Here is a 72089-nt window from a genome sequence, read left to right on the forward strand (position 1 = left end):
ACTCCTGGCCCTCCGTACTCCTCCACAGTGTTTTGGTTTTTTTGTGATTTTCTTACCCCCAATTGGTTGTGACAGATGACTGCCCCTCCCTGAGGCTGATTCTGGCAGAGCTTTTTTCCCATTAAAAGGGAGTTTTCCCTTCCCACCGTCACCAAGTACTTGTTCAAAGTGAGTCTTTTGATTGTTTTGGCTTTCTCTGTATACAATATAAACCACTTTGACCTCGATGATGTTTTCATCGAGGTCAAGGAAAAGTGGGTTGATAGAATTGCTAGTCAGAGTAGTCTTGTGGATCAAGACCAGCAAGATCACCAGGGTTGTATATGTTATTATTTCGCAGCGATATGTTCTATCATGATTTTGCTGCTTCACCTGACTTTTTCCCCTCTCAAGCAAGGCTGCTGTCTTCTTGTAAAGTCTCTTGACACTTTGTGTACTAGCAGAATGGTCACCTAAAAGGGGAGCACTGTAAAAAGTTCAAATGGTTTGTTTACAGAGTTAACAGGCAAAAACAAAGAAATGAATTGTTGGTGAGGTGTTTGATTTCCAAGAGTGGCCATCAGGGCATTGCAGGCCTCCAAAGGCATGCGCACACACACACACACACACACACACACACAAGAATAATGTTCACAGGACTCTGACCACAGAGAGATCTGCACTGAGAGATGAATTCAAGGCATCAGAAAACAGAATCAATACTAGATGGTGGCTAGAGCACATCTGACTGACGCATCAATCTGGCAATGACAGAATCTTTTTTTCTATGGAACGTGAGGAAAATTGTCAAGTAGTAACTGACTGAAACATCTTCAGTGGGTTTTAAGTGACTGCAAGTTTTATTCAGTGGAATGAGAGAGAAGAGAGCAACTTCACATTAATACTTCTGTTTAAAGAGAAGATGATCTGTTTGCTCTACATCTGATCTAGTCTTCTTTCTTATTCTGCAGATCTGAGATTCACATAAATCAGGGCACAGCAGCAAAAAACTCAGCTTAAAACAGGAACCACAAACTCACTCTTGCTAACAGACGAGTCCCAGCATTTACTGTGTAACCTGTCAAGTTCAAAGGACCATCTTTGCTGCAACTGCAGCTGCAAATGCAACCTGTACAATTACAAAAGCAGTTTTAAATTTCTTCCAGCGTTTTTCCTTTGGACTTTCAGCTCCTGTAATAAGACAGAAAAACAGGTGAACTTAATTTTTTTCTCACATTTGGCAAACTTTGTTTTCTTAAACTGATAAAACAATTTTCAAACCCAAACTTTGTTTTGCTAGAAAGTCACCTGAATAATTTATGTTATGAATTGGGTAGTCCTGGAGATGCTAACTCCAGAGGTCAAAAAGCAACCATTTTATTTAGTCTGATGCAAAGTGTAGAATACAAAAGTCAACAAGATAAAATCAAATGGAAACTGAAGGAACAACTGGACTATTTATACTCATGAGGCAATCAGAAGGACAACAAGAAACTACTGAATCTACACGGGGGGGTCGCTTAAACTAAATATAAGACACAGAAGGCAAACAACTTGCACAAGTAAACATAAATGAAATTAACAGAGGGGATAACACAGGCGTATGAGAGAAAAACTTTAACAAAAACAAATAATTAAGTTCTACCATCCATCATCTTCTTCTGCTAATCAAGGGCCAGGTCGCGGAGGAGACCTCCCTCTCCCCGGCCACTTCCTAGGCCAACCAAGAGATATAATCTCTCCAGCGTGTCCTGGATCTGCGTCCCTGACCCGGAGTGGGCACTCCACCCTTTTCTGGCTGAGGACCATGGCTTCAGATTTGGAGGTGCTCATTCTCATTTCCACTGCTTCACACTCAGCTGCGAACCGTTCCAAGGCGAGCTGGAGGTCATCACTCGATGAGGCCAACAGGACCACATCATCCGTGAACAGCAAAGATGAGATCCTGAGACCACCCAAGTGAAAGCCTTCTGCCACTTAGCTCCGCCTAGAAATCCTTTACATAAAAACTATGAACAGAATCTGTGACAAAGGGCAGCCCTGGCAGAGTCTATCACCCACTGGAAATGAGTCAGACTTATTGCTGGCTATGTGGCCCAAGCTCTTGCAACGGTTGTATAAGGATCGAATGGCCTGTAGCAATGGACCAGACACCCCATAATCCCAAAGCACCTCCCACAGGATACCCCAAGGGACACGACTGAATGCCTTCTCCAGGTCCACAAAACACATGTAGACTGGTTGGGCAAACTCCCATGCACCCTCAAGTATCCTTGAGAGGGTAAAGAGTTGGTCCAGTGTTCCACAACCAGGATGAAAACCTCATTGTTCCTCTTGTATCTGAGGTTTGAGTAATGGTTGGACTTGCCTTTCCAGCACCCTGGCACAGACTTTCCCAGGGAGGCTGAGGAGTGTGCTCCCCCTATAGTAGGAACACACCCTCCATTCCCCCCTTCTTAAAGATGGGAAACACGCCCCTGGTGTGCCAATCAAGAGTTACTGCCCCGATCTCCACGCAACATTGATGCTGCCACCACCATATTTGACAGTGGGGATGGTGTGTTCAGAGTGATGTGCAGTGTAAGTTTTCCGCCACACATAGCGTTTTGCATTTTGGCCAAAAAGTTCCATTTTGGTCTCATCTGACCAGAGCACCTTCTTCCACATGTTTGCTGTGTCCCCCACATGGCTTGTGGCAAACTGCAAACGGGACTTCTTATGGTTTTCTGTTAACAATGGCTTTCTTCTTGCCACTCTTCCATAAAGGCCAACTTTGTGCAGTGCACGACTAATAGTTGTCCTATGGACAGATTCCCCCACCTGAGCTGTAGATCTCTGCAGCTCGTCCAGAGTCACCATGGGCCTCTTGGCTGCATTTCTGATCAGCGCCTCCTTGTTCGGCCTGTGAGTTTAGGTGGACGGCCTTGTCTTGGTAGGTTTACAGTTGTGCCATACTCCTCCATTTCTGAATGATGGCTTGAACAGTGCTCCGTGGGATGTTCAAGGCTTGGGAAATCTTTTTGTAGCCTAAGCCTGCTTTAAATTTCTCAATAACTTCATCCCTGACCTGTCTGGTGTGTTCTTTGGACTTCATGGTGTTGTTGCTCCCAATATTCTCTGAGACAACCTCTGAGGCCATCACAGGGCAGTTGTGGAGCTGTTTTGCAAAGAAGAATGGGCAAGAATTTCAGTCTGTAGATGTGCAAAGCTGGTAGAGACATACCCTAAAAGACTGGCAGCTGTAATTGCAGCAAAAGGTGGTTCTACAAAGTATTGACTCAGGGGGCTGAATAATTACACACACCCCACTCTGCAGTTATTTATTTGTAAAAAAATTTTGGAATCATGTATGATTTTTGTTCCACTTCTCACGTGTACACCACTTTGTGTTGGTCTTTCACCTTTAATTCCAATAAAATTGATTCATGTTTGTGGCTGTAATGTGACAAAATGTGGAAAAGTTCAAGGGGGCCGAATACTTTTGCAAGCCACTGTATATCTGTATATATATATATATATATATATATATATATATATATATATATATATATATATATATATATATATATATATATATATATATATATATATATATTCTGTTGCCTACACTTTAGAGGGTGACTTTGTCTCTGGCTAGTCAGAGGTTAAAGTGGATTCAGTGGATGAGGGAACCCTGAAATCTGTTGTAGCTCAATGTGGGGAAAAGAATCATGACACAATAATTTCTATTGAGAGCTTCAGTAGATTTTCTTCATGTACAGGCTGTGATCAGCTGACCTGCTGCTCTTTGTGGATTTATATAACTGAATTTAGCCAGATGTCTGCAGATGTTTCATGAGTTGAGCAGGCTGATTTCCATCCTCTAAACTGACATGACATTGTTTATGCTGTCTTTATATTAGACACTATTCAGCTGGTATGAAGGTGGATTATAAATCTAAGCGTCATCAACTTAACCTCAAATTCATCACTGCTACACTTGATGTAACCAAACTCTGAGCATGAAACCACAGCCACTGTCACCAGTCACACACTGTTCTGTACTTAAATCCATCACAGTGCAGCAAACTAACCTGTTTATCATCCACTAACATGCAACCTTTAAATAACACAGTTAGTCTGCCTCAGTTTGATTAGCAGCACATTTCACATCATGGAAAAACATGATGTCACATGCACAGACCCAATATATGATTTAAAAACATGAGGACTTACGTGTGAGCTTTAAATGTTACATGTAAACTCTCTCTCTGTGAATTACAGCAGCTTTAGCTTCAGCACACTGAGACAAGCTGCACACAAACAGTTTGTCTGTTTGCTGATGTTTGTTGAACTGATAAAAACCTTTCATTTAAAATTACCCGACACTTAAAAAATTATTCCTTTCATGCTCGCTCCTCTTCTGTAGCGCTAGCTAGATGCTGAAATACTGCAACTGCAATCATTCTGCAGTCATTCCAGTATTGTGTCAAAAACAAACAAACAAATAAAAAAACACCATCCAACTTTAAACTCCTGACTTTGTCACACATCATGGCGACTTTGGCACTTTTTACATCCTTGATAAACAAACATAATTGTGTTTCATGTGTTTCTGTTTAGGCTTAAATTGTTTAGATGTTTGGAGGCTCACAGTGACAAAATAATAACTCGTCCCAAATGCATTAGACCAGAAGTAACCAGCCTGTTTTTAGAATATGAGGAGTAGAAAGTACAGATATTTGTTTAAAAAATATAGGGGGTAAAAGTAACAAGTAGTCAGAAAAAAATGCTCAAGTAAAGAACAGATACCTGAAAATTGTACTTAACTACAGTAACAAAGTATTTGCACTTTGTTACTTCCCACCTCTGGAATCAACACATAATCTAATATTTGATACAGTCAGTATAACACATTTAACTTTCAGAGCTGTTGCTTTTAAATGATCTCAAAGAGGATAAAAAAATAACACAAAAATGCATAATAGACACAAACAGAGCAGAAGGAAACATACAGTATATGAAAAGGATGAAATTCATACTTCTCTTGTGTCCCGTTCTTCTTTATGTTAGTCTCCTCAACGATTTGAATTCTGTCGCTCAAATCCAGGACTCTGTGTGCTTTCTGTTTTCTGCTACACAAAGTATTATGCTGACAGTAAAATACCTGATCAGTGAAACGATGCCATGGTGATCAGTCTGCATTCCTCTGTTTGCTTATCTATAGCTACTAACTCACCTTCATGTTTTAAGTTACCGGGCAACAACCCACATGTGGTTGTAAAACACAGCACGTAAACTGGTTCTGATCAGCTGACTGGATTGATTTCATCTGTAAGTCAGACTGTTGTGCATATATTTGATTTTAATGATGAGAATAGTTGTAGTGGTATGAAAACAGTTACAGATTTTTAGTAGAGAAGAAGAAAAGACAAAGAGGAGGTGGGTTGTACGAATTGGTCTGTAAGGGAGAAAGATGAAAGATGAAGTGCAATTTAAAATACCCAGAGTGGAGGCTGATCAGCTTGAAGAGGGCAGGCAGAAAGATGATTGGACTAGAGCAATGATATCAGCATTAAGTTTTACAGCATGGCAAAGTGGAAGTGATGAATCGACCAGCAGCCAAACACTTGGGAAAGCTTATGTGTAATGAACTTACACATAAGCTTCATTTAACTAAATCTCCAGCATCTCCAACAACCTTCATAAGATTTGACAAGGTTTTAGCAGAGTCAGACTAATAAAGTGTTTATGGATCCAGAATCTGTTTAAATAATCGGTTACCAAAATATGTCCACATCTGAATGTGTGCCTCATGAAAAATCTAACTAATAAATATGCCTGAACAGAAATGGGTCAAAGCTGTCAGGCAGTGAGAGCAAAAAATGAAAATATGCAAACAATCTTTTCTTTTTCTCTTCATTAACACGTGACTGTGACAGTCAGCCAATACAGACACATAATGAAGCAGCAGCACCTGAAACTAAACATTTCCTGAAATAAAAATGTACCTAAGATTAGGTCATGTTTATGCACCACAACACACATTTTAAAAGTTCAATTTGAATCAAATCTTTTTGTTAAAACAAACAGAAGTCTGAAAATATCAGAATCTGATTTACAGCTTGTCGCATGGACTATAAAAGCAAGAAAAGTTCTTCCTCTGTGTAAAATCCTTTATTTGTTCCCCACAGCAGAGCAATGACCTGAATCCTCCTACATCTTTTTTTTATGTTTTGAAAACCGGAAATCATCTTAATAGATAAAATGGAAAGAATGCAGGATGGTGGCTCTGAATTTGAGTGTTATTTGTTGATTACACGTCTGTTAAAAGTATCTTTTAGTCCATTTAAACGGGACACATCCATAGAAAAAAAAGCACTAATATAATTTTGTAAACAAGCTATGTTGTGTAAAGTGCGAAGACATGGACTACCTTTTTATTGTACTCCAAGTGTTTGAGTTAAATAAAAAAATCTGGTAAGATTTAATTAGCTCAGCCTAGGTTCTGTTTGAAAGTATTTTGAGGTAAGCTAAAACAAAAAAAAGACTTTAGTATTACCCTTTTGTCAGTTGAAACATGGCGCCACCTTGTGACTGAAAATCATTTCTGCAGCTCTGAAAACCTTAAAATGGGAATCAAAGTGCAGGTTTTCCTCCTGGTTGCTTCCATTGCAGTGGTTGTAGTTCGTGTAGTTTTGCTCAGTCAGTGGAATAATCAGGATCATTGACAGGCTCACATGTTGTAATGAGTGAATGAAGTCAGACTGTAGATTTTCCTTCTTGTAGCTGTACTGACCTTTGACCTCATGTGTTGATGACTCTTCACCTCTGTCTCCTCTCACAGGGAGAAGATGATCTGCAGGATCCTGCTGCTCATCATCCTCACCTCATGTGTCTCTGGTTAGTTTACAGCTTCTCTTTTTTAATTTTTATTTAGAGAAACATTCTTGGAAACCTTTTGTTATGACCAGCAGAGGTTCTTTCCCTTCAGCACCCTCTGCTGGTCATAGTGGGATTACTCACAAGCTTCTATTTTGGTGTCGTTTTTTTATGTTCTTGTGCAGTGGTGGGAATAACGGCGTTCCAAGTAACGGCGTTACTAACGGCGTTACTTTTTTCAGTAGCGAGTAATCTAACTAATTACTATTCCTATCGTTACAACGCCGTTACAGTTACTAACAAGGAAACGCGGTCCGTTACTATTTTTCAACAAACAGACGGTTGAAGCTGTGTTCAGCTCACCGCATCTTATATCAGTCACAGGAAGTAGCTGTAAGTAATCTGGACGCTACAGCTTTAAGCAGCTGCGCGCTCCCGCGGACGGTAATCACCATCACTGTCTAGCACAACACCTGGAGCTCAGGGGGCAAAACAATCGCATGAGTGCTGCTGTTTGACTGAGGAAGAATAAGGTAGTTGTGGTAAGCCAATCACATGACCACTTAAAGACAAAGCAACAAGGTGACATATACCAGTTTTTAAACTGTGTTGATAGGCCACGTAAAACCAGAGTCGTGATAAACAAGATATAGGCGGCGTTTTTTCCTCAATAGTTTCGTCACGTTAGCGCTAGCAAGCACTCTCTGCTTATGAGCAAAAACAAAACAAAACAGGGAAAGTTTTAGGAGTGACGGTGAGAGAGAGAGAGAGAGAGAGAGAGTTTTGAGATGTGTGAGATTTGTGACGTTTAGCGTGTTTGGGGTGTGTAGTTAATGTGTTGTCTTGTGTAGTTAGTGTGTAGTGTTGTGGATAGTTTTGTGTTGTGTGTCAGAACAATGAGGCGACTGCTGTCTCCAGGTAGAAACAGCAGTGATACACCTGCTGCTGTCAGACCTGCAGGTATCAGGCTGTGATGTTCTCCTTTATAGTGGACAGAAATTATGTTTTTGGAGTGGCACAAATAATTTGTGGCATCTTATTGAAGAACAGCTGATTGTTATGTAAATAGTTTGAAATGGTTATTAAAAAAAGGGTAAAAGGTAAATTAATGCAAATAACTTTGTTGTTTGCAAAACTTGTGCATAGGATTATAAAACTGACAATTAATATTCACATTTAAAGTTATGAAATATCATTCATTAAAGTTGTTTGTGGTTGTTACAGTAAAAAATATAACTTTTTCTACTCTGATTTTATGTTTTTTGTCTGATTTTAGATCAATTGTGTTAATACAATATGTCAAAATGAAAACATGACTGTAAATTCAGACACGTGAGGTTGTGCTGAAAAGGATGAAACCAAACAAGGCAAAGTAAATCGTTTTTAAAGGTGAAATGTGGAGGGAAAATCAACAGTAGTAAAAAGTGGCCAATTATACCCTGGACCCCAGAGGGTTAAACGTTCTTTGTTTTTTTTAAAGTAACGCAATAGTTACTTTTCAAGTAATTAATTACTTTTAGAATATTGTAACTCAGTTACTTTTTTGAAGAAGTAACTAGTAACTATAATTGAATTACTTTTTCAAAGTAACTTGCCCAACACTGGCCTTCGATGCTTGTCCCTCCGGGGAAGATGGCGGTCGACTGGACCAGCGCAGACATGCTGCAGGACCGGATGCACTGTCTACACCGGCTCTCTCACCCTTTACCCGCCCCTGTTGCTTGTCTTGTGTTTCTATGGTGTGTTGATAGTCATGTGCTTTTTGTGCTGAGGTGTTTTTTTCTGTTCTCAAACTGTTCTCCCACTAGGAGCTCAGTCTGAGTGGAGTTTTTTCCTCCTCTCACCTCATGTTATGTATTTTCGTTGTTGTTTTTCCCATCAGCCTACCTCTCTGACATGTCTTCCCAATGTGATGTTTGTGTAAGTTTGGTCAGAAGGTTCCTTTGTAAGTGCGCATGCGCCATTAGTGTGCTGCCTGCTGTAACCCTGATTTCCTTCGGGATTAATAAAGTATTCTGATTCTGATGATTCTGAAGTCGCAACAGCAGAGAGAGCGGGAGAGAAGGAGAGGAGAAGAGGCAGAAGACACAGAATAAATCCAGCTTTGTGTCTTTTTTCCATTCTAGCTGAAGTCCGGGACAAACTGTGTTCCCTTTCAGCTCAATACGAAACGCGTAATATTTTCTCTGAATACGAGACGATTCTGTTTTTTACAGGACGGTTGGCAACTCTACTAACTAACCTTATGAATAAAATAAAGTTCACTATCAGTAACATCATAGCACCCACCCAGCTGTATAGAAACTCCGTCATGCTAGCTAGTGCGCAGTACGAGTTATTGTAACTGACTGTAAAAGTCAGCATAATGAAAATAAACTCCACCTAAACTTGGTTTATATCTGACCCAGATAGACTGCAGGTCATAACTTCTCACCTGAAGTTCAGTTCACCTGACACTGGACCGGCGGCCGCCTCGGTCTCTGCTCCTCCAGGGTTGCCGACCCCTGCTCTAAAGCATCTGATTTGGATTCCTGAGATCAAATATATTTTCCTTTGGCTTTGTTTTCTTCCCATTTGTGGCTTTAATGTAGTGTTACATCCTGTTTGTTTGCTTCCATCTGTACACATGTCCAGATTCACTGTTATGTTTCTATTCTTACATTGCTGTGTGATCACTGTTCCCTCTGCTGACCAGTGTTGGGTAAGTTACTTTAAATTAGTAACTTAGTTACTTTTTTAGAGAAGTAACTAGTAATGTAACTCGGTTACTTCAAGTTACTCGTTACTTTCAAAGTAACTAGTTACTAGGGAAAGTAACTTAGGTTTTACTCAGAATTCTCTTGTTAATGTGTTGCTTCCGTAGCTGGATACTCAGCAAGATTGTCAGTCTTCTAGCTTGCTTACTTGCCACAAGTGCACTGTGCCACCTACCAATAGAAAGGAAAAAATAATGTGCACATTTCCACGAGAGAAATCCCACGCCTGGACCGTCAAGGACCGCCGCCATGATTCTAGCCTGCTTTTTACATCCAACACAAAAACTGCAGTCGTGGTGCTTTTGATTGTACTCAGAACTTGGAAATTCTGCCTTCTGAATAGGAAGATGTAGGTAACACCAGACTGCAGATGAGCTGCATACAGAGCTGGACTGGGACAAAAAAAATCGTCCCGGCATTTTGACTAGAGACCGCCCACCATTATAGGAAAAATCATAAAGCCTTTGAATGAAAATAAACACTGTTGTGACAGTGATGTACACTGTTCTGATGGTATATATGTATCAATCTATCAATTGTTGTAAGACTCAGATAATTATTTTTTTAAAAGTGAGACATTTTAAATGAGAATAATAAAGGAAAGTATTTCCTTGTGCCCCCCTTTCCCTGTTAATGCCCTACCTGGCCCCCTGGCAACACTTTGCTAGACCCGCCCCTGCACAGTTACCAGCTGTCAGCTACGTAGAAAAGGATGCTGGTGTTATTTGTCTCTCAGAAACAGCTCATAACTTCCCTTCAACTCATCCATGTCACCTAAAAGGTAAACCTGTTTCTCCATCACCTGTTCAGCTCTGATGATTCAGTAAGGACATCTCCTGGTTTCATCTGCATGTTTCTCTCACACCAGATAACCAAACCGATATCATGACCAGCAGCTTTTACAGCTGTGGCTCCAGCAAACATCAGCTGATACTAGAAATTAATATTAAATAAATTCTAACAACAGCTGATCAAGCTTAAACGTGCTGCTGTTGTTTGACATCCGCTGGTTTCCTCTTTCTGGCGCAAAGTGGGCGATAAATAAACAAGAGAGAAAAGCCGATCAGCTGATCATTGATCAGTTTCGTGATTGAAGTAGAAACAGGAGAGAATGAGAGAAGAAGAGGCAGCTGTGCAGCTTCAGCTTTGTGTCTTTTTCATTGTAGCTGAAGTCCGGGACAAACTGTGTTCCTTTTCACCTCAGTACGAAACGCGAAATATTTTCTCTGAATACCAGACGATTCTGTTTTTTACTGGACGGTTGGCAACTCTAATAATTAACCGTATGAATAAAATAAAGTTCAACATCAGTAACATAGCACCCACCCAGCTGTATACAGTAGAAACTCCGTCATGCTAGCTAGCACGCAGTACGAAAATGTCAGCATACCGAAAATAAACTCCACCTAAACTTGGTTTATATCTGACTCAGATAGACTGCAGGTCATAACTTCTTACCTGAAGTTCAGTTCACCTGACACGCGGACCGGCGGCCGCATCGGGTCTCTCCTCTTGCCTCCCTTTTCCTTCATCCACCTGCTGGCTTCCACCACTTGCTAATGTTATTGAATCTGTGGAAGCTCCGCGATATCCACCACACGAAGTAACGAGTAACGAGCCTATCTAAATCCCAGTAACGAGTAACGTGTTCCTGGTTTTGGCATAATAACTAGTTACCGTGCTCGTTACCACAATAATAACGTAGTTACTGTAACGCGTTACTTAATAACGCGTTAGTCCCAACACTGCTGCTGACTGATGTGACCTTTTGTATCTTACACTGATACTTGTCATATTTGTATCTGCGCCTAAAAGATAAAAAGTTTTCCATGCTAAAACACAGCTCCACCTCCTGCAGTTCTCCCTCTGAACCACTAGATGTCTCTGTTATCTAAATGAAGACGTGCAGCACAGCAACCACAGCAGTGCTCAGATCACACGTGTCCTGTTATTATGTATAAAAGCATGAAACAGGTGAGACAGGTGGGATCAATATTAATGTTGTGGAAATATATGAAAAAGCAACAGAAGAGTGAAAACATTTTGTGTTTCTAGAAAGATCTTTCAGCTCATAGCTGCTCACAGACTGTATTTACAAGTGACAAACTGCAACTCTACAGTACATCTACAGTGTATATCAAATATATTCTGTATTCAAATCTATTGAGTGATGTTTGAAAGTCTTTCCAGGTGAGTTTGATCCAGGAGGGTCTGAAGCCAGAGTCAGACAGAGACTGTGCAGAGACTGTAGAAGGACAGAGCAGCAGCAGAGCCGTCCAGATACACTGAGATCCTCTGTCAGATCCAGAGGGACACACAGGGATGATGCTGGACTCTACATTGTGTCTGACAGTGGAGCTGTTCTCAGAGCAGTTCACTCTGCAGCACTGACAGTCATCTGCACTTCATTCCTCTGTCAGTCACTGCTGGATGAAGCTCTCCTCTCCACCTCCCAGTAACATGGCCCAGTCAGAGCGCCTCTACACACAAGCTGCTGCTGCTTCAACCTCTCTGGATCATCAGGACACAGCTCCTCCTCTCTCAGCACACACACCGTCCTGTTTACCATCATCAGCTCCACCTGCAGAGAGAAGAAGGAAGAGCAGAGGAGATAAACGAGTGTTTCCAGAGACTCTTCATCAGCTGTCAGTCAGTGATGCAGCACATCCAGTATAAAGAGCAGCAGGGACTTCAGTGCTGGGACTGTACTAGGACTCATTGTTGCTTCACTTTTTCTAATCTTTGGATTTTTATTGAAGTTGATGAAAATGTTTTTCCCTCCTAGTTTGAGTTTGGACTTTCATTCAGTAGAAGAACCTTGGTGTGTCCACTCTGAGCTCTGTAGGAACCCCAACAACAAGCCCAACAATCCAGATGGACGGTTCCAGCTGTTAACTGGAGGAATTCCATCCAAACATCTGCTCTCACTAAATTCTTCCTCACCTACAGACTGTGTTCTTCACTGCTTTAAACTTGGAAATGAATGCAGTCATTGGTCTGCGTGCTGCTCTGTTCAGAGAGCTGATTGGCTGTTGACAGCGTTTGATCAGAGCGTGTCAGCCGTTACTATGGTGACCATAAAGGTCAGAAACAGGAAGTGTTTGTGTCCAATCCTGAAGCCTGTCACCATCCTCCTCTCACAGCTTCACTGAGAAGCTGCAGCTTTACAGGAAACACTGGATCTTTGTTTCATGCTGACTGTGTTTAGTACAATACTGCTGACAGCACCACCCACTCACTCCATCACTCTACTTACTCCAGAGTCTCCAGTCTGTAGTCTGGACTATGCTGAAGATCAGACAGCTGCTTCACATCTGGATCCTTCAGGTAGTTCCTGCTCAGGTCCAGCTCTCTCAGATGGGAGGGGTTGGACTTCAGTGCTGCTGCCAGATAATCACAGCTGATCTCTGACAAACCACAGCCCCTCAATCTGTATAAAGAATGAAAGATGTAAGTTTATTAGACAAAGAGCTTGAAATCATTCAGTGTTTCATCATCTGTTCAGAGCTGAAGAAGGTTCAGAATGTAGAAGTTTAGAAAATGGAAACTCCAAACAGCTGAAGCCAACAGGAAGCAGCTTCAAACAGGAAACTGTGCAGAGTTTCAGACTATATGTCCTGATGCAGCCAGTTGGATTTTGGAGATTTGAATCTCTGTTCTGTGACTAAGTCCTTGAATCATTTCTTCCAGTTGGTCCAACAAGACAGACTAAGTGTTGGACATGTGTTGTGGCTCCATTAGGGGAGCTTCTAAATGTGATGCGATGGCCCCTCTGGGTCTGTCAGGTCACAGCACTGAAGAGAGCTCAAACTGGGCACACAGTGGTTCCAGTCTGGACCAAAGACTCTATACTGGGACTGAGGGACTGCTTTGACTGCACCCACTGGGACTTTTTAAAGGCTCATGTTCTCACTTAGATCATCGATTTCTACTTACATTTCTTTCTGGGGAAAATGGGGATTACTTTGAAAACAGGAAGTATTTTCCCCAATAAGCAGCCCTGGATTAGTAAATCACTCCAACATGTTCTCAGGCAGAAGAAGCTGTCTTGTTATGAGGGAGAGAAGAAAAAGATTGAGGCACAGAAACGTGTTGAAAGAGAGATAAAGCAGCTAAAATCAGGTGTAAAAGTAAAGCAGAGGATGAGCTGAATAAAGGACACTCAAGGCTGGCTTGGAAAGGAATGAAGTCCATGGTGGGGATGCAGAACAAGGAGCAAAGATGAATGTGATGCTGAATCAGCAGAAGACTTGGACTCATTGATTCCAGCTTTGATATCATTGATTTCAATGAAGAGCTTTGTGATTGTAGCAAAGGGCTGGTAGCTCTGAGAGTCCCACTGATGAGGTGTTTGTGTGGAAATCTCTTAGTGGGACCAAAGAGAAAACGCCCTGGTCCTGATGCTGTGGGAGGGAAATGATTGAAGTGTGCTGTGAGGAACTGACTGGGAGGTTTTCACATTTTTTCCAGTCCTCCTTGGAACAACAGGAAGTTCCCAGCATATGGAAACAAAGGTTAAGTGTCCTATGGCACTCAGTGATGATGGTGCTGTGGCCCCACCACCTCCACCTCTTTGTAAAGGAACTAAGTGTAATCTGAAGCTTCAAATGGAACTAAGACTTCCTCCACTAGGTGGCAGTGTCTGATGAGAAAGTGTTAGTGGAGCTGGCCTGGAGTCAGAAACAGGAAGATGCAGGATTTGGGCTGAAATGGGGAAAAGTGGTTCGCACTAGTGCCTTAAAGCAAGAAGGTTGTAGGTTGAAGCTTGTTGGCCTTTCTGTGGAGGTTGGATGTTCTCCCACAGTCCAATGAAATGCTGCTTAGGTTCATTGGTGCTTCTAAATTGGCTGTAGGTGTGGATGTGAGAGAGTGCTTCTCTCTCTGTTGGCCCTGTGATGGACTGCTCACCTGTGCAGGTGGACCACGCCTCTTGCCCTATGACAGCTAGGGCACAGGCTGCAGCCCTGTGAGCCTCAGCTGAATAAACAGTTAGCAAAAATGATCCATAGATGGCCTGAAATCCCCAGTTAGCAGTTTGGTAGATAGCTATGACATGCTAATCCCATCCAGCAGCTGTATTCTACCTGTAAGCTGATCCCTGCTGAGCCAAAGCACTTTTTCAGATACAAATGACAACCTTTAATAGAAACCTATTGGTCAGCATCTTATTAGCCTGCTGTTAGCTTCATTCCACAGAAAACTGAGAGAAACTAACAGAGTTGATAAAGAATAAAGAGAAATGTGCTGATTTAAAGCCTTTGAAGTGCTTCAGATGATCTCTGTCCACTTCTGTCCACTCATTCATTCATGTAAGCTTCTAATGCAGCTTTGATCTTCACAGTCTGCTTCATGAAACTCATTCTAACCCTGAATGTCAGAGTGTTCCTCCTTCTCTTTCCCATCATTCATGCTGGCAGTGGAGGAGATTTGGATGTTGGACTGTGTTTTGGATGATGTGTGTATGTTTGTGTTGGACTGCTGTCTGTAAAGCAAACACACATTTTGCTTTGGATTTCAGTGTCACACAGACTTTAAGGTGGAATGAAGAGTTGGAGAGTTTCACAGTGAATTATCCAGTGGAGGATTTTTCTTCTTCTTTGAAGGTTTGAAATGTGAACATTGTTCTGCTGCAGTCAATGGACTAAACCAGAGAAGAAGAAAACAGACTTTACCATGAAGATCCTCAGTGTGGATCAGTATAATATCAGCCTGATGTCTGCAGTTTAGTGTCAGCACAACTTTCACATCATATTCATCTCAGCACAACTAAAACATGCTGACTGACCTCAGAGTTTCAAGTCCACATCCTGGACTCTCCAGGAAACCACACAGATGCTTCACTCCTGAATCCTGCAGCTTGTTGTTGGAGCTCAGGTTCAGCTCTCTCAGATGGGAGGGGTTGGACTTCAGTGCTGCTGTCAGATAATCACAGCTGATCTCTGACAAACCACAGTCCCACAATCTGTATAAAGAATGAAAGATGTAAGTTTATTAGACAAAGTGCTTGAAATCATTCAGTGTTTCATCATCTGTTCAGAGCTGAAGAAGGTTCAGAATGTAGAAGTTTAGAAAATGGAAACTCCAAACAGCTGAAGCCAACAGGAAGCAGCTTCAAACAAACACAACAAGAGAAAAACTCTGAATGTTTCACATTAAAGTCGTACATTTCTCATAAAAACAGGACAAAGACTTGAAAAGTCGTGTTTTTCCTTCCAGGAACCACATGGCTTCACTTTTAAAGGTGAAGTGTGAAAGAAATGGACATATTTGAAGTCCAACACCTTTTTCCAGTCACATGATTAAAGCAGACAAACTACAAGCTCATTTTCATGCCAACAAGTCATCTTCTGACCTGGACTAACAACACTGGTCTCTATGTGCAGCTGGCTGTGAGACCAGTGCTCAGGGAGCGTCTACAAAGTGCAACACTGAAAGAACATCACACACTCATTTGCTTCCAGCACTTTCACACAAACATCTACTGTCATTATTGTCACCAAACTCTGTGGATCCTTTATTGCAAATTCAAATGGGATCAAATGGTCAGACAAAAGAGGGTTATGAGGAAATAGGATGAAATGTTGTGTATTAGCAGTGTTATTGAATCATTTTCCTCCGAAACCAAACAAAATGATTGACAAACATGTTTTTACAAACTCAGTGTTGGACTTGGATCAGCAGGATAAGCTGATGTTTAAAGGCATTTGAGTCTCGCTGTATGAGAGTCCAGTTATTCCTCAATATTTATGGATGATGTTCTTTCAGTGTTGCACTTTGTAGACGCCTCCCTGAGCCTCACAGCCAGCTGCACATGGACCAGCTGACATTACCCAGCATTAGAGGCGGCTGTAAAAAATGGATTTTCCTATTTAAATGGTTTTAATTTGAATAAAGCGATGTTGATTCATTCAATCCTGAATGGATTTTTAATATAAATGTATTTTGCCAGAATCTCAGGTTAAAGCTCCCAAAAGTATTTCAACAACAACCAAACAGGTAAAACAGTAAATGAGAGCAGCTAAACACACAAAGATGGAAACACAGAGCGTGGATCGTTCACTCGACGGCACGTACACGGACACGCCGTCGGGGCTGAAAGTGGACAGCTCACAGATCCTGAAGCTGCAGGTTTCATCTGTCTCCAACCAAAACTGAGTGAACCAGCAGCAAAGAAGATCCAAACTACGCTTTTACGCTTTGATGAACATCGTCATGAATTCTCTCTGACTTTGACCTTTACTTCCTGCACAGCTCTCTCTCTCTCAGTGTACTTCAAGAACAGTTTACCTTCAAAAATCTGTTTTCTGCATTATTCACTGCTTATTACGCACCAGTCTGCTGTTGTGTTCACTGCTGTCGGCCTCCGAAAACAAAGCCTCATTTCTGCTGTTCAATACTGAAGAAATTGAAACCTTTTAAAATGATGACAGATTACAAACTCTCAGCTGTGTCTGTAATCAAACCTCTGTAACTTTGCTTCACTTCAGCAGCATCAGCTCATGTTCACATGTTGATTCATGGTTTGCTTCAGTTTTTGATCGACTGCAGAATATTTTGAAGGTTATCTGCTATAAAAAAGCCAGAAGAGGAAAATCTGCTTCATGTGTTTCTGTTTGATCCTCAGTGACTTTGACACAAAGGCCTCTGCTGTGATGATCACACCTCTGATCAAGTCTCACAGTGTCAGCTTTGTTTTTATACATATGGATATGTGCTGATAAATGATCAGAATTAGAATATTTCCCACTGTCTGCTGTGTGCCGTGACCTTTGACCTGCTAAAGAGAGTCAGCTGTGGATTATTCATTGTTGTGTCTGATACTTAGAACTGTGAGGAAGAACACTACACAGTTAATCAGGTCCCCTCTCTGAATCAGGAAAGGTGGGCAGGTCGCGTGTGGGCCGCGGGCCATACGTTGAGTCTCACTGTTTGAAATGTGAACATTGTTCTGCTGCAGTCAATGGACTAAACCAGAGAAGAAGAAAACAGACTTTACCATGAAGATCATCAGTGTGGATCAGTATAATATCAGCCTGATGTCTGCAGTTTAGTGTCAGCACAACTTTCACATCATATTCATCTCAGCACAACTAAAACATGCTGACTGACCTCAGAGTTTCAAGTCCACATCCTGGACTCTCCAGGAAACCACACAGATGCTTCACTCCTGAATCCTGCAGCTTGTTGTTGGAGCTCAGGTTCAGCTCTCTCAGATGGGAGGGGTTGGACTTCAGTGCTGCTGCCAGATAATCACAGCTGATCTCTGACAAACCACAGCCCCACAATCTGTATAAAGAATGAAAGATGTAAGTTTATTAGACAAAGTGTGAGCTTGAAATCATTCAGTGTTTCATCATCTGTTCAGAGCTGAAGAAGGTTCAGAATGTAGAAGTTTAGAAAATGGAAACTCCAAACAGCTGAAGCCAACAGGAAGCAGCTTCAAACAAACACAACAAGAGAAAAAACTCTGAATGTTTCACATTAAAGTCGTACATTTCTCATAAAAACAGGACAAAGACTTGAAAAAGTCGTGTTTTTCCTTCCAGGAACCACATGGCTTCACTTTTAAAGGTGAAGTATTAAAGAAATGGACATATTTGAAGTCCAACACCTTTTTCCAGTCACATGATTAAAGCAGACAAACTACAAGCTCATTTTCATTCCAACAAGTCATCTTCTGACCTGGACTAACAACACTGGTCTCTATGTGCAGCTGGCTGTGAGACCAGTGCTCAGGAGCGCCTACAAAGTGCAACACTGAAAGAACATCACACACTCATTTGCTTCCATCATCCAACCTGAAGAGGAAACAGAGACGCCTCCCCTTCAAAGTAAAAGCTGCTCCTTTTGGACACAGTATCAAAGAAAGTCTACAGTATAACATGGAAAAGACAGAAAAAAGTTTTGGTTGTTTTTAAACTGTGCAGAAATGAAACTACACTAAGCTCAATTATGTGACAGACATTTCATCCCGTGTCAGTTTGGCCTCATCCTGGGCGGATTATCCAGCACACACTGACCACAGGCCCAGGGGCCACGCACAGCTGGGCTCCATCCAAGAGACAGGAAACAAACCAACACAATAATAAAAAGCACCATGTGATCTTCTTACATCTTCAAGACAAACATAGTAAAAACATATTTGTTTCCTGATAAAATGATGTGACAGGTAGAACAGAGTAAAGTGGTGGTGTTACAGCCTTTCTCCCTCTGCTGCCGAGGCTGTTAGTCTCTCCCAAACTCAGCTACAGGACTTCCAAATGAATGAAAGCAGCAGAAGTGGCTTTACAAATGAAAGAGGAAGAGGAGAAGAAGAGGAGAGGAGGCCACCCTGACCATCACTCCAGCTGAAAACATCACACTTCCATTAAAGTTGGTGAGAAAATGTTGAGCAGGATGAGCTGCTGGCTAATCTGGAGGCTGTAGCAGCAGCTCACAGTCACCGTGGATTTCCACTCATGAAAAAGCTCTGGCTGCTTCATTTCTCAGCTCATATCAGAGACTTTAGTGAAGCTGTACTGTGATGCTTCCATATTCCAGTGAGGCCTCCAGAATGATTTCAGCTGTTCTGTACACACACTGTGTGCCCTGTATGGCTCAAAGTCTCTGCAGCCTGTTTTTATCTGCTATCATCAGATCTTCATCATCCTCATTCACATCCCTCACACACTCTACAGCCTCATCAGCACTGACTTCATCTTCACTGACTGATGGAGCACAACATGAACCTGTGGAGGCTGAAACACTGTCCTGTCAAACATCTCCCCGTCACCACTCCACTTCTGTCAGCCTTTAAATGAACCCTGCTCAAGTCTGTCACTTCTGTTTGGAGCCAAAAGAGGTCAAAGATGATGCCACTACATTCTTGTCTAGAAGATATTAAAGTGTATTTGGTGACACACAAAAAAGGGTCAAGTTTAAGTACAGTTTGGGTCCACACATGTCCAAACCCTGGTGTGTGGGCCTACTTAGTACTGAGAAAAGCCCACTAAAAGAACGCCCACCAGACCAAAGCAATGGTTTTGACTTGATCAGCATTAACCCCGCCCCCTGACTTTGATGGGTGAAGTTGACAAATAAAATGTATTTATGAACAGCGATGCAGGGCCAGGAGTAGCAACGTGAATGAAATAAATACATCATTAAATAATTCATTATCAATATTTTTAATTAATTATGTACATTTTAATTAATTACTGAAATAAATAATTCATTAGTGATGTATTTATTTAATACAACCATAAAATTATTGCTAGTTTACTCAAAATAAATTGAAGACATCAATAATAAAGGTTAAATTATGATAATGAATACATGCAACTATAACTGATGACATAAGAATTTGGATTTTTAAGCTAAAGCGAAGGTGCTGACTCACTTGGCATGTTTCTCTCAAATCCTCCCTAATAACAATAACATAATTACACTTTAGCCACAAGAGGGCAGCAGCATTAATACAAGTCCCGTGTATATAAAGGTACAGTGATTATATTACAGGGATTTTGACAAAAACAAAACAGAAGTTGATGGCAGTGTGTTTTCCATAACATACCAACCAAAATAAATAATAAAAACTTTATAACTTACAGAGCTTTTTTAGAGACTTTGACCACTGGCAGCAGCCTCAGAAGAGCCTCCTCTGAACCAAAGTATTTCTGCAGGTCAAACTCATCCAGATCTTTTTCTGATGACAGTAAGATGAAGACCAGAGCTGACCACTGAGCAGGAGACAGTTTATCTGTGGAGAGACGTCCTGATCTCAGGGACTGTTGGATCTCCTCCAGCAGAGAACGATCATTCAGTTCATTCAGACAGTGGAACAGATTGATGCTTTTCTCTGCAGACAGATTCTCACTGAGCTTCTTCTTGATGTACTGAACTGCTTCTTGATTGGTCTGTGCGCTACTTCCTGTCTGTGTCATCAGGCCTTGCAAACGAGTTTGATTAGTCTTCAGACCCAAGAGAAAACGAAGGAACAAGTCCAGGTGTCCATTGGGGCTCTGTAAGGCCTTGTCCACAGCACACTGGTGGAGAGATTGGAGTTTTGGTTTATCAGATAATTTAGGCCACATGGACGTTGTTTGTTGTTCTTCCAGCAGATTGAGTCCAGAGTTGATGAAGGTCAGGTGGACATGAAGAGCAGCCAGAAACTCCTGAACACTGAGATGAACAAAGCAGAACACCTTGTTCTGGTACAGTCCTCTCTCCTCTTTAAAGATCTGTGTGAACACTCCTGAGTACACTGAGGCTGCTCTGATATCGATGCCACACTCTGTCAGGTCTGGTTCATAGAAGATCAGGTTTCCTTTCTGCAGCTGATCAAAAGCCAGTTTTCCCAGTGACTCAATCATCTTCCTGCTCTCTGGACTCCAGTGAGGATCTGTCTCAGCTCCTCCATCATATTTGATCCTCTTGACTTTGGCCTGAACCACCAGGAAGTGGATGTACATCTCAGTCAGGGTCTTGGGCAGCTGTCCTCCCTCTCTGGTTTCCAGCACATCCTCCAGAACTGTAGCAGTGATCCAGCAGAAGACTGGGATGTGGCACATGATGTGGAGGCTTCGAGCTTTCTTGATGTGGGAGATGATCCTGCTGGCCTGCTCCTCATCTCTGAATCTCTTCCTGAAGTACTCCTCCTTCTGTGGGTCAGTGAACCCTCTGACCTCTGTCACCATGTCGACACACTGAGGAGGGATCTGATTGGCTGCTGCAGGTCGTGTTGTTATCCAAAGGCGAGCAGAAGGGAGCAGGTTCCCTCTGATGAGGTTTGTCAGCAGCTCATCCAATGAGGTGGACTTTCTTGTTTCAGTCAGGATTTTAGTTTTGTTGAAGTCCAAATTAAGTCGACACTCATCCAGACCATCAAGTATGAACACAACCTGGAAGTCTTCAAGCCTGCAGATTCCTGATTGGTTAGTTTGATTAAAGAAGTGATGAACAAGTTCCACCAAGCTGAACTTTTCCTCTTTCAGCACATTCAGCTCTCTGAAAGTGAATGGAAATATGAACTGGATGTCCTGGTTGGCTTTGTCTTCAGCCCAGTCCAGGCTGTATTTCTGTGTTAAGACTGTTTTCCCAATGCCAGCCACTCCCTTTGTCAGCACTGTTCTGATTGGTTCGTCTCTTCCAGGTGAGACTTTAAAGATGTCTTCTTGTCTGATGGTTGTTTCTGCTCTGTCTGGTTTCCTGGATGCTGTTTCAATCTGTCTGACCTCATGTTCATCATTGACCTCTGCAGTCCCTCCCTCTGTGATGTGGAGCTCTGTGTAGATCTGATTCAGGAGGGTTGGGCTTCCTGCTTTAGCGATGCCCTCAAACACACGCTGGAACTTCTTCTTCAGTTGGGCTTTAAGTTCACGTTTACAGAGTGGAGGAAATATTTCTGAAGGTAAGAAATTCAGAAACAAATATTACACAATAAATATCACAGCCTTTCAGTACCCTGAAAGGATGAATGTCTATTGGTCCATTTCTTGAGCTATTAGGAAAGATCAATATTCAGTCTTTAGAGAAATTCTCTTACTGCTCTGCAGATGGTCAGCCATCTCATGCTGCTTAAGTCTCCTCAAGAAGTGGAGTGTGATCTTCAGAAATGCTTCTCTGCAGCTCTTTCTTTCATCTTCATCCTCACCTCCAAACATCTCCTCATCCTCCATCTGGCTCTTTAAAGTTTCTGGGTGATCTGGACTCAGAAGCTTCTGGATCTTCTTCAGCTCGTTCTTCACAAACATGGTGATGTTGTCCTCCAGCCGCTGGAAAAGAAGACTATATGAATTACCCAGTGGTAAATGGACTGGTTCTTATATAGCTCTCTGTGATACTCTGTGCACACAAAGCATTTTATACAACATGCCTCATTCAACCAAGCACATTGTTCTGTGCTTAAATACTTTCTTTCACACTCTGATGGATGCATCAGAGGGCAGCTTGGGTTTAGTACGTTACCCAGTACATTTGCCAGCCAGGGTTTGATTCACAAAGCTTCTGACTAGTAGCTGACCTGCTCACCTCCTGAGCTACAGTCACCCCAATCTGACTGAAATCATGGAGCCCAAACTCTGATTTATGTTGGACACACTGACAATCCTCTGGTCCACAAAGTGCAGCACAGAGGTGACTGAAAAGAACAAATGTAAACGTAGTACTACAAACCATAACCACATAGTCCAGGTGTGTTTGATGTTGCTGTGCAGACTGACCAGTGGAAACCTCTGCTTTCTCCTGCTCCACTCTGTGGAGGAGTAATGAATAATTAGCTCATGTTATGTCTGTCCACACACAGACACAAGCTAAAGGTCCATGAAGTGATGTTTGGATGGGTTCAGTCAATCAGATGACTGTCATGGTGAAGCTTTGCTAGTCCTGGTGATCCCACTGAGAATTAACAACTCAGTTTCCACATGTCTGTAGTTTTCTGCTCAGTTTCTTTAGTCCCAACAGCTCTTACCATCTCCTGCATAAAGCTTTCCTCCATGCTCAGATGCCCTGGAACAAGGTGCTCTCTTTATATCAGTGACTGGTTTAAAGGGACAACTTGCAGTGCTCGCCAAACTTTGTGTCAGCAAAAGTAGTTCTAATGTTTATTACACTTTTACATTTTACACACACAAATCAATGAACGCAAAAACATAAACTTTTCACATATTTTGTTTCACAATGTTACAAAACTCAGTTCACAACTACACAGTCTGATTTACAAAATATTTATGAGCACAGTTTGAGCCGATGTATGTCCCGAGTCTGTGGACTCAGTGGTTTTGTTTTGATTGTTATTGTCTTTTGTTACAATTTCATCCTGATTAAGATTTTCTAGTTCTGAGGTTTTGGTTTCTGTGTTCCCTCTGTACTGTGTTAGTATTGTGTCTCTGTGTTCACTTCCTGTTTTATTTTGACAGTGCCATGTCCTACGTTAGTGTGTCTACTTTTTGCTTCCCTTGTCTGGTTATGTCCAATTAATCCTGCTGTGTCTCCTCCCTTTCTCATTCCCTGATTGTTTTTTTGTGTATATGAGCCCTTTGTTTTCTCCTGCTTGTTGCCGGGTCGTCTGTGTTATCTCCCGTGTCTCCGTTTAAGGTTTCAGGTTAGTTTTTAGTTTTTTCAGTAGAGGTTATCTTAGCTTCTGCACAGGCCATCTCCGCTGCACTTCACCGTTTCAATAAAGCTCACTCACTTCACAGCAGTGTCGACATCTTGGGTCCTTTATTAAATTCAACATGGCTCGCCCGCTAGCCGTGACATAAGATGTGAAAACAATATCCAAAAAACATGAGGGACAAACAGGGAATAGTTTTAAGGTGCAGGGCCAACAAACTAAGTCTAGCCATAAACTCAGAGTTGATTGAATAAGCATTTTGAATTGGCTGATCTGAGTTACTTCAATCAAGTCTATGTTCACTTTGAGTTAAGATTATACATGATTAATGTAAAGAAAAAAGCCATCATCAGCAACTGATTCTGATTCAGCAGGTTTTCAAATCTAAACGGTACCCATCCCTAGCTGGCTGTAGTTAAACCTTTACTTAAAAAGCATCCCTAGACCAGCTGTCTTAGCTAATTATAGGCCAATCTCCAACCTGACAATCCTTGGAAGAGTAGTTGGGGGAGACAATCAGAGGGCAGTGTGATGATCTTAGGTTACAAACTACCGCAGTCAAGTCCAGAGGTGGGTAGTAACGAGTTACATTTACTCCGTTACGTTTACTTGAGTAAGTTTTGAAAAAAAAAAAAAGTACTTTTATAGTACCTTTTGGTGCTTTAATGGCTAACATTAACCTGGCTGGCACACATGTTAATGTTAGCCACTTAAATATTAGCAGTTAGCTGAGGCCACAAGAAGAAGAGGCCCTAGAAGGACGATGGATGATAAGATTAGATTTTCAAGACTAGGCAGAGACGTGTTTTCCTTTACTGTCTCTTACAGAGGAGGGAGCAGATACCAGACGAGGTCACGGAGGTACGGGAGGATTCGCAGCAGACAGCAAGACTGCCACGTCCATGCGAGAGAGAGCGATGGCTACAATAAGCTCTGTTTTGTCTCCCTATATAATGTTGTACAGCCCATTTGAGGGTTATCCTCTCTGTGAACCAGATGCTTGATTTCACACAGAGGTCCACCAACTGAATTTGATCAGTTATGGAACGATTTACCTCGACAGGCTCCTTCACTCGCTGCTTTTAAACCTGCCTTAAAACACACTTTTACTCCCTGACCTTTGACCCAGTGTGACATGTTGACTCACTACCTCAGACAGCTTAAAAATAGTCTTTTTGTTTTTTTGGTGCTGCCTAAAAGAACCGTAAAATATCTGTCCTATATACAGTTATGTTCATATATTTTTGTACTACATCAGGAAACTCAAAAATATAGTTTGTAATATTTTAATCCTTATTTTTAAAACTGTTTTTGTCATTTTTCTTCTCCCATTGCATCAAAAATCATTATTTACACTGAATAAATGAGTCAGCAGCTCTCTTACATTGTTGCTGCAGGTTCATTACTGAACCCTGGAGGTTTATCTTTGGACCGGTCACTCCTCACAGACACACAGCTGGATGCTGCAGATCCTGCTCCATCCTCTTCCTCCATCTTCTTGATGTCAGGGTGGAGTTAGTCTGAGAGGTAAACACACACACTCAGAGGTGCTGTTGTACTGGAAGCATCACACTGACGGGTTTCTAAAGTTCTCATTGATCATTTCATGGAGTTTCTGTGGTAAACACTGTCCTGTGACGTATGTGTTATGGTGAGGGTCATGAGGGCTAACCAGCCCCACTCCTTACTCCTCATATTTCAGCCTGAAGCACAAGAACAGCCTAAACCTAACCAGCAGGCTGTAACCTCAAAGGGACTTCATGGTTAGAAATAAAGGTTCAATGAAATGAAGCAGATCATAAAAACACGAGTTCCAACTTTAAAAGAAGCATCCACACGATGACGGCACAGCAGAGGAGCACTTTCTCTAACACACTGATTCAGTTCCACTGACACAAGGACACACACAGGAAGGCACACACACACACACACACACACACACACACAAGCCTTTATAAGAAACAACACAATCATCTGCGCTTGTCAATCCAAGTCCTTAGCCCATGAGCCCGCGGTATCAGACCACAGATATTCCCTTACTTTGAAAAAATAAAGACAGTTTTCAGAACAGACCTGATAGTTCTGCTACAGCCTGTTTACCAATATAATCAATATCAGATATCAGAGCAACAGAAACCTCGGTGATCAGGACGCTGGGACTGAGAACAGGAAGTAGCTCAAACGTCACAGTTTCATGACGTCAGCCTGAACTCCACTCACGGAGTTTCTGTCGCCATTGTAGTTTTTAAAGTCCCGAGATGAAGGCGGGTCTTTCTGTGAGTCCGCACGCTCATTGGCTAATAGCTCGAGATTGACACATCGTTATCCAATGAGCGTGCGGGAACTTCCGACATAAAGTTGTTTCCTTTGAAAAACCAAAGTCTGATTATTTTTGCCTCCACTGACGGAGCCTGTTGTTCCCGCCACAGAGACACAGTAATGTCAGAGCGGTGTTAACACTCACCCTGCCTCAGCACAGCTCTCACTCTCCTCCTGCTCTCTCACGCTAAACGGAGGCTCAGCTAAACTCACTTCCTCTCTACTTACAGGAAACCAGCGCTCAGAGGAGCCGACCGGCCTCACATTTCACCCACAGACACGAACAGCGTGGAATTATTTTATGTCATAAGAAGAAACATATTCATGTTAACACTCACCTGCCTCAGCTCCACCTTCCTCCTCCTGCTTTCACTTTCACTACTGCTCCCTAAACACAGAGGATGCTGGGACTTGTTGTTTTTTCCTTCCGTCTTCCTCTTTGTTTGTGTTCAAGTTATTTTGATCATGTAAACATCAACAGAACACGTGAAGCCACACAGAGTTTGTATGTCGAGGTAGGTAGGAGGTGTGTTGTCTTCGTAGCGCTTGTTAAAAATAACACAGCATCCACTTGTGCTTTGCAAGCTACTGCTCCAAACATTTTATTGACACCATTCATTCCCTCACACCACAGACCAGTCTTCTTTTATGTGCTCCCCCGGAGGCATTCACGAGCTTTCTTAAATACAGCGCCCCCTGCTGGTAAACCTTATCATTACACGAACACCTACATATCAACACATCCCCTTTCCTCTGAATGATATACAACATAGGTCTTATAAACTAACATATACACATAATTGTTTTACATTAATATTTTTCAATTGTTTTTTTTTCACCACCATCAGAATATAAGATAAAACAAATCCAGTTTCAGCTTTACAGATTAAGCCTAACTGGTCTTTTGGCCTTACGCTCTGACCTCCTCAATACAGGTCCTGAAACCACTTCACTTCTCTCCACATACTCATGTCCATCCAGTGGTTTCAAATCAGACACTGTCTCTGCATGTGACACATCAACATTTTCATCTTCCTCACCACATTGTTCCTCCTGAAATGTCTCTTTAGTCTTCAGCAAGTTGCGACGGTTCCTTCTGAACACGTGACCTTCTTCAGTTCTTACGTCATATGATCTCGGACCTGCTTCCTGAAGAACAATGGCTTTCCTGCTCCATGCATTCTGATCTTGGATTCTCACTACATCATCCTTTGCAAGCAATCCAAGTGCTCTTGTTCCCTTGTCATACCGCCGTTTTTGTTTCCATTTCAGATGCTCTTGCTTTTTTTATAATTTCTTCACTCTGCTTGCTTTCTGCATAGCAGGGCAAAGTGGTGTGTAGCTTATGACTCATCAGCAATTCTGCAGGCGATAAACCACAGTCAAGAGGAGCAGTCCTGTAGCTCAGCAGAGCTAAATAAGGATCTGATTGACTGTCTGTAGCCTTCTTCAGAAGCTGCTTGATGATATGCACTCCTTTTTCAGCCTTGCCATTTGCCTGTGGATGTTGAGGACTCGATGTGACATGTTTAAAGCCATATTCTCTTGCAAAATTCTGCCAATCTTTGCAATTATAGCAAGGACCATTGTCACTAATGACAGTTTCTGGTATTCCATGCCTGGAAAAGATAGACTTCACATGTGTGATCACATTATTAGCAGTTGTACTTGTAAGCAGAGCAATCTCAGGAAAGTTAGAGTAATAATCTATCACCAACAGATAGTCTTTCCCATTAAAATGAAATAAATCTGTTCCTACTTTCCTCCAAGGCTCTGTAGGAAGTTCAGGAATCATCATGGGTTCTCTTGCCTGTCTGCTCTGAAACTTGTTGCATGTTTCACACTTTCGATCATGGTCTCAATGTCTTTATTAATACCAGGCCAGTACACAGTGTCTCTAGCCCTCCTTTTACACTTTTCTATTCCCAGGTGTCCCTCATGTATTCGTTGAAGTATCAGCTGTCTCAGACTATGTGGTATCACAATCCTATTGCCTCTCAACAGCAGTCCATTTACCACATTGAGCTCTGATCTAACATGATAATACTTTGAACAAGACCCTCTGGGCCAGTCTCCTTGGATATTTTCCATCACCGTTTGCAGCTCCCTGTCTGCAGCTGTCTCCTCACATACTTGTTTTATCTTTGCGTCAGACACTGGCAGAGACTCCACTATCATATTAACATGATCGTCTACTTCTGTCTCAGTGGAGCTCGCGTGACACACCTGTGATGCTCGCGACAGTGCATCTGCTAAAGCTAAATGCTTGCCTGGTGTGTATATCAAGTCAAAGCTGTACCTCTGCAGTTTCATCATGAGACGTTGAATCCTCGGCGACATCTCATTCAGACTTTTCTTAATGATTGACACAAGAGGACGATGATCTGTCTCAACTGTAAAGGTAGGAAGACCATAAACATAACAGTGAAAAATATCAAGTCCATATGTCCAAGACATTCTTTCTCAATCTGAGCATATCTGGTTTCAGACTCAGTCATGGATCTAGAAGCATAAGCAACTGGTTTCCAGCTCCCCTCTTCAGCTTGAAGTAAAACAGCTCCAAGCCCATCCTTTGAGGCATCTGTTGAGATTTTCAAACTCTTAGTTGGATCATAATATGCAAGCACTAGGCGCGTTGTCAGTGTGGTTTTTAAATCATTCCATTCCTTTTCATGCCTCGCTGACCATTTAAATTCTATGGAATCACGAAGTAACTCCCTTAGAGCTGATGTTCTCACTGACAAGTTAGGTATGAATTTTCCAACAAAGTTTATCATTCCCATCACTCTGAGCACACCTCTCTTATCTGTCGGGCGCGGCATTGTTGCGATGGCTTTTATTTTTCTTTCATCTGGCTCAATACCTCCAGCAGAGAATTTGTCTCCCAAAAATGTTATTTCCTTTACACCAAAATGACACTTCTCATGATTTAACTTTAATCCATCCTCCTCACCCGTTGCAGCACCTTCACCAGTCTTTCATTATGTTCTTGTAGGGTGGAGCCCCAAATAACCACATCATCAACATAACAGCGAACACCTTGTAATCCCTCTAACATGTTGTCCATGGCACGATGAAAAATCTCAGATGCTGAGATTATGCCAAATGGCATTCTGAGGAATCTGTACCTGCCAAAGGTGTATTGAAAGTACAGTATTTTGAACTTTTCTCATCTAGCTTTATTTGCCAAAACCCTGTGCTGCATCTAGCTTTGAGAAGTATTTGGCACCTGCCATTTCACTTGCAATCTCTTCACGCTTTGGTATCTGGTAGTGCTCACGCTTTACGGCTTGATTTAAATCGCCAGGGTCCATGCATATTCTCAAACCATTGTTTTTATTCCTTTTATCCACACACACCATTGAGTTTACCCACTCAGTTGGTTCTTCCACTTTTGTAATGACCTGCAACTGTGACATTCTGTCCAGTTCTTTCTTTAAACGGCCCTTCAGTGGAGCTGGGACTCTACGTGGTGGATGGATCACTGGCTCTGCATCCTCTTTCAGCTGGATACTGTAAGTGCATGGTAGACATCCCAAACCTTTGAAGACATCCTCATAATGCTGTACAATGGAGTCAACTGCGCCTCGCTGTCCACTTGCTGCTTCTGCACAGCTGATGTGATACACTCTTTCTACTAGGTTTAATCTTTTGGATGTCACGCCACCCAGCAGTGATTCACGACCTTCTGGAACAACATTAAACAATACATCATAATCTTTATGTTTTATTGTCACTTTAAGTCTGCATTGACCACTACTTTCAATATTCTTTGCATTGTAGTCTTTTAGAGGCACTCCTTTCGTTATTATTTGGGGCTTTGGTTTCATAGCATTGATCTCTGTCATGCTGATTAGGTTTGCCTGTGCACCTGAATCGATCCTTAGTGCCACCAAAGTTCCTTGTATTGGGAGTGAAACAATCCACGCGTCTTCATAATCTGAGCGTCGCTCACTGTCTTCTGCTACGTTATGCTCACTTTTTACATCCTCAAGTGACACTATGCCCACAAAGAAAGTCTCGCTTAAATCAGTCTCTTCAACTACATGTACCGATTTGGGTTTGGCTTTCGACAGACATTGTTTGGCAAAATGATTTTTCCATTGCATTTCAAACATCTTTTGCCATAAGCTTGACACTGTCTCGGTTCATGTCAGCCACCACATCGCTTACAGGAGTAGTACACTGTATCCTCTTTGCTGGACTTCTGCGACATATTCTTCCTCATTTTCTTTTTAACCACAGCTATTTTTGCACTATTCAATTCAATTCAATTTTATTTATATAGCGCCAAATCACAACAAAAGTCACCTCAAGGCGCTTTATATTGTACAGTAGATCGCACAATAATAAATACAGAGAAAACCCAACAATCATATGACCCCTATGAGCAAGCACTTTGGCAACAGTGGGAAGGAAAAACTCCCTTTTAACAGGAAGAAACCTCCGGCAGAACCAGGCTCAGGGAGGGGCGGGGCCATCTGCTGCGACCGGTTGGGGTGAGAGAAGGAAAACAGGATAAAGACATGCTGTGGAAGAGAGACAGAGATTAATAACAGATATGGTTCAATGCAGAGAGGTCTATTAACACATAGTGAGTGAGAAAGGTGACTGGAAAGGAAAAACTCAATGCATCATGGGAATCCCCGGCAGCCTACGTCTATTGCAGCATAACTAAGGGAGGATTCAGGGTCACCTGGTCCAGCCCTAACTATATGCTTTAGCAAAAAGGAAAGTTTTAAGCCTAATCTTGAAAGTAGAGATAGTGTCTGTCTCCCGGATCCAAACTGGAAGCTGGTTCCACAGAAGAGGGGCCTGAAAACTGAAGGCTCTCCCTCCCATTCTACTTTTAAATACTCTAGGAACAACAAGTAGGCCTGCAGAGCAAGAGCGAAGTGCTCTAATAGGGTGATATGGCACTACAAGGTCATTAAGATAAGATGGGGCCTGATTATTTAAGACCTTGTATGTGAGGAGCAGGATTTTGAATTCAATCCTGGATTTAACAGGAAGCCAATGAAGGGAAGCCAAAACAGGAGAAATCTGCTCTCTCTTTCTAGTCCCTGTCAGGACTCTTGCTGCAGCATTTTGGATTAATTGAAGGCTTTTCAGGGAGTTTTTAGGACTTCCTGATAATGGTAAATTACAGTAGTCCAGCCTGGAAGTAATAAATACATGAACTAGTTTTTCAGCATCACTCTGAGACAGGATATTTCTAATTTTAGAGATGTTGCACAAATGGAAGAAAGCAGTCTTACATATTTGTTTAATATGTGCGTTGAAGGACATGTCCTGGTCAAAAATGACTCCAAGGTTCCTCACAGTGTTACTGGAGGCTAAGGTAATGCCATCCAGAGTAAGAATCTGGTTAGATACCATATTTCTAAGATTTTCAGGGCCGAGTACAATAACCTCAGTTTGATCTGAATTAAGAAGCAGAAAGTTCTGCACCGTATCCTTCAAATTCAGTTGAATTCAATTCATTTCAGTTCAATTCAGTTTTATTTATACAGCGCCAAATGACAACAACAGTTGCCTAAAGATGCTTTATATTGTAAGGTAGACCCAACAGTAATACATACAGAGAAACAGAACAACAATCATCACACACCCCTCACACACACTCTTCACCCTGCTGCCTTCTGGAAAGAGTGTGTACTGTGGACTTTACCACTTCACATGGTTGGAATGACAATAAAGCCATGTGACTTGATTAAAACTATCAATATTTACTGATCATAGGGCAACCTTTCTAAATTTGGTACACCAGTCAATAAGACATGTTCCAATATATTGGAAATTAAATAATATCTCTCTTTTACACATGGAGCTTTGTTTGGTGCGGTTTAATGACATCAGGTGCCTGAATTACACAACACTTCACCATGGTCCAATCAAACGCCACACATCTTCCTCTTTGTGTGCTGACGTCTCAGTGTGAAAATCTGTTGTTTAGTTCACTGTGGAAAAAATAAATATCTGTAACATTCAGCAGTTTTAAACTATTATAATAATGAGGCCTCAACAGCAAGTGAAAGAACCACACACAGCAGCCCAGCACCTCCTCCTCATACTGGTCACCAGTCTGGTCACAGACGGTTGGGGGATGGCATCGCATTCTTCAACCATTATTTGTTGCCCATCAGCCAGCGTGGTTGTGCAGGTCACAGAATAAGTTGTTTGGCATTGACACAGAACACATACTCACCTCTGCTGCTCAACCCACAAATGCATTTTCCTCACAGATGTGGCTCCATTAAGGTTTCACAGAGGTGAGAGATTCACTGCCAAGAAGCACTGTTACAACAAATAAATGACCAAACACAAATGTCCTTACTTTTTGTGCTAAAATTCTGATTTTATAATATATAAGATTGATATCAGGGCCAGAGCAGATGGACTAGACGCCGAGCAACTTTGGTGGTGACGGATTAGACTGAATTCATTTCATTTCATTACACAAAAACAGAGAGAACAGATTAATGCTGCCATATTTACAGCCTGCACAACAAATTCAAGCATAAAGAACATCAACATGAACCTGTAATAACCGTACATGCACAGTACAGTCACAGCAAATTTGTTTTAATGTCTCAAGTTAAATTGTACTTTCATAAAAACCAGCCTCCTCCTCAGTAATGCTACTATAATTGGTGTAGATGCTCTTAAAGCTCTTGTTAATCAAATAATTAATTAACTGAATAACTGTCGGGCCTGTGGTGATTTTATAATGTTTTCATTTCTTACTTGTTACAAATGAAAATGTTAATATAACATCACATTTGTGGGGCGATGATGAATCTGTAAATCCAAGAATGGTACATGGCCTGTATTTGTATAGCACGTTACTTAGTCCCTAAGGACCCCAAAGCGCTTTATACTACATTCAGTCATCCACACATTCACACACTGGTGATGGCAAGCTACATTGTAGCCACAGCTGCCCTGGGGCGCACTGACAGAGGCGAGGCTGCCGGACACTGGCGCCACCCAGATGAACCCAAACTGCTCATTAAATAGAAACTATAGCAACAACTCCTGTGACAACAACCTGTGGACACAGCTGCTGTATTAAAAGTTTCTGGGATGAAGAGGACAGGAAGACTTTCACACTGAGGCCTGTCCTGGAGGAAAACACCAAGTTAGCAGCTTTGTTGGAGCAGCTGAAGAAGACTGGACTTCCAGCTGATCACTGCTATGCTGGTCAAGAGAAACTCTGCAGCAGTCAGAAGGGAGACCAGCTTGGACTGAAGCAGGAGGCTGATACCTTCTCATAATTATGAGGAAAGTGACCACAGTGAACCAAAACCCAACAATGAGCAGCTTCGTTCTCTCAGCTCTCCTGAAGCAGAGAAACGAGATCATGAAGAAAGTTAGGATGTAGACTCAGGATCTACTAGAAATGCAGAGCTGATGAAAAAGCTGATGAAGAAAGAAAAGACAAATATCCAAAAGAACCTGCTGTAGTTTTTGATGCTGTACCAAAAAGTGTCCTCATACTGTTACCAAACTCTGATGTTGGTGATTTAGCCTTCAGTTTAGAAGAATTTATGACAGCTTTATATATTTTTGTCACTTGTGTGTTGAAAGAGAAATATTTAAAGAACCATATTAGTAATATAATTAGTTTTGTTACTGTCTCTGCTTCTAAACACGCCTGCTCTTCCTTATGTAATGATAAACAGCAGGAGAATGCATGAAGGACCTGTGATAAATACTGTATCGATAACAAGGTTAAAGAAGTGTCTTTCAACATATCGCAGATTTGTTGGACCTGTTTACACTGTCTCTATAAGTTTAGGAAACCAAAAACAAACAAACAAACAAACAAAGGCGTCTGCTCAGTCACGTGACCGCACGACAACAAACCACAGCAGAGCACGAGTGGAGGGGGGAGGGGCGACAAGAGGATGGCGACGGTTGGCCGGTTAGTCTGTGAATGGACAGCAGGCGGCAGAGCGAAGTGACGGAAGTGAAATGAGAACAGGAGTAGATGGCGGGAAAGATGATGTAGAGGTGAAATAAGATAAAAACAAAGCGGGAAAGGAGAACAACAAGCAGAGTGAAAGTAAACGGACAGTGAGCGCAGTGTAACCGTGACAACGAGACACGAGGACGGATTTAAAGTGATCATAAAATCGTCTCCAGACGGTCGTCGTTCGGTGAGTGGAACCAGATTCAGCTACAACAGCGATAAAATACGCCTGTAGGGAGATTAAGAGTGCTAATATCTGGGCCCGTTGTAGACATGCATATATGAGGGGGCAGACAGAAAAGTAAAGGGGACAACATGGTGGATACGGAGGCGGCAAAGAGATGGGATGGTGGGGTGCTCTAGAAAACAGTTTTTGTCTTGTAATTGGATTGCACTTTGTCAGGCCTCTACCCTAAGATCTGACCACCTTGGGTGTCCCACCTGAAGGCTAAGCTTCTGCTGGTCCAGCTCTTAGTGTCACTGAGGCACGCAAACCCTGACTGAGGGATTTCTGAAAAAATCAAACCTACAGCTCTGCTATCACTTCAGACATAAATGAAGACAGAAAACTAAACAGCAGTGACGTTTGTAGGGTTAGCTAGCTGGGCTAGCTGGTATATAATGACGTGCTACGTGGTGGCTAGCGACACAGTTATGTTAGCATAATATAAACACAGTGAAGCTGGAAGATGAACACTAACTTTTTTCCACTCAATAAACCTGAGGGTTCCCGATGGTTAGGGACAAATGTAATCACATGGCAGGATGCTGTAAACGGACCAAACTTCAGTCAGGAGAACAACTGAGATAATCCATCCACAATACGAGGTTAGTCATTAACATACTGCTGCATGGGCTGGGCTGTAGAGACATCGTAAGGGTTTAAAAACTGAGCTTTAAAATGAACAGTGGTAATAAAAACGGAGAGGGGCCGACAGTGATCACTGACTGTTTTTAGATGCTTGTTCAGATTAAATAGACGTATTTTTGAGTTCGTTAATCGTGAGATAACTATTATGTGGATGTGGTTCAGCAAGGTAAAGACACACGACTCAATAACCTGCTGCCTGATCCATAAGGTAATAATATGGATGTGTATTAATGATGAGAGGGGAAAAAGATATAATAGTTCACAGAACACAGTGTTACTGATATAATGTTCTTATCAGCTGTGACAGCAGGTGTTGGTGAACGATATAAATGCAACGGATGATGAAGAAAAGGCTGAACTTAAAGTAAAGATGCACAGTCTGATCATTTATCTGTAACAGCTAAACAGAGCAGAGACGACGGCCGTGCTAAAAACCCAGAAGTGTGGAAAGAAAATCAGTGTCAGGAGGAGACCTTGACTTACCTTTGACTTTATTTCATTTAAACACACAGTCAGAAATGTTTTGAGGTTATTTAAATAAATATACTATTTGTTTGTAATATTGATTAGTGTGTAATTAAATCTTCCAGTAAATTGATGCGTTCTCATAAACGTGTTGAATGAATCCAGTGTGCATTTTAAAGATAATAGTAAACTAGTTAAAAACCCATCGTATTGTTGGGGAAGACCATGGAGAGAATGAAAACAGATGAAGCTGATTTTTAGATACTAACAGTCTCTTCTCTGGGGATCAGAGTGGGTTTCATAAAGAAAGAGGGACGATGGATAGTTTATTATGTTTGGAATCAGAAATCAGGAAAGCTCAAACAAATAAGAAAATGATGATAGCTGTCTTCTTTAATACAGCCATACAACATGTTATGGAAAGAGAGACTCCTCATTAAACTCAGAAATCTAGGCGTAAATGGCAAATTATACTATTGAATTATAAGACTGATAAAAGAATATAATTATACTTGTTTTTCCTGCTGTTCTCCTGTCCACACTCCAGTCCAGTAGGCGGGATTAATGCACCTGTAAGCTGATTTGTCAAACGCCATCGAAGCCCTGAAGAAGAACGGAGGAGGACAGCACTACTGTGGTAGAGGAGCGGTGTGTGTGCAGACATGGCTGCTGTTGATGAAGCGGACTGAACTTAGAGGAGAGACACAAACTAAAGTATAGATCCACTCACGTCAGTGTGGATCTGACACCAACGTCTGTATCACTTCATCGATGCTTGTATCGATCCGCTCAGCCTGAGTTGAAGCAGCAATGAGTTCAGTTCAGTATCTGAGAGAGTTCATCAAGGAGAGACTAACTGCTGTTTGTGAAGAAATCTTCTCAGAGGTTCAAAAAACCATCGTCCAGTATGAGGAGGAGATCAACCGTCAGCACAGACTGCTGGATATCAGCCGGAAACCCGACAGAAACTCACACATCATAGGTATGGACATGTTTTTAACTCTGTGCTGTTCAAGCTCAGATTCTTCAGTGTGACTGACTTTACTAGAAGAAGTTAAACTGGGTATTTATCAGTGCTGTGGGTCAGTGTCCAGTGATGGACTATGTTGGACTGGTGCAGGTCCATGGTCATCAGGCGTCAGTGTTTTAGATCCTCTGTAAACACTGAGACTGTGCAGTAAAGATCTAGTTAGATGTCAGCAGAAAACACATTTAACAAGTTGTTAACAGACTTCTCTGAAGTTGAAGTGAAGCTTCATTTAAAGAAGGATTTCACACACTGATGTTTTCATGGTGTCACCCTGCAGTTTAGTTTGGTGAACTTTGTGTCTTTGCTCACAGTGAGGAGCTTCAATGCTAACATGTTAGCGTGTAGCTGTGAGTGTATACAACTATTTCCCTGAGCTGTTGTGTGTCTGTGGCTCATAATGGGTCATGTGACAGGCTGATCACCATTTATTCAGGTTTTGATTCATGCTTTATAAAATAGTTTGAGTTTATGTATCAACACATTAGTGATTATTGTTCTTCTGTTTCTTTGTTCTTCAAGATCTACCACAACATCATGACCGTAAGGAAGAGGAGGGTCTGGATGAGCAGCAGGTCTGTAACCAGGAGAGGAACTCCAGTGTGGACCAGGAGGACCCAGAGCCTCCACAGGTTAAAGAGGAACAGGAGGAACCCTGCAGCAGTCAGGAGGGAGAGCAGCTTGGACTGAAGCAGGAGGCTGAAGGCATTATCGTCTGGACTGATGAAGAGCAGCTCAGACTGATGGAGACCATCCGGAAACCTGTGATAAAGTTACACAGAATAGGTATGTAAAACTGTGATGTCTTAATAACACTGAATATGACTCACGGGCGTCACAGTGGAACAGTGGTTACCACTGTTGGCTCACAGCAACAAGGTTTGACTCCACCATGTGTCCGGGCCTTTCTGTGTGGAGTTTGCATGTTCTCCCCTTGTTCACTCTCCAGAGACATGCAGACAGCTGGGTTAGGTTAGTTGATCATTCTAAATTGCCCATAGGTGTGAATGTGAGTGCGAATAGTTGTCTGTCTCTCTGTGTTGGCCCTGCGACAGACTGTTGACCTGTACAGGGTGAAGCCTGCCTCTCCCTGGGATTGGCTCCAGCCCCCCCACCACCCCAGACCCTGATAAGGACAAGTGGGAGAGAATTGATGGATGGATGTCAGATATGGGCTCAAATTGTGGTCATTAATATTTTGTCATTGTAAATCAAATGCGTAGTTGTGAATTCAGTTTTGTAACCTTTAAACCAAAATATCTGAAAATGTTATTGTGATCGAGGATGTCACTTTAAGAGAGACAAATTTGACTTCCTGAACTATGACTGTCTGGGTGATAAGGTCCTGACTCTATGCATCCACAATCTCAACACAGTGTCTAATAAGAACAGATGGCTTATCCACAAAATCCACTTCCACTCATGTATCTTTCATTCACTTATTTATTGAACAGGAATCCGGGTTAAACATCCATACTGTGAGTGAGTGGATTTGGAGTGTAGTAAAATGCTGCATGCTGTGTGGTGAAGTGAGTGTGTGGTTTCTGTTGGGAAAGCACAAGTCTTAAGTTTTACATGAACAGAATGAATTAAATGTGTAATACAACAATGCAAACAATACTGTGTAAAACATTTACCCAACATAAGGGAGTATCAACAAAAGCAAATTTTACTATTTACATCAATCCTAACTGGACACTTTACACAAGGGCAAACACGAGAAATTAGTGACGGCCCTTTAACCCTCTGGGGTCGACAGACGTGCCGGCGCATCAAAATCACATGACCAATTTAAGACGACACAGCAGCAAGATGCAGCGACCCAGAGTCTCCCTTTCACTGTGGGTCGAAAGTGTGGACTTCAAACTAGTGATGGTGAGATGAAGCCTGGTGGTGAACTGAAGCTTTCCATCCAACTGGTCGACTCCTGGTTTGAAGCATTGTGATGATTCATTTGCTCTACTGCGCTATCAAGTGGACGATTCAAGAGAAACAGGCTCAATGATTATAATGATGTGATGTGTAAACCTCTAAACTGAGTAAATAAATTGTTTTCATGGTTATTTATCCCGAATATTGTCTCAGTATGTCTGATACGAAAGAGAAAGTGGAAACTATCAGGACAGAGTTTTGGTATGATTGTGTAACTGTGTAATCATGTTTACATTGGGATGCAAAAGTTTGGGCAACCTTGTTAATAGTCATTATTTCCCTGTATAAATCGTTGGTTGTTACAATAAAAAATGTCAGTTAAATATATCATATAGGAGACACACACAGTGATATTTGAGAAGTGAAATGAAGTTTATTGGATTTACAGAAAGTGTGCAATAATTGTTTAAACAAAATCAGGCAGGTGCATAAATTTGGGCACCACAAAAAAGAAATGAAATCAATATTTAGTAGACCTGCCTTTATCAGAAATTACAGCCTCTAAACGCTTCCTGTAGGTTCCAATGAGAGTCTGGATTGTGGTTGAAGGTATTTTGGACCATTCCTCTTTACAAAACATCTCTAGTTCATTCAGGTTTGATGGCTTCCGAGCATGGACAGCTCTCTTTAACTCACACCACAGGTTTTCAATAACATTCAGGTCTGGGGACTGAGATGGCCATTGCAGAACGTTGTACTTGTTCCTCTGCATAAATGCCTTAGTGGATTTTGAGCAGTGTTTCGGGTCGTTGTCTTGATAATGCGGGATGGAAGGATATCATGCATAGAATTTGAGCTTCTCGATCGTTCAATTAATCCCTTAAGAGTAGGGAGTGATAACACCTCAAAGTGAGAAAAGGTCGACATGAATCCTAAAACCGGAACAGGATTCAACACGAGAGTGAGGGTGTAAAGCCTTCAGTAATTAAACTTTTCCAATAAAATGATTAATAAATTGCTCAGGCCGATCCAGGACAGGGATTTATCACTAAATTACAAATTTTGAATAACATTCAGGTAGGGCTGCACGATTTTGCAAAAAATGAGAATCACGATTTTTTTGCTTAGAATTGAGATCACGATTCTCTCACGATTTTCTTTTCCAATATAAATATTAATAGCACTTATTAACTGCACATCAACTTCGTAACAGTTGAAACTGAACATAAAAACAATAAATAAACATAAAAACAATAAATGCCTCACATTTTGTCGTTGCCGCAAAATGTTGTACTGCTTGAAATTCCGTCTCCACCGTTGCTAGACACTGCGTGTATAGAGCAGGTAGTGCAACAATAGAGAAATAGTTGCGGGACGGCACTGTGTAGCGTTTGTCTAGGGCAGGGGTCAGCAACCTTTAACACCCAAAGAGCCATTTGGACGCGATTTCCACACGAAAAGAAAACTCTGGGAGCCATAAATACTTTTGACATCTAAAATGAACATAACACTGTATATATTGGGTTTTTTTTTTACCTTTATGCTTTGTGTGAACAACTGAGGTGTGTTGCTTAAATGCATGAAGTGCTACAGAGAAAATTACATTTTATTTATGTAATTAACACATTTTGAACTTTGCAAAATTCCGCCTAACTATGTATTGTACCTGGTTAATGTGTGTGGTGGGGCGTGGACTGCAGCGCCGCTGCAGGGGAGGCGGACGCACCTTAGCGGTACCCGCAATCACGCCTCGCCGCCTTAACGTCTGTGCCACCTATGCTGTTGTGTTGGTGTGTGTCGGGCTGCGAGCTTTAACACCGGCTGTATGCGTAAAGCAACCGTGTGTGAAAAGTGGTCAATAAAAAGATGCTGAAAAGCGTGTTCATGGAAACATAGTCGGGTCTGCCGTGATATGTTTACAATGGGACTTCCGCTCCTGAACCTCTGTGCACAGCGTCTGTTGTACGATCGGGGCTGTACGAAGTCACTTTCATCTTTACGCATACGACTGTAAGCTGTCGTCTGTGAGGCGTGAACGTGTTTGTTTTGGAGAACAGCTGCTGACATAATGTGGATCCGAAGATCCATAATTGGCCTACCTGGGGTTGGCGGGCGTTTCGGCGGGTATATCGGCTTCCGCAAGTGTGACGCTTATTTTGATCGATCAAAAACTAATAGAATATAATTTTATATTTATATTTCAATATCACAATAATCTTCCAATTTAGAACTACGAGTTAAAAAGAACTAACATAAATAAAATAGACTTTAGCTAATTACTTACAAAAATTATTTATTTCCCGACCCACGCGGAGCCGTAGAAGGACTAAAGATCCGCATGCGGCTCCGGAGCCGCAGGTTGCCGACCCCTGGTCTAGGGTGTTGATCATTTTCCTAAATCCCTCGTTTTGCACAGTGTTGATGGGAGCCATATCTTTAGCCAGGTGATAAGTAATAGCCTCCGTAATTTCTTTGTGCCTGCGGGAGTTCGACGTGTATAGGGAAGCGCTGTATAAGGTTCCCGTTATTGATGTTTGGGTGGTTGACCGGGACAGATTTTCTCCTGTCACTTTCTCGTCATCCCTGACGTGTTCTCCGTTGTTTCTTTCCTGCCAATTTGAGCATCACACGGCACAGCTTCTGTATCACGTGGTATAAGGCTCCGCCCTTGTCATTTGTTGAGCAGGAAGAGTGAGCGCTTGTTTTCATGCAGGTTATGTCCCGGATCAAAATGCGGTACAATTGTCGTTGTCTTTTTTTTTTTGTTTTGTTTTCTTTTTTTTAAATCGTTGTCATTTGGAAATGAGATCGCACGTAAGTATGAATCGAGATCGCGATTTTCTAACGATTAATCGTGCAGCCCTACATTCAGGGGTTGTGGCTGTTAGTCTCAATAATATCTGATAGGAAAGCTGCTTTAGCTGCCTTAACACAATTCTGGTACAGGAAGCGGCTCCTACAAAGAATGCCATAGGATATCTGAAGCCTATCTTTCTTGGTTAGATTTGAACAGTTTACAGGTCTGGGTAAGTATGAATAAATATTGTATTCTGTTTTGGAAAATATGGAATTCAGAATTTCTAAACCCAAATTTATCAGACAAGAAGAGAGTTTTCATGGCATTTCAAGCACAGTCAAAACGTTTACCACTGTGTGAAAGAGCTGTGCCCCAGCATGCCTTCTTATAACTTTTGCCAATCCAGACATCCACATTCATTTACCAAAAAAACCCAATATCTATTGATCATCTATTGAACATCTATCTATGAATTTGAACTTTGAACTTTGCTAATAAGAGTGTCAGAACTAAAAACAGTAAATATTTTCTCAAATGTTTGTTTTGCTATCATTTTTCCCCTTGTGCCTTCAGATGTCCAACAGCAGCATGCTTTTGAGGAAGAGGAGATTTTTACCGACCAGCAGGTCTGTAACCAGGAGAGGAACTCCAGTCTGGACCAGAAGGAGCCAGAGCCTCCACAGATTAAAGAGGAACAGGAGGGAGAGCAGCTTGGATTGAAGCAGGAGGCTCATGTCTTCATGGTGACACCCGCTTACGAGGAAAGTTCCCACAGTGAACCAGAACCAAACAGTGAGCAGCTCCTTCCTCACAGCTCTCCGGAAGCAGAGAGCCGAGATCATGAAGGAAATCGGCATGTGCACTCAGGATCTACTAGAATTGCAGAGCAGAAGAACAGACACAGAAAGAGAAGTCGCAGTCAGAGAGTAGATAACACTCCTGTGTCAGCGGGTCAAAGTAGAAAGGACACAAAGAACAAGTCTGTACAATGTGACGTGTGTGGAAAAACTTTGCAGAATAAATACATGACTACACATCTAAGACTTCACACAGGTGAGAAGCCGTATTCTTGTAGCATATGTGGGAAAAGATTTGCTGACCCATCAGCGTTCAGAATACACAAGAGAATTCACACAGGTGAGAAACCGTATTCCTGTAGCACATGTGGGAAAAGACTTGCTCACTCATCAGGGCTCATAAAACACACGAGAATTCACACAGGTGAGAAGCCGTATTCCTGTAGCATATGTGGGAAAAGATTTGCTGACCCATCAGTGTTCAAAAAACACGCGAGAATTCACACAGGTGAGAAGCCCTATTCTTGTAGCACATGTGGGAAAAGATTTGTTACCTCATCAGCGTTGAAAACACACACAAGAATTCACACAGGTGAGAAACCGTATTCTTGTAGCACCTGTGGGAAAAGACTTGCTGCCTCATCAGCATTCAAAACACACACGAGAATTCACACAGGTGAGAAACCGTATTTTTGTAGCACATGTGGGAAAAGATTTGTTACCTCATCAGCGTTGAAAACACACACGAGAATTCACACAGGTGAGAAGCCGTATTCTTGTAGCACATGTGGGAAAAGATTTGTTACCTCATCAGGGCTCATAAAACACATGAGAAGTCACACAAGTGAGAAACCATATTCTTGTAGCACCTGTGGGAAAAGATTTGCCCAGAGGATACACTTAAAGAAGCACATGAGAATTCATACTGGTTAAAATGTTCATACTTATAAAATGTGGGGAAACCGTGAGTCATTGGTGAACACCTGAGATGATCCATATTAAAGTCAATATTTTAGATCCAAAACAGTAAAGACATCTCGGGGTTGTTTGTTCAGTTTATTACCATATTCTTTTATTTACAAGAAAACTTTAAGATTAAAGTTACACTTTAATCTTACACTTGTTAAGCAGAACAGTATGCTCCTGTTCTGCTGGTTCATTGTTAAATTTAATTCATTGTTTAAATTTAATTCATTGTTAAATTCCATTGATTTAAGTGTTGTTCATGTGTTTTTAGGGTTTATTAAGATTTTAAGATTTTTGTCTTACAAAGATGTAATCTCAAATGTGTGAAAGCAGCATAACAGAGTGTTCTGCCTTATTTTACAAAAGTTTTTCTTTGTTTCTGACAGTGGTGTTCTATCAGGACAAGCTTGCACTGTCAAATTTAAAACAATACTGATAAATTAAAATGTGCCAAAATAAAGCAATGTCTCTCCTTTAATTCCAGACAGCGCTATCATAAAGCTCCTCACCTTCATTTAATATTTAATCTATTTATATTACTGCCATCTTGTGGCTGCAGGTGGTTATTGTCACTGAAAGCTGTTCTTCTTTCATGTGTAGTACTCAATTTAAAATATTACTGCTTACCTTCAAAACTATTCATAAATTAGCTCAGAGTTATCTTAGTGAACGTCTTAGGCCACATTCTCCTGCTAGAACACTTAGATCTGCTATGAACTACTTCCGGCGCAAGCTAGAGGGGTGACCATGCATCTGCTCTGGCTGCCCCCGTACTGTGGAATAACCTCCCTCTCGGTATCTGCGCCTCTCATTCTATTGCATTGTTTAAATCACGACTGAAGACCCACTTATTCAATCTTGCCTTTCCTTGTAGTTAACATTTCACTTGTGATTTTACATTATGTACTTTTATGCTTATTTTAATTCTTTGTTTGATATGTATCTGCTGCTTCTCCTATGTATCAGTGACAGCCATCTGCTTGCATACCTAGTACTTGCTTTGGTCCTATTTCTATTTACCTTTCTTTTATTCTCTATGTCTACTTGTTAAGCACCTTGGTATACCCTTGGTTTTTAGGTGTGCTTTATAAGTAAAGTTTATTATCATTATTAATATTATTATTATTATAATATTTAATATTTAAATATTTGCCTATTTTACTTCATCTCATATGTCATTGTACTAAATTTGAGCAACCCTAAGCTTAATGCAGATTACTTTTAACAACTGGTTAAATTAATGGTCTGGAGCACAGGCTGTTGTTGATCAGGGCAATCTAAAGAATCATCTAAACATTTTGTGTCAGCAAGGGGTGGGGGAAAGCCATTCACCAGAGCATAGCTTAACTGCTGCCGATGTGGGCTGGCCTTCTCCACACGCTCTTCAAGGCTGCTGTGTTTTCTGAAAATTTCTAAGATTTTAATCTCTTGGTCAAAGGAGTTTGCAAAGAAAAGCATCTGGACTTCTTTAAGTTGCTTGAAGACGTTTCACCTCTCATCCGAGAAGCTTCTTCAGTTCTAAGGTCAAATGGCCGAGAGTCCCAGAGAGTCCCAACACTCTCAAGGAAAAGAAAGACAACGCAGGAAATTTCACACCTTGCTTTCAAAAACCCACACTCCTCAGTCTGAAACCACACAACTCAGAGAAGAAAACACACCTGAAGACAGTCGGGAGAAATGGGTAAAGAACTTTTCAGACCGGAATCTCACTGAACCTGAAAAGAGGGTTTTAGCCAAAGGACTCAATTTCGCCATTTCTCCGCAACAGCTGCCCATAGTGGACCTCATCACAGCCACAGAAACCGCCATACGGATTAATAAATTATCACAGACAGAAGCAGAGCAAATCAGGATGAAAGTCTCAGCCACCCTCTCCAGTGCGAAAGTCCTCTCGTCTAACCTTACACTACAAGAAAAGAAGGCCGTCGCTTCCCTGAGCAAAGACCACAACATCACTATATTACCAGCGGATAAGGGAAGGTGCACCGTGGTCCTAAACACAACAGATTACCACACGAAGATCACTACTCTCCTCAGTGACAACAACACCTCTGAAGCTTTAAAACGAGACCCCACAAGCAGCTACAAAAAGAAATAGCTTGCCTTCAAGACCTTGAAAAGGACAAAATCATTGACCGCCTCACATATCACCGCCTTTATCCAGGGGATGCCATACCCTGCATTTATGGACTTCCTAAAATCCACAAGGAAGGGGTCCCACTCAGACCCATAGTCAGTAGCATAAACTCAGCCACTTATAACATTGCGAAACACCTTGCTACCATCCTTGCACCTCTCGTGGGGAACACCCCACATCACATCAAGAACTCCACCGACTTCACCGACAAGGTCCAGAAACTTACCCTGGATCCAGATGAAACCATGGTGTCCTTTGATGTAGTCTCTCTCTTCACTTGCATACCCACCACGGAAGCAGTGGAGACTGTCAGAAAACGACTACAAGAAGACAGCTCCTTGGAAGACAGGACCAACTTCACACCCGATCAGATTTGCACACTGTTAGACCTCTGCCTTACCACAACATACTTCAAATACAACGAGGGCTTCTACAGACAAAAACATGGCTGTGCCATGGGCTCCCCTGTGTCACCTATTGTAGCCAACCTTTACATGGAGGAAGTGGAAAGAAAGGCTCTTGGCTCTTTTAAAGGGAGAGTACCCAGCCACTGGTACAGATATGTAGACGACACCTGGGTCAAAATCAAGACACAAGAAGTGGAATCCTTCACTGCGCACATTAACGCTGTGGATAAAAACATCAAGTTCACCAGGGAAGACACAAAGGATAACTGCTTGCCTTTCCTGGACTGCGCTGTGCACATTGAAGAGAATGGCAACCTCAACATTGAAGTTTACCGGAAGCCCACACACACAGACCAGTACCTCCTCTTTGACTCCCATCACCCTCTGGAACACAAACTTGGAGTAATTAGGACCCTACACCACCGGGCAGAACTTGTTCCCTCTAACCCTGAGGGAAAAAAGAAGGAACACACACATGTAAAGGAAGCACTGAAAACATGTGGTTATCCTAACTGGGCGTTCATAAAGTCAGCAAAGATGCACAGAAAAGAAGATCAGACACCAGCGAGGGAGGATAAGAAAGACAGACGCAACAACGTTGTCATCCCCCATGTAGCCGGTGTATCAGAGAAACTCAGGAGAGTTTTCTCCAAGCATGACATCCCAGTGTACTTCAGACCCAGCAACACACTCAGACACAAACTGGTTCACCCGAAAGACAAAACTCCGAAACACAGACTGAACAACGTGGTGTATGCTGTACAGTGCAGCGAGGAATGCCCAGACCTCTACATTGGAGAGACCAAACAGCCACTTCACAAGCATATGGCACAACATAGAAGAGCCACCTCCACAGGACAAGACTCAGCAGTCCATCTGCATCTTAAGGATAAAGGTCACTCTTTCGAGGATGCCAATGTTCACATATTGGACAGAGAGGACAGATGGTTTGAAAGAGGAGTGAAAGAGGCCATCTATGTCCACTGTGAGCGACCATCTTTGAACAGAGGCGGTGGTTTACAACACCAACTGTCTGCCATCTATAATCCAGTTTTGAGTTCCCTCCCCAGACGCCTTAACGCCCACTCACATCCTGGGCCATCTGACCTCAGGAATTCACATGACAAGGTGGGGCCAGGTTTCACAATGAGCTCACCCGAAACCCTGGCTGATTAGGTCCCACACCCGCTTTCACACCTTGGCGCATGTGATTAGAGGATCACCAGGGGGTCCTTTGTCCCTCCTTGGGGGGAGTCTCCCACTGGGTTTAAATCTGGGACTCTCGGCCATTTGACCTTAGAACTGAAGAAGCTTCTCGGATGAGAGGTGAAACGTCTTCAAGCAACTTAAAGAAGTCCAGACGCTTTTCTTTGCAAACTCCTTTGACTACGATGACCTGGATGACTGAAACCCTCACAGACATATTTGAATCTCTTCCATTTATAAGCCTGCGATTAACTGCACGGCTCAGGTCCGCGTGAAACCTGCGCGACCGTGCTCGCGTGAACCCGCGCAGCTAAGGAGCCATCGCTCTCTTTTGTTTAAATACTTTGCGCTGCCAGCAGCGAAGTCCAGTCTGTCAAACTCTGACGCACTCTTAGTTGCTTAGGAACCCATGATAACAACAACAGTCGGCGTCACAGACCACGTGTTCTACTCCGCACTTACTCACACAAACACACTCAACACAACAACAACAACACAAAATAGGCCTATAACTTTCCCCAGCCTGCGTGAACCCGCACGGCCATTGAGCTCCTGGACTCGCGTGTACCCGCGCAGTCACTGAGCTTCACCTGCCTGCGTGAAACCGCACGGCATAGGCCCGCGTGAAACGGCGCGGCCGTACAATTAAGGAGCCGTCGCTCTCTTTTTTATAAGCCTGCGTGAAACCGCACGGCTCAGGTCCGCGTGAAGAGCCGTCCATCTAAACAAAAGGCACTTAGACTAAAACACGTTTATCCTACCATAAAACAATAAGACAAGGTACGACCTCTCCCGTGCTCCTGGAATGTGGGGGGTGAATACCAGAATGCTCTGGAATGCACACAAAGCCTTTTACAGCCTACTGAAGATGACACATCCTATCACTACACAATCGATTATACACCTCTATGTATATGGCATCAATATTTCTAAGCATAAATGACAATCACAATACAAAAACCTAACAGCATATCTGCCCTTTGGTTTCACCTGCACAAGTGCTGAGGTAGGTCTCCCTGCAGAATCGTTTTTCCCTTCGTCAAAGGCAGCGCTGGGGTCTTCAAATCACGGACAAACAGTATCCCACATTCTTGATTTTTAGTCCACAAACACTTCTTGTAATGGCTAACTACTCCTGACATTTTGGAGATATACATACTATACTATACTTTATACAGTAAAGTTACAGCGGGATACAAATAACATCAAGCTGATCGTGACGATTTGTTCCCCCAGTTCAAATCACGGACAAACAGTATCCCACAGCTGGTTATGTTTTTAAACCCATTTTGAACAGAGAGACATTTTTTGAAAAATGTATTGATCACAATGTTGAATATTATTACACAGGAAAAAAAACAAGAACACGTAAAATAATCACATCGTGACGCCTCTGCCTTTGTAAATAGAGGGACAGTAACTGCGTGCGTCTATGTAAGCGTGTAAAACCTGCAGATAGTCAGATTAACAGTATTTTGTCTCCATCTGCCATTCTGCAATTCATCTCATGTAAACAATAGCGTGACGTGAAAAAAGGCACATACCTTTGACGTTGCGTGACGAACTCTGTATTCCTTGTCCACACATAAACGCAAAAAACGAGTTTTCAGTGATTCGAAATGCCGTTTACGTCTGAACGAAAAAGCTGCGTTTTCAAAAATACCCGTGTAGGTGTGGACGTAGCGTAACAGAGTTATTATTTGTCTTGTACAACAAAGGCGCAGCAAAAAAAGTTTGGGAACCGCTGGACTAGAAAGACAGCAGATTTCTCCTGTTTTGGCTTCCCTTCATTCCCTTCATACAAACCTCTTCTACTGTGACAGGTGTGAAGGAAAAGGTATCAGTAACCAGGAACTACGAGCAGAGTTGTGTGCAAGAGGTTTACCATCAGATACTGTGCTGAACAAAGAACAAGAAGCAACAAAGTGTTTGTTAAAGCAACATTTCAGTTTTGTCTGACACAGGAGTGGAGTCGATATTTAAGTGAGGAGGTAGCTCTGAGGAGTCACAGCTGGCAGAGACACTTTATAGTTTGCCAAAACCTCCTACGGTCGTTTGGACTGTCAGTCGTTAAAGTAAAAAATGGTCACATTGGATCTTGATGATGGAGGCAGTAATCCGATTACACAGCTAATGAAAACGTAGCCAATCGGCATCAGAGCCAGACTTCCTGCCCAGGCCTGGTTTCTCTCATGTAGGAGATCGGCCGGTACTGAACCAAACCAGGCCTGTCCCGACCTTTCACCCTGACCTGGCAAAAAGGGGCGTGTCTGTCCACAAAGTAGACGCAACTCTCCTGTAAATATTCCCAAACTGACATTGTCAGCCTGTTTATCGACCCCAGTTAAAACTGATGCGGGGCTCGGAGCGTGAGATTTTAGTTTCTCACAGCACCAACTATGCAGTGATCACTCAGGTCGTTGGCAAAAACTACAGATGTGGAAAACTTACGCAGCATATTAGTTAAAAAAGGTCAATAAGAGCAGATTTATCTGGGTGTTTAGGATCAAGGCGTGTGAGGCTTTAAATAATTTGAGTTAATTTTAAAAACAAGCAGCGTGCCTTAAAATCATCAGACACAGAAGAAAGCCAGTCCCAATGAAAATCATCCATCTGAAAGACGTCATTAAAATGCAGTTCAGATAAAAGTTGAACCAGAGACGGTGATGTGCTGGGGGAAGCAGATGGAGGCTGATAGCAGCCAACAACAGTCTGATTTCCAAACAGATCAATAGTTAAGCCCAAGATTTCAAATCGCTGAGGTGCAGATCGAGAGAAGAAGACTTGAGCAGCAAGACAGAGCTTCACATAAACTTCCAGACCTCCGCCTTTTCTGGGACAGTCTGAGTGCTAAATGTTAAATCCATCAGTTGCTACGTTGTAATCCAGTAAAGACTTGGAAAGTCTCAGAAACAACAATGATACCAGCACCGGTTGAACAGGCCCAGATTCCAATCATATCCATGTTAGGAAGCACACGACGTGATGCATGTGTGACCCAGACAGTTTTTAACATCTGCTGGTGTTTCACATTCAGCCAGAGGCCCAGGGTTAGGTTGGATACCAGACAATAATAAAAGCATCGTTATTAGACTCCAGAGCTCGTATTATAGCTGACACCACATGTAGAGTTTAAGTTCACACAGAGACGATGACATTTTTCTAACACCAGCAAACAATAAACAAGAAATGTAACAAGAGTTTCAGAAGAAGCTGTTTTACAGAGAAATGATTCCCTGAAGACAAAATTATTATTATCATCCTTTATTTCTCCAGGTGAAAATTGAATTGAGATTAAAAATGTTGTTTTCAAGAGAGACCTGGCATCATGGCAGAAAGAGTCACAAATACATAATAATTCAAACAAATACAAAATAGGAAAAACATTCGACATAAACTTCATAAAGTTTCATTAACAGACTTTGAACAATGGACTTCAAACTTCCCCCAAAACAACAGAAACACATTTGAAGATAATGACATTTATCCCTCTAAAGAATGACTTAGACTACGATTAAATATGAATGAGAACATGTTCATAAATGGATGAAACCAAAGATTTCATCAATCCCTGATTTAGAGACAACAGAACCTTTGGTTTGATTTCACAAGATAAGAATGACGACTGAGTTGGAAGATTGTTTTATGTTTAGTCAAATCTTTCATACATAAAGTCGGATTACAAAATCATCCCCTAAGTTTGTTGTTTTACTCAAAGAATTGAAATTATAGAGAAAATCTGTGAAATGACTTAAAGAAAACAAACCACAAAAACTCTATGATACTCTAAATCCCCTGGTTTAGGTCGGCAACCTTTCTGATGATGAGTGCATCTAAAATTTCCTCAGAAGTCAGTGTGCCATATGATTGCATTAGCAATAAATTACACACTATATAGAACCACTTTATAGAATTATATTTGTTGGCAGATGTTGGCAGCTATTAGCGAATAGTTATCAGCTATTTAGAAACAAAACAAAAAGACTTTTTATCCATAACAGCAAATGAACTGTACAACAGAAAATACAAATGCTATTTATTGTCTCCTCACAACAATGATAAGAAAAATAAACTGGGCCAATATGGCATGTTTGTTAAAACAGGGACACACATGTTAATGTGATCTCTGGTCTCCCACTCAGAGACACAGGTCTCTGAGTGTCCAGCATTCAGACCTGAGGACTCTCTTCATGTGAGAGAAAATCTGCTCACACAGATCCAAAAAGGGAAACCTGTTTCTCCATCAGCTGTTCAGCTCTGATGATTCAGTAAGGACATCTCCTGGTTTCATCGTCATGTTTCGCTCTCACCACATATCCAAACCGACATCATGACCAGCAGCTTTACAGCTGTGGCTCCAGCAAACATCAGCTGATACTAGAAATTAATATTAAATAAATTCTAACAACAGCTGATCAAGCTTAAACGTGCTGCTGTTGTTTATCCGCTGGTCTCCTCTTTCTAGCGCAAAGTCAGCGAGAAACAAACAAGAGAGAAAAGCCGATCAGCTGATCATTGATCAGTTTCATGGTCCCTGAATGCAATTGACACCCTTTTCTCAATGAGAAGTCTGGGCTCGGGTGAACCTGAGTGTTGAAGATATCTACCTATTTGGAACCATGACAACAGGGTTCTTGCTGATCGGAGCTGGCTTGGCCCTGACTTATCGAAGATTAAAGAAAGCGGAATCGGCTGTTCAAACCCCCACAAGGCTGCCCGCTGGGATTGAATCGATGGGACGAGTGGTGAGTTCTCAAAATGGGCTCATTGAGTGCAGCACAGATAAGATCATGGAGAAGCTCACGGCTCTCCAACGGGAGATTGAGAGACCAGTGTCGGACTGTTAGAACAGCTTTGAAATTCATATGAGTTGTTCGCACTAAAGTAAAAACCACCATCACTTCATGCAGATGCCACTTCGGCTCCAGCTGCGGTCTCAAGGCTGGAGCTGAACAACAACACCCTGATAGTGGACTGTGTTTAGACTGTTCTTCCCATTCTATGCAAGGCCACCTGGGTTCGCTGGAAGACTGTTTACTTAGGCTGGCAGGGTGAAGGACACTGTCTCAGCTGAACTCTGGACACACACACTGATACACACTCATCCCCCCTCCCTTTCCAGACGCCTTCGACAGTGATGGGAATAACGGCGTTACAAGTAACGGCGTTACTAACGGCATTACTTTGTTCAGTAACGAGTAATCTAACTAATTACTATTCCTATCGTTACAACGCCGTTACAATTACTAACAAGGAAACTATTTTTCAACAAACAGACGGTTGAAGCTGTGTCCAGTTTACCGCATCTTATATCAGCTGCAGGAAGTAGCTGTAAGTAATCTGGACGCTACAGCTTTAAGCAGCTGCGCGCTCCCGCGGACGGTAATCACGATCACTGTCTAGCACAACACCTGGAGCTCAGGGGGCAAAACAATCGAGTGCTGCTGTTTGACTGAGGAAGAATAAAGTGGTCGTGGTAAGTCAATCACATGACCACTTAAAGACAAAGCAACACTGTGATATATACCAGTTTATAAACTGTGTTGATAGGCCACGTAAAACCAGAGTCGTGATAAACAAGATATAGGCGGCGTTTTTTCCTCAATAGTTTCGTCACGTTAGCGCTAGCAAGCACTCTCTGCTTATGAGCAAAAAAACAAAACAAAACAGGGAAAGTTTTGGGGGGGGAGAGAGAGAGAGTTAGAGAGAGAGTTAGTGTGAGAGAGAGAGAGAGAGAGTGAGAGAGATAGTGAGAGAGAGAGAGAGTTAGTTTTGAGATGTGAGACATTTGTGACGTTTCGTTGGCCTTCGATGCTTGTCCCCTCCTGGGGAAGATGGCGGTCGACTGGACCAGCGCAGACATGCTGCAGGACCGGATGCACTGTCTACACCGGCTCTCTCTCACCCTTTACCCGCCCCTGTTGCTTGTCTTGTGTTTCTATGGTGTGTTGATAGTCATGTGCTTTTTGTGCTGAGGTGTTTTTTTCTGTTCTCAAACTGTTCTCCCACTAGGAGCTCAGTCTGAGTGGAGTTTTTTCTCCTCCTCTCACCTCATGTTATGTATTTTCGTTGTTTTTTCCCATCAGCCTACCTCTCTGACATGTCTTCCCAATGTGATGTTTGTGTAAGTTTGGTCAGAAGGTTCCTTTGTAAGTCTTGTGCGCCATTAGTGTGCTGCCTGCTGTAACCCTGATTTCCTTCGGGATTAATAAAGTATTCTGATTCTGATGATTCTGAAGTCGCAACAGCAGAGAGAGCGGGAGAGAAGGAGAGGAGAAGAGGCAGAAGACACAGAATAAATCCAGCTTTGTGTCTTTTTTTCATTCTAGCTGAAGTCCAGGACAAACTGTGTTCCCTTTCAGCTCAATGCGAAACGCGTAATATTTTCTCTGAATACGAGACGATTCCGTCTTTTACAGGACGGTTGGCAACTCTACTAACTAACCTTATGAATAAAATAAAGTTCACTATCAGTAACATCATAGCACCCACCCAGCTGTATAGAAACTCCGTCATGCTAGCTAGTGCACAGTACGAGTTATTGTAACTGACTGTAAAAAGTCAGCATAATGAAAATAAACTCCACCTAAACTTGGTTTATATCTGACCCAGATAGACTGCAGGTCATAACTTCTCACCTGAAGTTCAGTTCACCTGACACTCGGACCGGCGGCCGCCTCGGGTCTCTGCTCCTCCAGGGTTGCCGACCCCTGCTCTAAAGCATCTGATTTGGATTCCTGAGATCAAATATATTTTCCTTTGGCTTTGTTTTCTTCCCATTTGTGGCTTTAATGTAGTGTTACATCCTGTTTGTTTGCTTCCATCTGTACACATGTCCAGATTCACTGTTATGTTTCTATTCTTACATTGCTGTGTGATCACTGTTCCCTCTGCTGACTGATGTGACCTTTTGTATCTTACACTGATACTTGTCATATTTGTATCTGCGCCTAAAAGATAAAAAGTTTTCCATGCTAAAACACAGCTCCACCTCCTGCAGTTCTCCCTCTGAACCACTAGATGTCTCTTATCTAAATGAAGACGTGCAGCACAGCAACCACAGCAGCGCTCAGATCACACGTGTCCTGTTATTATGTATAAAAGCATGAAACAGGTGAGACAGGTGGGATCAGTATTAATGTTGTGGAAATATATGAAAAGCAACAGAAGAGTGAAAACATTTCGTGTTTCTAGAAAGATCTTTCAGCTCATAGCTGCTCACAGACTGTATTTACAAGTGACAAACTGCAACTCTACAGTACATCTACAGTGTATATCAAATATATTCTGTATTCAAATCTATTGAGTGATGTTTGAAAGTCTTTCCAGGTGAGTTTGATCCAGGAGGGTCTGAAGCCAGAGTCAGACAGAGACTGTGCAGAGACTGTAGAAGGACAGAGCAGCAGCAGAGCCGTCCAGATACACTGAGATCCTCTGTCAGATCCAGAGGGACACACAGGGATGATGCTGGACTCTACATTGTGTCTGACAGTGGAGCTGTTCTCAGAGCAGTTCACTCTGCAGCACTGACAGTCATCTGCACTTCATTCCTCTGTCAGTCACTGCTGGATGAAGCTCTCCTCTCCACCTCCCAGTAACATGGCCCAGTCAGAGCGTCTCTACACACAAGCTGCTGCTGCTTCAACCTCTCTGGATCATCAGGACACAGCTCCTCCTCTCTCAGCACACACACCGTCCTGTTTACCATCTTCGCCTCCACCTGCAGAGAGAAGAAGGAAGAGCAGAGGAGATAAACGAGTGTTTCCAGAGACTCTTCATCAGCTGTCAGTCAGTGATGCAGCACATCCAGTATAAAGAGCAGCAGGGACTTCAGTGCTGGGACTGTACTAGGACTCATTGTTGCTTCACTTTTTCTAATCTTTGGATTTTTATTGAAGTTGATGAAAATGTTTTTCACTCCTAGTTTGAGTTTGGACTTTCATTCATTAGAAGAACCTTGGTGTGTCCACTCTGAGCTCTGTAGGAACCCCAACAACAAGCCCAACAATCCAGATGGACGGTTCCAGCTGTTAACTGGAGGAATTCCATCCAAACATCTGCTCTCACTAAATTCTTCCTCACCTACAGACTGTGTTCTTCACTGCTTTAAACTTGGAAATGAATGCAGTCATTGGTCTGCGTGCTGCTCTGTTCAGAGAGCTGATTGGCTGTTGACAGTGTTTGATCAGAGTGCGTTAGCCGTTACTATGGTGACCATAAAGGTCAGAAACAGGAAGTGTTTGTGTCCAATCCTGAAGCCTGTCACCATTCTCCTCTCACAGCTTCACTGAGAAGCTGCAGCTTTACAGGAAACACTGGATCTTTGTTTCATGCTGACTGTGTTTAGTACAATACTGCTGACAGCACCACCCACTCACTCCATCACTCTACTGACCTCAGAGTCTCCAGTCTGTAGTCTGGACTCTGCTTAAGATCAGACAGCTGCTTCACATCTGGATGCTTCAGGTTGTTCCTCCTCAGGTCCAGCTGTCTCAGATGGGAGGGGTTGGACTTCAGTGCTGCTGCCAGATAATCACAGCTGATCTCTGACAAACCACAGTCCCACAATCTGTATAAAGAATGAAAGACGTAAGTTTATTAGACAAAGTGTGAGCTTGAAATCATTCAGTGTTTCATCATCTGTTCAGAGCTGAAGAAGGTTCAGAATGTAGAAGTTTAGAAAATGGAAACTCCAAACAGCTGAAGCCAACAGGAAGCAGCTTCAAACAAACACAACAAGAGAAAAAACTCTGAATGTTTCACATTAAAGTCGTACATTTCTCATAAAAACAGGACAAAGACTTGAAAAAGTCGTGTTTTTCCTTCCAGGAACCACATGGCTTCACTTTTAAAGGTGAAGTGTGAAAGAAATGGACATATTTGAAGTCCAACACCTTTTTCCAGTCACATTATTAAAGCAGACAAACTACAAGCTCATTTTCATTCCAACAAGTCATCTTCTGACCTGGACTAACAACACTGGTCTCTATGTGCAGCTGGCTGTGAGACCAGTGCTCAGGGAGCGTCTACAAAGTGCAACACTGAAAGAACATCACACACTCATTTGCTTCCAGCACTTTCACACAAACATCTACTGTCATTATTGTCACCAAACTCTGTGGATCCTTTATTGCAAATTCAAATGGGATCAAATGGTCAGACAAAAGAGGGTTATGAGGAAATAGGATGAAATGTTGTGTATTAGCAGAAAGTTATTCAATCATTTTCCTCCGAAACCAAACAAAATGATTGACAAACATGTTTTACAAACTCAGTGTTGGACTTGGATCAGCAGGATAAGCTGATGTTTAAAGGCATTTGAGTCTCGCTGTATGAGAGTCCAGTTATTCCTCAATATTTATGGATGATGTTCTTTCAGTGTTGCACTTTGTAGACGCTCCCTGAGCCTCACAGCCAGCTGCACATGGACCAGCTGACATTACCCAGCATTAGAGGCGGCTGTAAAAATGGATTTTCCTATTTAAATGGTTTTAATTTGAATAAAGCGATGTTGATTCATTCAATCCTGAATGGATTTTTAATATAAATGTATTTTGCCAGAATCTCAGGTTAAAGCTCCCAAAAGTATTTCAACAACAACCAAACAGATAAAACAGTAAATGAGAGCAGCTAAACACACAAAGATAGAAACACAGAGCGTGGATCGTTCACTCGACGGCACGCATACGGACACGCCGTCGGGGCTGAAAGTGGACAGCTCACAGATCCTGAAGCTGCAGGTTTCATCTGTCTCCAACCAAAACTGAGTGAACCAGCAGCAAAGAAAGATCCAAACTACGCTTTTACGTTTGATGAACATCGTCATGAATTCTCTCTGACTTTGACCTTTACTTCCTGCACAGCTCTCTCTCTCTCAGTGTACTTCAAGAACAGTTTACCTTCAAAAATCTGTTTTCTGCATTATTCACTGCTTATTACGCACCAGTCTGCTGTTGTGTTCACTGCTGTCGGCCTCCGAAAACAAAGCCTCATTTCTGCTGTTCAATACTGAAGAAATTGAAACCTTTTAAAATGATGACAGATTACAAACTCTCAGCTGTGTCTGTAATCAAACCTCTGTAACTTTGCTTCACTTCAGCAGCATCAGCTCATGTTCACATGTTGATTCATGGTTTGCTTCAGTTTTTGATCGACTGCAGAATATTTTGAAGGTTATCTGCTATAAAAAGCCAGAAGAGGAAAATCTGCTTCATGTGTTTCTGTTTGATCCTCAGTGACTTTGACACAAAGGCCTCTGCTGTGATGATCACACCTCTGATCAAGTCTCACAGTGTCAGCTTTGTTTTTATACATATGGATATGTGCTGATAAATGATCAGAATTAGAATATTTCCCACTGTCTGCTGTGTGCCGTGACCTTTGACCTGCTAAAGAGAGTCAGCTGTGGATTATTCATTGTTGTGTCTGATACTTAGAACTGTGAGGAAGAACACTACACAGTTAATCAGGTCCCCTCTCTCTGAATCAGGAAAGGTGGGCAGGCCGCGTGTGGGCCGCGGGCCATACGTTGAGTCTCACTGTTTGAAATGTGAACATTGTTCTGCTGCAGTCAATGGACTAAACCAGAGAAGAAGAAAACAGACTTTACCATGAAGATCCTCAGTGTGGATCAGTATAATATCAGCCTGATGTCTGCAGTTTAGTGTCAGCACAACTTTCACATCATATTCATCTCAGCACAACTAAAACATGCTGACTGACCTCAGAGTTTCAAGTCCACATCCTGGACTCTCCAGGAAACCACACAGATGCTTCACTGCTGAATCCTGCAGGTTGTTGTTGTTACTCAGGTCCAGCTCTCTCAGATGGGAGGGGTTGGACTTCAGTGCTGCTGCCAGATAATCACAGCTGATCTCTGACAAACCACAGAAACTCAATCTGTATAAAGAATGAAAGATGTAAGTTTATTAGACAAAGTGTGAGCTTGAAATCATTCAGTGTTTCATCTGTTCAGAGCTGAAGAAGGTTCAGAATGTAGAAGTTTAGAAAATGGAAACTCCAAACAGCTGAAGCCAACAGGAAGCAGCTTCAAACAAACACAACAAGAGAAAAAACTCTGAATGTTTCACATTAAAGTCGTACATTTCTCATAAAAACAGGACAAAGACTTGAAAAAGTCGTGTTTTTCCTTCCAGGAACCACATGGCTTCACTTTTAAAGGTGAAGTGTGAAAGAAATGGACATATTTGAAGTCCAACACCTTTTTCCAGTCACATTATTAAAGCAGACAAACTACAAGCTCATTTTCATTCCAACAAGTCATCTTCTGACCTGGACTAACAACACTGGTCTCTATGTGCAGCTGGCTGTGAGACCAGTGCTCAGGGAGCGTCTACAAAGTGCAACACTGAAAGAACATCACACACTCATTTGCTTCCAGCACTTTCACACAAACATCTACTGTCATTATTGTCACCAAACTCTGTGGATCCTTTATTGCAAATTCAAATGGGATCAAATGGTCAGACAAAAGAGGGTTATGAGGAAATAGGATGAAATGTTGTGTATTAGCAGAAAGTTATTCAATCATTTTCCTCCGAAACCAAACAAAATGATTGACAAACATGTTTTTACAAACTCAGTGTTGGACTTGGATCAGCAGGATAAGCTGATGTTTAAAGGCATTTGAGTCTCGCTGTATGAGAGTCCAGTTATTCCTCAATATTTATGGATGATGTTCTTTCAGTGTTGCACTTTGTAGACGCTCCCTGAGCCTCACAGCCAGCTGCACATGGACCAGCTGACATTACCCAACATTAGAGGCGGCTGTAAAAAAATGGATTTTCCTATTTAAATGGTTTGAATTTGAATAAAGCGATGTTGATTCATTCAATCCTGAATGGATTTTTAATATAAATGTATTTTGCCAGAATCTCAGGTTAAAGCTCCCAAAAGTATTTCAACAACAACCAAACAGATAAAACAGTAAATGAGAGCAGCTAAACACACAAAGATGGAAACACAGAGCGTGGATCGTGTTAACTTGTTATTTTCTGTTATATCGCGAGAGTACCGTTAGCCCGCGAAGTGTTGTTGTTTGTTCTGGAGAAAATGGTGTATTGAATAAAGCATTTGGAATGAGACTATGTCGTCGTGTATTTTGAGTTAACATTGGTAGCAGAGGATGGTTTCCAATTACAAAGTACCACCAAAGCTTGATGAAGCCAGGCCATACGAGTGCTGGAAGAATGAAGTCAATATCTGGAGACGAGTTACGGAGCTGGATAAAAAGAAACAGGCACTCGCGGTGGCACTGGGGTTCGAGGGAAGAGCCAGAGAAACGGCCATGGAGATACCCGCGGAAGATTTAAACAAAGATGACGGTATGGAAATACTACTTGCAAAACTTGACGCGGTATTTCAGAGAGAAGAGAAAGACCGCGCTTATGAAGCCTACTCGTGTTTTGACTCCATTGCAAAGAAGCACAGCGTGTCCATGGCAGACTACATTATAGACTTTGAACAGCGTTATAACCGGATGAAAAAGTACAACATGACGCTGCCTGACGCTGTGCTAGCATTTAAGCTTCTAGATACAGCTTGTCTTGATGAGAAAAGTCGACAGCTTGCACTGACAGCGTGCACGGACTTAACGTTTGCGTCTATGAAGTCTGCACTGAAGCGGATTTTCGGAGGAAAGTAGCGGAGTTTTCAGCGAATTCAACTGAACCAAGATGCAGTTTTCCTTACGGAACAAAAGGTCCCAAATACAAATGAAACAACGGTACTTCGTCATGGGTGGACAGCGACAACCACTACAAGGTACCAACCCACTTGACAAGTTTGGCAAGCGAACAAGATGTGCTATTTGTCAGAGCACTTACCACTGGGCGAAAGACTGTCCTCATCGTAATGGTGACCAAGTAAAGCTAACTGAAGATGGGAAAGTGGAGGAGTGTAACATTACTTTGTACACTAAAGCCTCAATGACAGACTCTGAAATCTTCCTGACTGAAGCACTGGGGTCAGCCATAATTGATACTGCATGTACACGCACAGTTTGTGGTCAGAAGTGGCTAGATAGTTACATGCGTGACCTCAGCCAAGGCCAAGTAAACAAGTTGTTGCAATCAGAAACCCCCAGCTCCAGACCATTTCGCTTTGGGGATGGTACTGTAGTGTATTCCAGCAGAAAAGTGAAACTTCCAGCCAAAATTGGACAAACGAAATGTGACATTGAAAGTGAAGTAGTTCCTGTTGACATTCCACTACTGCTGAGCAAAACGTCTCTAAAGAAAGCAGGGACTGTTCTAGACATGGAGAATGACAGTGTTGTCATGTTCAAGCAGCCTGTTCCCCTAGAGCTCACTAGTTCGGGACACTATTGTGTGGACATTAGAGATGAAAATACTACAGAAAGCTGCAATGAAAATGAAGTTCTCATGGTAACTGCTGAAATGTCTACAAAAGAGAAACAGAAAGTCCTTGTGAAGCTTCATAAGCAGTTTGGTCATGCATCTGCAGAGAGGTTATTGAGGCTCATCCAAAGCTCTGGCAATACAGACCAACAATGTGCAGTTATTCTACAAGAGATAGTTCGTGACTGTGACATTTGTCAGAGATATTGCAAAACCAAGCCGAGACCTGCTGTTGGTCTACCCCTGGCTTCTGAGTATAATGAGACAGTAGCGATGGATCTACATGAGCTGGAGCCCAATGTGTGGTGCCTTCACATCATCGACCACTTCACACGCTTCAGCGCCGGCAGCATCGTAAAGACAAAGAAAGCAGCAGAGATCGTCAACTCCTTCATTCACACCTGGATAAGCATTCACGGTGCCCCCAAACGGCTCTACACAGACAACGGCGGAGAGTTCAACAACACAGAGATTCGGGACATGGCTGAAAACTTCAACACTGAGGTAAAGACAATGGCGGGTTATAGTCCCTGGAGCAACGGACTACTGGAGAGACATAACATGACACTTACAGAAATCCTCCTAAAGGTAAAAAAGGAACGAGGATGTGACTGGCACACTGCGTTAGACTGGGCCCTTATGGCCAAAAACAGTATGCTTAATGTACATGGTTATAGTCCACATCAACTTGTGTTTGGCCAAAACCCCAACCTTCCTTCTGTGTTGATGGATAAGCCACCTGCCTTAGAGGGCACAACTGTAAGTGCAAGAGTAGCTGAACATATATCAGCATTACATGCTTCCAGGAAAGCATTTACTGAGGCAGAGTGTTCAGAAAGGATCAGGAGAGCACTATGCAAGCAACTTAGGCCTACAGATGACAAATATGAGGCAGGAGATAAAGTATACTACAAACGAGTCGACTGTACAGAGTGGAAGGGTCCAGGTGTAGTTATTGGGCAGGATGGAACTGTTGTATTTGTAAGAGTGCACCAGTCAAGGTTGAGTAAAGTGGATGCACAGAGTGGAGATAAACAAATACCACACAGTACTACAGATGATGACACTGACAACAAAGACACAGTTGAAAATGATGACACTGACACACCCGATGATGAACAGCGTATTAGTGAGGAAGAAGACATCACTATTGACAGGGAAACTAACACTACAGAAAACATGTCTGTCACACAAACTGTAAATGAGCCCTCTACACCCACTGATCCTGTCTCCTCTGCAAATGTAAAGTTAAGGGCAGGACAGCTGATCACTTTTACCAACAGAGACAACGGTGTTCAACACACAGCCAGAGTGCTAGGCAGAGCGGGAAAAGCAAAAGGGCAATACAAAAACTGGTACAATGTGCAATATCTTGAGCATGATGGTAGTGAAGGTGAAAAGAAAGCTGTAGACATGTCACTCGTTAATGGTCTTTGCACTGAAGCTGAAAACAGAGATGCAGATTTACTCATAACAAAAGATATTTCCTTTGATTCTGCCAAGCAGCAGGAGATTGAGAACTGGCAAAGTAATGGTGTGTTTGATGAAGTGAAAGACCTGGGTCAAAAATGTGTGTCTACTAGATGGGTCTGTACACTCAAAGAAACTACTAATCGTGTCGTCCCAAAGGCTCGACTTGTGGCACGCGGGTTTGAAGAGGTAAATACTAAAGAACTACAGAAAGACTCTCCAACATGTGCGTCTGAGTCCCTCAGACTGGTGCTAGCTGTGATATGTCAAAACAAGTGGAGAGTAAGAGCTTCCGGTAACGGCGTTTACTGGGTAGACGTGTTTTAGGTCCGCTCCGCTACACGGTTCAGCATTTACCTAACGAACCTACTTCTTTGAGATTTTGATTCCCAGTTTTGGATGTCTTTTGCCTTTGTCGACTACCGAAGACCTAAAGAATGTCGAAGTCAAAGGGGAAACAAGACCGAGGCTGAGAAACCTCGACACCTGCGGCACCTGTTACTGCAGCCGAGATTTGCTTAATGCTCGAGGAGCATAGAGCTGCATTGCTAGCGCACTTTAAGTCATCCTTTGAGGACTTGTCCTCTAAGTTAGATAATGTGCAGTCTGCAGTGCAGGACCACGGTCAACGCATTAATTCTTTGGAATCGACATACACTGAATTTGACCAACGTGTGGACCAATTGGAGTCCGAATGCTCTACGCTTCGCAAAGACAACGACTGGCTAAAATCCAAGGTGGCAGACTTGGAAGGTCGCAGCAGAAGGCAGAATATACGACTTGTGGGATTACCTGAGGACATTGAAGGCCCACGCACAACAGCTTTCTTTTCTCAGCTCCTCGTCGATGTTTTCGGAGCGCAGGTGCTTCCCTCACCGCCCGAGCTGGACAGGGCGCACCGGAGTCCAGTTCCGAAATCGACGAAACCACGGCCGGTTATTCTGCGATTTCATCGGTACCAAATTAAAGACCTGGTAATCCGTGAAGCTCGTAAGAAAAGCGAGCTCAGCTACAACGGCCATAGGATCCGGCTATATGAAGATTACAGCCCGGAGGTGGTGAAGAACCGAGCTGAGTTTAAAGACGCAATGTCTGAACTTTATAAGCGGGGATTTAAGCCTGCGCTCCTCTTCCCGGCTAAACTGCGCATTGTTCTGCCCACAGGGGAGAAGAAGTGGTTTACGTCTGCTTCAGAAGCCGATAGGTTCGTGCAGGGCTTGAGGAACGAGGCTGAAGCTTAAAGGCCACAGTGACTGACAGCTATGAGTAAAGTGACTTGAATCCTTGTTGACTTACAGGCAATCGGACGATTACAGAGAAGGCAGGCAAGCACTGTATATTTCTGTTATTTCATGGTATACTAGTTGTCACCGTTTTAACACCTGGTTCTTATGTTTCTTTTGTAATATTTTGAATTAATGTTCACTGATCCCTAGAAGGTTTGCTTCATATTGGGATATACACTTAGTACTTCAAAGTTAAGGTTGTATGGAGTTTCTATGTAGCAGGAGTTTGGGCTAGGAGGTTGAAGTTGTTGGGAATACACTGCGGTCACCTTAGTTCAGAAATGGGACCTAGTGGGTGGGGTGGGGGAATGGGGGAATGTTATTGTTCCTGTGTTTGTTTGCTTTGGTTGTATGTGGGTTTGTTTTTTGTTTTTTTTGTGTTTGTTTTTTTTTTCCTTTCTTTTTTTTTGTTTGTTTTGTTCTCTCTTGTCCCCTCCCATGTACAGTCATCTTGTCATTGTCACCAGATTTCAGTAAAACATATATATGGCTAGTTATAGCACTAACAATAGTACTATTAGATTTTTGTCTTGGAATGTTAAAGGCTTGAACGGTCCGGTAAAGAGATCTCGGGTTCTCAGTCACTTAAAACATCTCAATGCAGATGTAGCCTTTCTCCAGGAGACTCATTTGCGAGTCAAAGATCATAGAAGACTTAAACCTCCATGGATAGGTCATATGTTTCACTCAAACTTTGATACTAGAGCCAGAGGAGTGGCAATCTTAATTAGGAATAAAATACATTTTTCTTTCACTAAATTGATTGCTGACAAAAATGGACGATATCTAATTGTTGTAGGGACCCTCATGAATAACCCAGTTGTTTTAGTGAACGTCTATGCCCCAAACTTTGCTAATAATCTTTTGAGGATGATTCCTGACTTAAATACGCACCTCCTGATCTTCGGAGGTGACTTAAACTGCGTTATTGACCCAGCTTTAGACAAATCTGCCACTGGCTCTAAAGCACCATCTGCTATGTCCAAGGCTTTCTCACATTTTATGACCCAAAATGGATACATTGATCCTTGGAGGTTTTTAATCCCCAAGCCAGAGAATATTCCTTTTTTCAAATGTCCATCACACATATTCTCGCATCGACTACTTTTTTTATAAATGGCTCCATGGCTTCTAAAGTTTGCAACTCTGAATATTTTCCGATTGTTATATCTGATCATGCCCCTTTGGTCCTGGATATGGCTTTGTCTCCAGGCTATAGACCTCAGCATCCATGGAGGTTGAACTCTCTACTCTTGTCTGATTCAGCTTTCTTTGACTATATCTCATCTGCAATTGATAATTTCTTAACTACGAATGAGTCTGAGGACATCTCTAAGTCTCTACTTTGGGAAACACTTAAAGCATACCTCAGGGGCCAAATTATTTCCTATTCATCTCACCTATCTAAATCAAAGAAAGCTAAGCAAAATGAACTTTCTGCCAAAATTCAAGCTCTAGACCGGCAACACGCTCAAACTCCCTCACCTGAAATATATAAGAAGCGTCTTAACCTACAATCTGAGTTCAGTCTCCTGTCGACCCATGATGCAGAGCAATTGTTATTACGGTCCCGTGGCAACTATTATGAACATGGCAATAAAGCCTCTCATCTGCTAGCCCACCAGCTACGTCACCAATCGGCATCTCGCCAAATTTTGCAAATTAAAAATGAATCGGGAACTTTGACTTCTGATCCAACGGAAATCAACTCAATTTTTAAGTCATTTTATAGTTCTCTGTATACATCAGAGTTCCCCTCTAATTCTATAGATATGAACCAGTTTCTTAACAAATTGGATACCCCTACAATTACAACCTCAACAGCAGCAGAAATTGATGCACCGCTCACTGCGGATGAGGTTATATCATCAATCACATCCTTACAGTCTGGAAAGTCCCTGGTCCCGATGGGTTCCTGCTGAATTTTATAAAAAATTCCACTTAAAACTGGCCCCTTTGCTGCTGTCGGTTTTTGAGGAGTCACTGAAACGCGGCTCTCTCCCTCAGACACTAAGATAGGCTTCTATCTCATTACTGCATAAAGAAGGAAAGGATCCTACTTGTTGTGGCTCCTATCGACCAATAAGCCTTCTTAATGTAGACTTTAAAATCTTATCCAAACTGCTAGCAACCCGTTTGGAAAGAGTTCTCCTTCTATTATATCAGACGAACAGACAGGCTTTATTAAAGGAAGACATTCCTTTTTAATATACTGGTCCCTTCTTAATATAATTTATTCCAAAATCATAGCACCGTCCCTGAGGTGGTGATCTCATTGGATGCCGAAAAAGCATTCGATCGAGTGGAATGGGGTATCTTTTGCAGTCTTGAAGAAATTTGGTTTTGGTGACAGTTTTATATCTTGGATTCATCTTTTATATACTACGCCATTGGCATCTGTTTGTACTAATAAGAGTATTTTACTCTATCACGTGGTACACGTCAAGGTTGTCCACTCTCACCTTTACTTTTCACTTTAGCAATAGAGCCTCTCTCTGTGGCTCTCAGAACCTCGCCTCTGTTTCAAGGGGTTATTCGTGGTGGTACGGAATATAGGGTTGCTCTATATGCAGATGACTTATTGCTATATGTTACAAATCCAACAATTCATTTATCCTCTATAATGAAAATACTTCTGAATTTTGGCTCTTTCTCTGGGTACAAGATTAATATACAAAAAAGTGAATGTTTTCCTATAAACCCAGCTGCACAAGAGCTTAGACAAACAGATTTGAATTTCCACCTAGCTTCTTCAGGCTTTAGATATCTAGGAGTGCATATTACTACTTCATTTAAAGCTTTGCGAAAAGCAAATTTCAACCCTTTGCTAACCTATGTAAGGTTGGCTTTTCAAAGGTGGGCAAATCTTCCTGTATCACTTCTTGGCAGGATTAATATTATAAAAATGAACATTCTACCCAAATTCCTCTCTTTTTCAGAGTATCCCATTGTTTCTACCTAAATCCTTTTTCAAATCTGTGAATCGAATGATTTCATCATTTATATGGGCTAATAAGACCCCCAGAATTAGTATGACCTCACTACAACAGGGTAAGCTCAGTGGGGGTCTTGCTCTGCCCAACTTGATGTTTTATTATTGGGCAGCCAACATTCAGAAGTATACCTATTGGCTGAATGATCCTCAAGCTACTTGGTGTTGCCTTGAGGCTCAATCATGTTTCTCTTCCTCACTCTCAGCACTATTATTTTCATCCCTTCCTGTTTCCCTGTTACAATTCACAGACAACCCTGTTCTAATTGGCTCTCTAAAAATATGGTATCAATTCCGGCGTCACTTCAATTCAGTCTCTGCTTCTGCTCTGACCCCAATCTGCAACAACCACCTCTTCCCCCCGTCCCTGGTGGACTCTTCCTTCTGTATTTGGGCAAGAAAAGGTATCAAATGTTTTTATGACTTTTTTAAAGATAACATTTTTCTCAGCTTTAGTGACCTTTGTTCTTTGTATGATTTGCCCTCGTATCATTTGTTCCGCTACTTTCAAATAAGACACTGTGCATCTTCTATCTTGCCAGAGTTTCCAAGTCAGCCTCTCAAGCCTTGGTGGGAAGACTTATTCCAGTTGAAGCCTCACAGTAAGGCTCTAATATCACAAATATATATTTAATTATGGCATCGGGCAATTACTCAACCAATAAAATTGCTTGAGTTGGGAACAGGAACTGGGTTTTCAGTTTGTTGAAGGTTACTGGGACAAAGTAATTGACAAAATTCATTCCTCGGCCTCATGTGAAAGACTCTCCCTTATTCAGTTTAAGACGGTATACAGATTACACTTCTCAAGATCTAGACTATCTAAAATATATACCCCGGTATTCCTGACCTGTGCAACAGATACAACACCTCCCCTGTGATTTAACTCGTATGTTTTTTTGCCTGCCCGTCACTTCAATTATACTGGACTTTTTACTTTGAGGTGCTCTCTCATGTTTTGAGCGTTACTCTCAAACCATGCCCACTAGTTGCCATTTTTGGTGTTTCTGAAGATGCTACCCTAAACCTTAGTCGTAAGCAACTGGATATTATCGCTTTCACTTCACTGCTGGCACGACGTTGAATTTTGCTGTCTTGGAAAGCTCCTCACCCTCCAGCCCGATCACGTTGGCTTGAAAATGTTATGTTCTTTTTAAAATTGGAGAAAATAAAATTCAGACTCAGAGGAAATGTTAATAAGTTCTCACAGGTGTGGCAACCTTTTATCATTTACTTTAACTCATTGAAAACACTTACAACAGACTAAACTTTGTTCTGGTTTTGGGGAATTGATTGATTTTTTTTTTTTTTTTTTTTTTTTTGGGGGGTTTGCTGTTGTTTTCTGTGTGGGGTTGTTGTTTTTTGTTTTCCTTCCTTTTTCCCTTTTTTTTTTATTTTTTTTTTTTATTTTTTTATTTTTTTTTTTTATTTTATTTTATCTGTTTTATTGTTGTCACCAGAATTTTAATGGCCTAATCTGTCTTGATATATGTCTTTGTATCGGTTGGTACTTGCTGTATTGGGCCTGATATGTTAAATTACATGTGCAAAACTCTATAAATAAAGAGGGAAAAAAAAAACAAACAAAAAAAAAAAACAAGTGGAGAGTAAATTCAATGGACATTAAATCTGCCTTCTTGCAGGGAATGGAACTGTCAAGAGACATTTATCTTCGTCCCCCACCTGAAGCTGGCAAGAACAATGTTCTATGGAAACTGAAAAAGAGTGTTTATGGACTTTATTGGTACAATAAGGTCAAAGACATTATGCTCAAAACTGGTGGTAAAATATCCCAGGTTGATCCTGCAGTGTTCTATTGGCAGAATGACCAATCTGAGATTACAGGAGTGCTTGCATGTCACGTTGATGATTTCCTTTGGGCTGGTTCAAGTCACTTTGCAACTCATATCATTCCTGTACTGAAATCTACTTTCCTTGTGGGCCGTGAAGAACATGACAGCTTTTCTTATGTTGGCATGGACATTTGTACAGTTAACGATGCAATAGAGGTGCATCAACAACTTTACATTGACAACCTACAACCGGTTCAGTTACAAGCAGCACGGGCTGTACAGAGGGATGCTTCCTTAAGTGAAACGGAACGTGAGCAACTCAGGTCAAAAATAGGACAGATTTTGTGGGTTGCCAAACAAACGAGGCCTGATGTTATGTTTGACACATGTAGCCTTGGATCCAATATCAAACATGCAACTGTACAGTCTATTCATGAAGTCAACAAAGTTATCCGTAAACTTAAGGCAGAGAAAGTGACTCTAAAGTTTCAGCATTTGGGTAACAGTGAGGATTTGGCATTGGTTATTTTCAGTGATGCTTCATTTGGCAACCTTCCTGATGGCGGTACTCAAGGAGGGGCATTAATCGTCCTTATGGGTAAAGGAGGAAAGTTTTGTCCTCTCTTTTGGCAGTCTAAAAAAAAATCAGGCGTGTGGTCAGAAGTACACTGGCAGGAGAAACCCTTGCCATGTCAGATGGAATAGACAGTGCTGTTTTCCTGGCAACACTTTTTTCTGAGCTTACAACTGGTAACACTGGTCTGAACGCTCTTCCTTTGATCTGTGTGACTCACAATCATTCCTTGTTTGATGCACTCAAGTCTACCAAGCAGGTTACAGAGAAGAGACTGAGGCTAGAAATGAGCAGCATTAAAGAGCTCATACAAGCCAAGAAAATCAGACAGGTTTGTTGGTCAGATTCAAAATCTCAACTTGCTGATTGTCTGACAAAAAAGGGAGTTTCACCTTTAACCCTTCTAAAGGCACTAGATGAAGGACTCTGGATACTGTAATCCTTTGTTTACAAAGTTGTCTTTGCATTAAAATGCACTATTGTTTATTGTGTGCAATGATAGTTTGCTTTAAGTAAAGCAAAGCACGTTGAAATGTTTTTTTTGTTTATATGAATATATACACATACATACACAAATGTTTACAGGGGTGTGTTTATACATTTATTTTATTTTTAAAAGAAAGAGGGAGATTGTTAACTTGTTATTTTCTGTTATATTGCGAGAGTACCGTTAGCCCGCGAAGTGTTGTTGTTTCTTGTGGAGAAAATGGCGTATCGAATAAAGCATTTGGAATGAGACTACGTCGTCGTGTATTTTGAGTTAACAGATCGTTCACTCGACGGCACGTACACGGACACGCCGTCGGGGCTGAAAGTGGACAGCTCACAGATCCTGAAGCTGCAGGTTTCATCTGTCTCCAACCAAAACTGAGTGAACCAGCAGCAAAAGAAGATCCAAACTACGCTTTACGTTTGATGAACATCGTCATGAATTCTCTCTGACTTTGACCTTTACTTCCTGCACAGCTCTCTCTCTCTCAGTGTACTTCAAGAACAGTTTACCTTCAAAAATCTGTTTTCTGCATTATTCACTGCTTATTACGCACCAGTCTGCTGTTGTGTTCACCGCTGTCGGCCTCCGAAAACAAAGCCTCATTTCTGCTGTTCAATACTGAAGAAATTGAAACCTTTTAAAATGATGACAGATTACAAACTCTCAGCTGTGTCTGTAATCAAACCTCTGTAACTTTGCTTCACTTCAGCAGCATCAGCTCATGTTCACATGTTGATTCATGGTTTGCTTCAGTTTTTGATCGACTGCAGAATATATTTTGAAGGTTATCTGCTATAAAAAGCCAGAAGAGGAAAATCTGCTTCATGTGTTTCTGTTTGATCCTCAGTGACTTTGACACAAAGGCCTCTGCTGTGATGATCACACCTCTGATCAAGTCTCACAGTGTCAGCTTTGTTTTTATATACATATGGATATGTGCTGATAAATGATCAGAATTAGAATATTTCCCACTGTCTGCTGTGTGCCGTGACCTTTGACCTGCTAAAGAGAGTCAGCTGTGGATTATTCATTGTTGTGTCTGATACTTGGAACTGTGAGGAAGAACACTACACAGTTAATCAGGGTCCCCTCTCTGAATCAGGAAAGGTGGGCAGGCCGCGTGTGGGCATGGGCCATACGTTGAGTCTCACTGTTTGAAATGTGAACATTGTTCTGCTGCAGTCAATGGACTAAACCAGAGAAGAAGAAAACAGACTTTACCATGAAGATCCTCAGTGTGGATCAGTATAATATCAGCCTGATGTCTGCAGTTTAGTGTCAGCACAACTTTCACATCATATTCATCTCAGCACAACTAAAACATGCTGACTGACCTCAGAGTTTCAAGTCCACATCCTGGACTCTCCAGGAAACCACACAGATGCTTCACTCCTGAATCCTGCAGCTTGTTGTTGGAGCTCAGGTCCAGCTCTCTCAGATGGGAGGGTTGGACTTCAGTGCTGCTGCCAGATAATCACAGCTGATCTCTGACAAACCACAGTCCCACAATCTGTATAAAGAATGAAAGATGTAAGTTTATTAGACAAAGTGTGAGCTTGAAATCATTCAGTGTTTCATCATCTGTTCAGAGCTGAAGAAGGTTCAGAATGTAGAAGTTTAGAAAATGGAAACTCCAAACAGCTGAAGCCAACAGGAAGCAGCTTCAAACAAACACAACAAGAGAAAAAACTCTGAATGTTTCACATTAAAGTCGTACATTTCTCATAAAAACAGGACAAAGACTTGAAGAAGTCGTGTTTTTCCTTCCAGGAACCACATGGCTTCACTTTTAAAGGTGAAGTGTGAAAGAAATGGACATATTTGAAGTCCAACACCTTTTTCCAGTCACATTATTAAAGCAGACAAACTACAAGCTCATTTTCATTCCAACAAGTCATCTTCTGACCTGGACTAACAACACTGGTCTCTATGTGCAGCTGGCTGTGAGACCAGTGCTCAGGGAGCGTCTACAAAGTGCAACACTGAAAGAAAATCACACACTCATTTGCTTCCATCATCCAACCTGAAGAGGAAACAGAGACGCCTCCCCTTCAAAGTAAAAGCTGCTCCTTTTGGACACAGTATCAAAGAAAGTCTACAGTATAACATAGGAAAGACAGAAAAAAGTTTTGGTTGTTTTTAAATTGTGCAGAAATGAAACTACACTAAGCTGAATTATGTGACAGACATTTCATCCCGTGTCAGTTTGGCCTCATCCTGGGCGGATTATCCAGCACACACTCTGACCACAGGCCCAGGGGCCACACACAGCTGGGCTCCATCCAAGAGACAGGAAACAAACCAACACAATAATAAAAAGCACCATGTGATCTTCTTACATCTTCAAGACAAACATAGTAAAAACATATTTGTTTCCTGATAAAATGATGTGACAGGTAGAACAGAGTAAAGTGGTGGTGTTACAGCCTTTCTCCCCTCTGCTGCCGAGGCTGTTAGTCTCTCCCAAACTCAGCTACAGGACTTCCAAATGAATGAAAGCAGCAGAAGTGGCTTTACAAATGAAAGAGGAAGAGGAGAAGAAGAGGAGAGGGAGGCCACCCTGACCATCACTCCAGCTGAAAACATCACACTTCCATTAAAGTTGGTGAGAAAATGTTGAGCAGGATGAGCTGCTGGCTAATCTGGAGGCTGTAGCAGCAGCTCACAGTCACCGTGGTTTCCACTCATGAAAAAAAGCTCTGGCTGCTTCATTTCTCATCTCATATCAGAGACTTTAGTGAAGCTGTACTGTGATGCTTCCATATTCCAGTGAGGCCTCCAGAATGATTTCAGCTGTTCTGTACACACACTGTGTGCCCTGTATGGCTCAAAGTCTCTGCAGCCTGTTTTTATCTGCTATCATCAGATCTTCATCATCCTCATTCACATCCCTCACACACTCTACAGCCTCATCAGCACTGACTTCATCTTCACTGACTGATGGAGCACAACATGAACCTGTGGAGGCTGAAACACTGTCCTGTCAAACATCTCCCGTCACCACTCCACTTCTGTCAGCCTTTAAATGAACCCTGCTCAAGTCTGTCACTTCTGTTTGGAGCCAAAAGAGGTCAAAGATGATGCCACTACATTCTTGTCTAGAAGATATTAAAGTGTATTTGGTGACACACAAAAAAGGGTCAAGTTTAAGTACAGTTTGGGTCCACACATGTCCAAACCCTGGTGTGTGGGCCTACTTAGTACTGAGAAAAGCCCACTAAAAGAACGCCCACCAGACCAAAGCAATGGTTTTGACTTGATCAGCATTAACCCGCCCCTGACTTTGATGGGTGAAGTTGACAAATAAAATGTATTTATGAACAGCGATGCAGGGCCAGGAGTAGCAACGTGAATTAAATAAATACATCATTAAATAATTCATTATCAATATTTTTAATTAATTATGTACATTTTTAATTAATTACTGAAATAAATAATTCATTAGTGATGTATTTATTTAATACAACCATAAAATTATTGCTAGTTTACTCAAAATAAATTGAAGACATCAATAATAAAGGTTAAATTATGATAATGAATACATGCAACTATAACTGATGACATAAGAATTTGGA

The 72089-nt window shown here is 42.0% G+C and overlaps 3 protein-coding genes and 2 long non-coding RNA genes across 5 annotated transcripts in view; 1 reads left to right on the forward strand and 4 right to left on the reverse strand.

Moving 5' to 3' along the window:
• Nucleotides 1–12116: 12116 nt before the first annotated feature.
• LOC120439398 lies at nt 12117–17743 on the reverse strand. The gene is made up of 3 exons (XR_005612624.1): nt 17706–17743; nt 12853–13026; nt 12117–12177 (listed from the first exon to the last, which is right to left on the reverse strand). It is a non-coding gene; the product is annotated as an uncharacterized LOC120439398 (long non-coding RNA).
• A 1817-nt stretch (nt 17744–19560) lies between these two features.
• Nucleotides 19561–25864, reverse strand: LOC120433819 (protein NLRC3-like). Its single transcript, XM_039600744.1, has 6 exons — nt 25762–25864; nt 25073–25208; nt 22749–22827; nt 22120–22348; nt 20346–21978; nt 19561–19570 (listed from the first exon to the last, which is right to left on the reverse strand). Exons 2-6 carry the CDS (start codon nt 25180–25182, stop codon nt 19561–19563), a joined length of 2061 nt encoding a protein of 686 aa, XP_039456678.1. The 5' UTR covers nt 25183–25208; nt 25762–25864.
• Nucleotides 25865–33873: 8009 nt separating this feature from the next.
• LOC120439389 (zinc finger protein 121-like) lies at nt 33874–43478 on the forward strand. Its single transcript, XM_039610333.1, has 4 exons — nt 33874–34169; nt 35866–36300; nt 36868–37131; nt 41588–43478. Exons 2-4 carry the CDS (start codon nt 36129–36131, stop codon nt 42742–42744), a joined length of 1593 nt encoding a protein of 530 aa, XP_039466267.1. The 5' UTR covers nt 33874–34169; nt 35866–36128; the 3' UTR covers nt 42745–43478.
• Nucleotides 43479–54095: 10617 nt separating this feature from the next.
• LOC120439400 lies at nt 54096–57289 on the reverse strand. Its single transcript, XR_005612626.1, has 3 exons — nt 57250–57289; nt 54923–55096; nt 54096–54247 (listed from the first exon to the last, which is right to left on the reverse strand). It is a non-coding gene; the product is annotated as an uncharacterized LOC120439400 (long non-coding RNA).
• An 11470-nt stretch (nt 57290–68759) lies between these two features.
• LOC116328639 (protein NLRC3-like) overlaps nt 68760–72089 on the reverse strand; it is a 9649-nt gene continuing 6319 nt past the window's right edge. The window contains exon 6 of the mRNA XM_039600750.1: nt 68760–68829. Coding sequence (XP_039456684.1) covers nt 68760–68829 — 70 coding nt within the window. The remainder of the gene's footprint in view (nt 68830–72089) is intronic.

Source organism: Oreochromis aureus, linkage group 3 (assembly GCF_013358895.1).
Source record: "Oreochromis aureus strain Israel breed Guangdong linkage group 3, ZZ_aureus, whole genome shotgun sequence".
Taxonomy (NCBI): domain Eukaryota; kingdom Metazoa; phylum Chordata; class Actinopteri; order Cichliformes; family Cichlidae; genus Oreochromis; species Oreochromis aureus.

What these genes read in the sequence shown, in the direction of transcription:
- LOC120433819 (XM_039600744.1), bottom strand. Translation starts at nt 25,182, where the DNA reads ATGGAGGAAGAGGATGGAGCAGGATCTGCAGCATCCAGCTGTGTGTCT. An exon ending in ACCTGGACTATGTGGTTATG is followed by an intron (nt 22,349 to 22,748) that starts GTTTGTAGTACT and finishes CTTCTTTTCCAG; the next exon opens with CGGCTGGAGGACAACATCAC. An exon ending in GGCTGACCATCTGCAGAGCA is followed by an intron (nt 21,979 to 22,119) that starts GTAAGAGAATTT and finishes TCTTACCTTCAG; the next exon opens with AAATATTTCCTCCACTCTGT.
- LOC120439389 (XM_039610333.1), top strand. Translation starts at nt 36,129, where the DNA reads ATGAGTTCAGTTCAGTATCTGAGAGAGTTCATCAAGGAGAGACTAACT. An exon ending in CAGAAACTCACACATCATAG is followed by an intron (nt 36,301 to 36,867) that starts GTATGGACATGT and finishes TTGTTCTTCAAG; the next exon opens with ATCTACCACAACATCATGAC. An exon ending in GATAAAGTTACACAGAATAG is followed by an intron (nt 37,132 to 41,587) that starts GTATGTAAAACT and finishes TTGTGCCTTCAG; the next exon opens with ATGTCCAACAGCAGCATGCT.